This window comes from Terrapene carolina, unplaced genomic scaffold (assembly GCF_002925995.2).
Source record: "Terrapene carolina triunguis isolate 2854851 unplaced genomic scaffold, T_m_triunguis-2.0 Scaffold629, whole genome shotgun sequence".
NCBI classification, from domain to species: domain Eukaryota; kingdom Metazoa; phylum Chordata; order Testudines; family Emydidae; genus Terrapene; species Terrapene triunguis.
The window spans coordinates 18244790-18308312 of record NW_020664980.1 but is presented as its reverse complement, the minus strand read 5'-3'; the positions used below and the strand labels follow the sequence as shown (position 1 = coordinate 18308312).

Genomic DNA, 63523 nt, shown 5'->3' with positions numbered 1-63523 from the left:
GACTATTTGAGCCTTTGTTCCCTGGATCATCCTTGATCATCTTTGATCAGCCTTGTGATCACTCTCCCCCTGTGTGATTAACGAGGGGGTAGGGCTGACCTAGGAGAGAGGGCCTTAAAAGCCAGAGGCTAAGCGACCAAGGGGAGCTAGCGAACAGGAGACCGGAAACAAGGGAGTTTGTGGGTGGGAGACGTAATATAATTGTTATGGTTAGGAAGGGCCATATCGCCACTGCCAACGCTGCTCCTGTCTCCTCCATCTGCACCTGTATCCAGACAGAGAACCTAACCATGGATGCCTCTACCCAGATCCTGGTGTGGATTTGCAGAGACTCTGGCCTGCATTTCCCACTCACAGAAAGCTGGGCTGGGGGGGCCATCCAGTGTGAGTGGTGTTTGCTGGTGGAATCTCTCAGGAAGCAGGTGGGAGAGCTACAGGAGGAGCATCCGTGCCCATGAGGAATTCCTCAAGAGTATTCATATGGAGACATCCAAGGCTGAGGAGGCTATCAAGCTACAGAGGACTGCTGTCACACCACCGGGGGAGGAGGATGTGGCTCTGCCCAGGGCCAGCTTTAAGACCTGTGGGGCCCGATTCGAGTACCCGGCGGCGGTTCGGGTCTTCGGCGGCACTTTGGCGGCGGGGGGTCCTCTCCATGTCTTCCGTGGCACTTAAGGACCCCCCGCCGCTGAAATGCCACCAAAGACCCTGGAGCGGACCCCCTCCCCGCCGCTGAAATGCCGCCGGAGTGGACTGCCGCCTGGTGAGCCTAAGGTGCGGGGCCCTCTTACCCGCAGGGCCCGATTCTGGGGAATCGGCCTAAAGCCGGCCCTGCTCTGTCACACGGAAGACACTGGCTGCTGGTTACTTCTGGCAGCAGGCAGTGCTCCATCCGTACTTCCAACCTACCCACCCGTGGTGATGGAAAGCCGTTTTGCTGCCCTGGCAACGAGCGATGAGGAATCACCCCCAAAGGTGGAGGAGGAGAAGCCATGTACCCCCAAGGCTGGGAGGATCACAGCCACCACTTCCAGGAGGAAACGTAGGGTAGGGGTGATTGGTGACTCTCTTCTGAGGGAGACAGAGGCACCCATCTGTTGCCCTGACATGGCATCCCAGGAGGTATGCTGCCTGCCAGGGGCCGTATCCGAAATGTTACGGAGGGTTTATCAAGGATCATCCAGCCCTCTGACTACTACTCCATGCTACGCATCCATGTGGATACTAATGATACTGTGAGGTATGACCCTCAGCAGATCAGAAGTGACTGCAGGGCTCTGGGAGTGAGGGTGAGGGTGAGGGAGTTGGGAGTGCAGGTGGTGGTCTCTTCGATCCTTCCCGTCAAGGCAGAGACAGATGCATCCTGGAGGTGAATGCCTGGCTGCGAGGATGGTGTCACCAGGAGGGCTTTGGCTTCCTTGACCACAGGATGCTGTTCCAGGGAGAAGGATTGCTAAGCAGAGATCGGGTCCACCTATCGAGGAAGGGGAAGAGCAGATTTGGATTCAGACTGGCTAACCTAGTGAGGAGGGCTTTAAACTAGGTTTGAAGGGGGCAGGTGACCAAAGCCCACAGGTAAGTCAAAAACATGGAGACCCAGGAGAAGGTTCGGAATTTGGGTGGGGAACATGGGCTGTTATAGCAGGGATAAAGGAGAGACAAGACAGAACTGGGGGTGGCGGAATCAAATCAGTATCTTAGATGTCTGTACACTAATGCGAGAAGTATGGGGAATAAGCAAGAACTCGAAATGCTAGTAATTAAACACAACTATGACATAGTTGGCATCACAGGGACTTGGTGGGGTAATACGCATGGCTGGAATATTGGTATAGAAGGGTACAGCTTGCTCAGGAAGGACAGGCAGGGAAAAAGGGAAGAGGTAATAATAATATAATATATGGAGATATACCTATCTCCTAGAACTGGAAGGGACCTTGAAAAATCATCAAGTCCAGCCCCCTGCCTTCACTAGCAGGACCAAGTACTGATTTTGCCCCAGATCTCTAAGTGGCCCCCTCAAGGATTGAATTCACAACCCTGGGTTTAGTAGGCCAATGCTCAAACCACTGAGCTATCCCTCTTGTTGAGGTGGAGTACAGAAATCAATGGGAGAGCACTCTCCCATCGATTTAGCGTGTCTTCACTAGACCCACTAACTCAATGCCACTGCATCCCTTGCAGCAGCGCCGATTTAGCTCCATAGTGAAGACAAGCTCTTAAAGTGGTGCATATCCCTTGTGCCAGTCCTCTGCACAAAGGTTAATGTCGTCCAGTATGATGGCACTGAAATGTAATTCCAGTATTTTAAAACATTTTTTTAATTTAAACTTCTGCATTTCATAGCCAACCAGTTGTGGTGAGCATTGTGAGTAAAAAATAAAACCTAATTTTGCAATGAGCAGCATCCCAAAGTAAACCATTTTCCATCTTGCTCTGATTACAGTTTAACAATATTAGAAGAACATTAATATTTCAGCAGAATAGTCTGGTTTAGTTTTGTGCTGGACTTCCATATTGCCTTGGTACAAATGATTTTACTATTTTTATAGCCAGTCATGGTAGTCTCAAAAATACCAATAATAATTGCACTTAGTTTTGAAATGCATTTCACAGCTTTTTCAAAGTGAAAGGCATCTTTTGCCTTTGCAAATTGTTCAGACTGTTGGACAGAGTACAGTTCTTCTGAAATGTTCCTCTGATATTTGGGACATTCAGCCCTTTGAGCCTGGTTTGGGACATAGATCTCCAACAGTGATAGCTTCCACTTGCTTAAACAGTTTCCCACTGCTGGGTTTGAAATCACAGATGCTCATGTTGCATCATCTCTCCACAGGCCCTGTTCTCTCTCTCTGTCTCTCTCACACCACCTCACTTAATAAACAATGACTTGGTTATAAAGGTTCCTCAACTAGCAGTTGAGCCTGAAAACAACAATTGGAAAATTCTTCACACAGATGCCTGAAAAAATTTCATAATTTTAGCCTCCCCTTCTAGTCTGCTTCTCCCAGCACCTCTCCAAATCCACTCACTTGAAAATAGGTCCAGGGTGGGAGTGAACTGAAAATGGTTATTGATTTGCTGGTGATCTATGTGAAATGCATTGCCTTATTGCTGTTCCTACAGTGGATAGATGTCATCCTCATGAAAACCATTACAATTGGCACCAGCTAAAAGTCTTAGCTGAAGGCCATGGGCTGAATGTGCATGGAGACTAAACCTATTCTTAATATGGTCTTTCCAGTTTATGACGGAGGTACATTAATAGATTGCTGTGGAGAAACTTGTACTGTGTCTTTTCTATAGCTAAACAAAACCCTCCACTGCTATCAATCTAGCCCAGTTCATGAGCAACTAATTCACTTTACAAACAAACCAAACCCTAATTCCAGAGTACTACTGTAATGGGCCATTGTAGTGAATTACATTAATATAATCAGGATGGAGCTGCCTTACTGATTTTTAATCTAAAAGAAATGATGTTTGCATAAATGTATACAAACAGAGGTCAACAAATGCCACAAATAATAAAAGCAAGATTAGACTTTTAAAGTTATTTCAAGCCACCGGGAGGAAACAAACCTAAAATGTCATGATTGTAAAATGCAGTGTTGTAGCCGTGTCACTCCCGGAATATTAGAGAGACAATGCATGTGAGATAATATCTTTTATTCTCTCTCTCACCACCGTGTGTCTTACAATTATGGAGAGAAGGTGGGTGAGGTAATATCTTTTATTGGACCAACTTCTTTGGTGAAAAAGACAAGCTTTTGAGCTATGCAGAGCTTTTCTTCAGGTCTGGGAAAGGTTCTTTGAACCCTCGTCTACACTACATCACATCTAACTAAGCTCTCTCGGCATAATAAAACCACTTCTGCAAGCGGCACATGTCTGCACCAGGAGGTAGATCGGTAACTGCTCCACTCAAGGGAGTGGATTTTCTACACCTCTGCGTAACATAGTTATACCAACATAAGTCTGCAGTGTAGACCTGGCCTGAGCCTATGTTCACACCAGCACTTCTGTTGGTGTAACTTATGTCGCTCAGGGGGGTGGCTTATTCACACTCCTGAGTGACAGAAAGTATTCCAACATAAGCTGTAATGTAGACATTGCAGTGTAGACCCGGCCTCAGGCTGACTTATGTTGGTATAACTGTGTTGCTCAGGATTGTAGAAAATCCACAGTCTTAAGTGAAGCAGTTACATACAGTGTAGACAGTATTGTGTCAACGAGAGGGCTTCTTCCGTCTACGTTGCTTTGCTACCGCCTCTCAAGGAGGTGGATTAACTACACCAAGGGGGAGAAGTTCTCCTGTCAACATAGTAGTGTCTTCACCGAAGTGCTACAGTGGTGCTGCTGCTGCAACAATTTAAGTGTAGACCTGCCCTGATTTTCTTTCCCAGACCTGAAGAAGAGCTCTGTGTAGCTTGAAAGTTTGTCTCTCTCGCCAGCATAAGTTGGTTCAATAAAAGATACTCTCTCACTCACCTTGTCTCTCTAATATCCAGGGACCAACATGGCTACACCACCACCTAAAAGGTTATTGTAAAAAGTTGTTTCAAAAACAGCTTAATTTGTTAATGCTTAACACTTCAAAAAACTATTTTTACTTGGCATATATTTCAAAAGCTGCTTCATCTGAGAAGGCTATAGAGAGAGATTTCAAGTTAATCTGGGAATTACCAAGTGGTCTCTCTAGATTTTTTTTCTGCTGCTCTTTGTTGGCTCTAAAACCCAAGTATGTTTACTAATGAGAGTTTTCACAACACATTTTCAAAGTGGAAGAGCATTGTCCAGAAAAAAATAATAAAATCACAGTAAGTCCTTATGGAAAATAGCTAGCAAAACTCCTCTTAATATAGCAAAAAAGCAAAAGCTATGCTGTCTGGATTTTTGAGTTTAGCTCAATTGATTCATTTACTGATCTATGGCCCCACAGTGTTCTCCATTCATACATTCATGATGCCTAATGGCTGGCTGTACAGTGAGATTGATTTGATGACTTTTATTTGTCGTGTGCTTTTTACAGTCTGCTGCAAGTTCATTGAAAAGGAACAGAATGGCTGCGAAGGAGAAGTTGGAGGCAGTGTTAAATGTGGCCCTGAGGGTCCCGAGCATCATGCTCTTGGATGTCTTGTACAGATGGGATGTCAGCTCCTTCTTCCAGCAGATCCAAAGAAGTAGCCTCAACAGCAATCCCCTTTTCCAGTACAAGTACTTGGCCCTCAACATGCACTATGTGGGTAAGTCTGTACGCCTCACAGAGATCATATCGTTTCAAATGAATATTTTTGCTGCAAGAATTTTAAGAATGCAGTAAAATAACAATAGTATATTTTTGGCTGCAACATCTCTTTTGGTCTGTCTAATAAAATGGTGATGTTTATCCTAGGAGTACAGAGATCCCTTTCTACAATCTCCTAGTGAATTATCAGAATGAGGTTTATTGCATAGCCTCAAAAGGGATTTCACGCATATCACATATGAGTTGGGTGAAATGCTACTAATGCATAGGAAGAACAGAGTACCGGGGTGGGTTTTATCAGGTACTGCTGTGCATCTGACAGATGAACAGGAGAGAGAGAGGATGGTTAATTGTGATGTAAAAATTAACCTAGTTGCTTGGAGCTAAATAAAAGACTAGAAAGAAGGAAATAAGCTGCTGCCTCTGAACTATGGCCTGCAGCTTGACAAAAGCCAGCTTTCAAACTCTATTACTTGAACTCAGTGCCGATATGGCACTTTGGGTTAAACTCTTAAGCCTTCAAAATAGTACAAGCACCGACAGTGGATTGGAATGTGACAGAATTTCTGGATAAATTACTCCCAACTCAGGGAACTGGAAGTAGAAGCTCAAATGCCAGAGGCCTGTTTTTGGGGAGATGAAAGGACCCTGGTTCTGGGACCAACTCTGAAGGGGTGTGTGTGTGTGATTGGCTACAGTATGTGGATTAATTACAGATTGGTTCTCCATTGTTGCATTTGAACGCCTGTGAAACTCAGATGATAACTTTGCGGGGGGATTAGTATGTAACGGGAGGTAGCTCAGTGGTTTTGAGCATTGGCCTGCTAAACCCAGCGTTGTGAGTTCAATCCTTGAGGGGGCCACTTAGGGATCTGGGGCAAAATCAGTACTTGGTCCTGCTAGTGAAGGCAGGGGGCTGGACTCGATGACCTTTTGGGGGTCCCTTCCAGCTCTATGAGATAGGTAGGGTGTGTGTGTGTGTGTGTAATATATATAATATATATATATATAATTTATTTATTTTAACTTGCTATGTTTGTAATGCTGTTTTGTAGTCATTGGCCTAGAGATGATAAAGAGAATCTGCAGCTATAGCCTGCTGTGGGAAATATCCTTTAGCTCAGCTAGATGAAGGCCTGTGTTTTTGGAGCAGTAAAACAACTAGGTTTTTAATCCTTGCTCCGTAGGTGTAAGCAAGTGATTTTTATCTATTACATTTTTGCCTGATTACAAATGAAAATATTTTCTATGGCCCATTGTTTGCTGATTTAATGTGAGGCTTGTGGAGAATTGCAGGAATATACCTGCTGCTCTTTAATGTAAAACTACCAGGAGCAGTAGCTGCCTTTCAGGGTGAGAGGTAGGTGGGGGTGGGAATAATGGGGTAGTACCTGGGTGGGAATAATGGGGTAGTACCTGCTTGACAATGCCTAAAATAACTGCAGGATACTTAATGCATATGGTGGTGGTTGTGCAAATAAACGTTCACTTGTGACGAATATTTTCAGGAATTTTAGTTCACAAAATCAGTTTCTCATATAAAAGCAGCTGCAGAATAAGTTAATTTTTAGAGAAATATGCTTAATGATATCTTATCTCTGAAACAGCTTTTCTTTATGGTCATTTGCTACAGTATTACTCAGATGGGTGCCTACTTAAATACTGGAATGATGGCGTCTCACTTTTCTTTCCCTTTTTGCCTTCTCTTCATCCTCCTTGCTTCTTTCTACAGCAATAATTTCACTTCTTACTTTTAAAATATTGAGTCTTTATGCTGTTACTGCTCCAATTTGTAATTGTTGCTCTGGGAGGAATTCTATGACATTGTTTTTACACAAATTTGCACTTGTTTAGCTAAAATCGATTTTTAATCTGGTTTATATATGTAGAAAACTCTGTGGATACTTTTAAATTGCTATAACTTTGGCTTATATTGATTTATCTTAAATTGACCCCTTGCTGGTTTAAACTAAATCAGTTTACCATGGTTAAATTGGTTTCTGTCCACACAGGGGTGTTTTTTGCACTGATTTAGTTAAATCAGTTTAAAAACACACCTTTACCTAAGCCAGTGCAACTTTCTGTAAACCACAGAGGAGGATGAGGTAAACAAAATCCTTTCCCTCCCGATTTGGGAGGGGGGAGAGGAGGGCGATTTCAAATCTACGTGGGAAAGAGATCTATCAATGAAGGGCTTGATTAGCATAGCAACTTGCTGTAAGCACGTTTCAAAAAAATCTACTTTTAAAATTTGGATATAAAAATGTGTCAGTTGGCTAAGCCCCTGGTCACATTTACAGCAGCAAAAGCAGGATATGAAAAAATATTACTGCCACTTGTTGGCAATATTAGGCGGTCACTGAATTAATTCCCACTGACACAATAGGGCAAAGGCTCAGACACACCCAATTTCCTGACCAGAACTAGGCACCCCTCATATGCCAATCCACCTCAGGCAAATGCTTGGATGAAAGATGAGATTTAGAATGCTTTGAAGGTCGGCAAACTTTGGCAGACTTAACTTCCATAGTTGAGGATCCTACACAGGAAATGTTATCTGCAGAGCTCAGATGTAGGGATTGTTAATAGAAGCTTTTTGGCTGTTAACTGTACTCCCCATTTCTAATTCAAAACGGACTGAAATACAATACAAGCTCCCAAACCCAGAAACAGATCTGTTTTGAGGTTCTTAGATGGTTGGTTGTACTGCAGTTGTGATTCACCCCCCCCCCACCTCAAACCATTAGTACTAGGAACTAAACCAAAGCCTCTGGCATATAGCTAACCCTGCAGGCTGGCTCTTCCCCCTCACATTCTTTCATAAAAAAAAAAAGGCCAGATCTGTACAAGAAAAATTATCTGCTCCTGACAACAATTTTTAAACACCAGTTAAGCTGTACATAGTTTAACTGTAAGTATAGACTAGGAAAACAGCAGACAAACATTTCCAGATAGAAACATCAAGCTTAAGCAGACACATTTTGTTGTTAATCTGATTTTGTAACCTGCTTTAAAAAAAAAAAAACTTTTCACTAAAGTGTCCAGTTCCTGTCTCTGAAGGTCCACCAGAGATTCCAGCCGCACTGCTGAGGTATACAAAGACAACCAGTACTGGGCTGAACATTTTCGGGTTTTATAATCTCTAGTGCGTGTGTGTATATGTATATGTATTTATTTCTGCCCTCAGAATCTTAGAATCATATGACTGGAAGGGACCTCAAGAGGTCATCCAGTCCAGTCCCCTGGACTCAAGGCAGGACTAAGTATTATCTAGACCATCCCTGTTAGGTGTTTGTCCAACCTGCTCTTAAAAATCTTCTATGGAGGTTGTGGAATCCCCATCATTAGCATTTTATTCCATTGTTTAAACACCCTGACAGCAAGTTTTTCCTGATGTCCAACCTAAACCACCCTTGCTGCAACAATTTAAGCCCATTGCCACTTATCCTATCGTCGGAGGTTAAGGAGAACAATTTTTCTCTCTCCTTCTTGTAACAACCTTTTATGTACTTGAAGACTGTTATCATGTCCCCCCTGTCTTCTCCAGACTAAACAAATCCAGGTTTTTCAATCTTCCCTCATAGGTCATGTTCTCTAGACCTCTAATCATTTTTGTTGCTCTTCTCTGGATTTTCTCCAATTTGTCCACATCTTTCCTGAAATATGGTGCCCAGAACTGGACACAATACTCCAGTTGAAGCCTAATCAGCGCAGAGTAGAGCGGAAGAATTGCTTCTCGTGTCTTGCTTACAACACTCCTGCTAATACATCCCAGAATGATGGTTTTTTGCAACAATGCTATACTGTTGACTCATATTTAGCTTGTGATCCACTGTGACCCCAGATCCCTTTCTGCAATACTCCTTCCTAGCCAGTCATTTCCCATTGTGTGTGTGTAACTGATTGTTCCTTTCTAAGTGGAATACTTTGTATATGTCCTTATTACATTTCATCTTATTTACTTCTGACAGTTTGGTCAGATAACTTTGAATTTTCATCCTATCCTCCAAAGCACTTGCAACTCCTCCCAGCCTGGTCTCAGCTGCAAACATTATAAATGTAATATCTATGCCATTATCTAAATCATTGATGAAGATATTGAACAGAACCGGACCCAGAATTGATCCCTGCGGGACCCCACTCAATTTGTCCTTTCAGATTGATTGTGAACTACTGATAACTACTCTCTGGGAACAGTTTTCCAACTAGTTTTGCACCCACCTTATAGTAGCTCCATCTAGGTTGTATTTCCCTAGTTTGTTTGAAACGGTCATGCAAGACGGTATCAAAAACCAAGATATACCAAAGTCAAGATATACCACATCTGCAACTTTCCCTGGTAGCGTGTGTGTGTGTGTGTGTGTGTATATACATATATATCTGTACACTCACATATACTCTGTCCTACACTGTTTTAATGGTTATGCCTTTCTGCATGTGAATTTTTCTCTAGAAAGAAAAGTATTGATCTCTCTACTAGACTTTTTTTCCTTTCTGGCAAACTTACCTGGCTTGCCTAAGCCATTGTCATTCCTTTGCCTAATACACCAGAAGAAGTAAAATCATTTGGTAAAGGTTGAACAACATGTACTGCACATACTTCCGAGTTTCTTAAATGTAACTCTAATACAAGAGTATAGTACATTAATTTCCATGATAGTCCTTGTTACTGTAATACCAGTGAGGGTAATTAACCACTGGAACAGATTACTGAGGGATGTGGGAAATTCTCCATAACTTGAAGTCTTTAAATCAAAACCAAGTATATTTCTAAAAGCTGTGCTCTGGTTCAATCGCATGATGTTGGACTAGATACAGGAATCTCTCTGGGTGAAATTGATGGTCTGGGCTATGCAGAAGGTCAGACTAGATAATCAGAAATGGTCCCTTCTGGCCTTAAAATCTACTTAATCACACTTTAATATTCTCTCTCTCAAGTTTTTAGTGCACCCATCAATTGTCTGTTGGCCAGATAGTAATTAAAGGATGGTGGCACATACTTCTGCTGTTTTGAAATCTTGATGTACATAATGAATGAGTCTTAAAAATGCAGGCTGAAAGTTAAATACACTAGGACTCTAACCCAACTTCAAATGGAAAATGAAATTAGTTTGGATCCTTCAGCTACATGCAGTATGAAAAGCAGTGCAAATAATTCAGTCTGTTTAGGTCTTTTCATAGCACAAAAGATTCAGATCTCTAATCTTATTTTCTATTTTAGCTCATCTAAACTTCTTTTCTCCAAAGTTGAAAAATTATATTAATTATAAACAGTACTTGGGGATGTGACCCCATAGGGGAGTATTAGGCCCCTATAACTCTCCATAGAGACCTTTGTCAATGGCTTATCAGTACTCAGGGTCAGGTCCTGGCTGTCTTTATCCTCCCCTTCATCCCGTCCTATAAAAGAACATTGCTATACCTGCTGGGAGACTGCGTAACAGCAGTTGCTGGAGAGGCAGAACATGGTGAATCTGTTTGCAAAGTACTTAATTGTTATCAGTATTAATGTAGCAATTCTGGGGGTCACTAGGGCCCCTGTATATTACTAGAAAAAAGCTGTGCTAAGAAACAGGTTTTTTAGAAAGGCTTTAATTAAGTTTCTTCCCAATGTGGACAGTAAACGTTTTACTGTACATTTTTAAAGACTCTTCTAACTAAATTAAACTAGTCACACTGGCAACAAAACTGTGCCAAGTTGCAATGGTTTCCGAGTACAGTCTTGGGTCACATAGACCTGCTGTTTCAGACCGTGCTCGTTGCTCCTGCCAAAATCTCCCAAGTTTATCCTCCTGCAGTTGAGCGGTCAGCTGCTTCTATTTGCTCTTCCTTGATGAAAGACGGAGGAGTGGCAGAAGCCATAATGTTTTTCCCCTAAAAGGACGGAGATGTGATGGTAGGCCTGTGTCATGCCTGCGGGCAAATAGTGAGTCAGTTGAAGATAAGAGAATAGGTATTGTCCAGAGCCTTAATCTGTAATCATGGTGTGATTCTGAATTATGGTCATTATTGCACTAATATAGTGCACTCCCAAATTGCACTTGCTTAAGAGTGAACATGCTTACGGTAAGGGATCAGGGAATGATTTAGGGCAGTGTTCTACCCAATGGTGAATTCTTTGCCATCCAAACGTTAAGTCCTGGGAAAGACAAAGTCACTGATAAGAGTAAAGTTCTCAGGCAAATGGAACATATACATTTGTGACATAAAGTAGTAGTATGTAATGGCAACTTCCTGAACTGTCGTTAATACCTTAATCACTCAGCCAATAATATTAGGTGCATTTGTGTAGAGGGTTGAAAGGAGGAGAAGCCATCTGAACTCGCTGTTATCAGATGCTGCTGTACCATTTTCATCTCCTTATGTCTAGGCTAATATGAATTTAATTACTGACCAGACTTATCTGCCTCTCCCTAAGGGTGCCTAATGCTCTTGCAATGTAAGGGTACAGATATCTGGAACGAACACACACACACACACACACACGCGCACACACACACACACCCCCTCTTATCCACAGCTCCAGGCTGAGAGGGGAAGCAGAGTCAATCTACTCCCAAGACAAATTTCCTCCCAACAAATAAAGGGTGCAGGATTGGGGAAGCATATCTCATATCCCTCCTTCTTTCGAACGTATTCAGATCGCTTCAGTAAACAGAAAGGTGAAGTCTTGAACCGATGCACATTTATACAGGTATCTTTACTTTTATGTTCAGGCAGGATTTAGTTAAGTGAGTAACAGAACTAATTTTCAACTGTTCTATTTTAAAATATAGCTATTTTTAAGTAAAGACCAAGTCATAAGACTGTGATCATCTTATTTTTTTTCTTCCAAAAAATTCCCTGTAGTGTTATCAAGATCACTTGCTGTTTTGAGCTCCTTGGATAAAGGACCTTATATGTTGCAATTAACAGACACAACAGAAGGGCTAAAGAATTCCTGCCACACTCAGATTTTAGCAGTCTTTTTTTTTTTTTCTTCTCTTTCCTTTCTCAGTATTGTGGATTGCCAAACTGTTACTGCTATTCCAGTAGGTGCTCCAGGCTCTTGCTGAGCTGGTTTCTCTGCTTGGTGTTTCCTTTAGATAATATTCCCTAGTACAAAGTTTAGGTATTTATATTGCTGAGACTTGTCAATACATTTTTTACACCTTCTTAACAAAGAAGTTCTGCTTAAAAAGAGACTTGGAATCATTTATAAACCTTTTGAGTTTTCATGGTTACTGTCACATTTTGAGTGCTGGTCCAGAATGCAGCAGCCCATATTAATTTAAGTACCCAGTCAACAGAACCATCATATCTTTTCAGATCCCTACTATTGCTTCACAAAGATTCTCTTGGGTTGTAATTCACTAATGAGCAACCTTTTAATACTATAATTTGTATACAAATAATATATGTTCTCAATAGTCCAACAAGGTCAGAATCAACATCCAAATTGATTGTTGAAACTGCTACTTAAAGCTTCTGTGCAACGTTTAGTTCTTTCTTCCTCCTTCTGTTCAGAGTGCCCAGTCTGTTACAGCTTTAGAAACCAAATAAACCTTTATTTTCTGTTACTTTTGATTATCTTAATCATGTTTTATTGTTAAGCTCTCTGCAATATCCTGGTGACATGTGCAGTGCATTTTGTTGAAATAATCATCCCCTTGCATAATTAGGCTACTCCCACTTGGTTCTTTCAATGATGACCCAATTTACCATCATGGGAAGTCACGCCTATCATGAGCCAAAGGCTCCGTTATGATAAGAGCCTACATTACTTAATTTGCTGTCATGGAAGAACTGTGAGATCTCTGAAAGAATCCAGCAAGGAAGATAGCTGATTCCCTTCATTGCTGATTTTCAGAATAAAGGAAATTGAGTACAGTGCTAGTTGGGCTTTTTATTTTCAAACAGATATTTGAAATAGTTGAATGACACTAAATGTGTTTGGATAATTAGAACAAGAAGACATATTGGCATGTACGATAGTTTGGATAACCACTGTGTGTACTGAAGAGTTTCTATGTTTATAAAATTGATAGTTTTTTGCATGTCGGCACGTCCGTGTGTGTATTTGTCAGTATATTTTCTGCATTGTGCAAAGTAACTGACAGTACCAAGAGAGCAAAATGTATACTTCGTAGCTTGAACGACACAAACGTTGCGTGATAATTATATTTGATTGGGAAGCCTTTCCTGATATTTTTAAAGATAAAGTATGTTGATTTTAGATTTATGAGGCTGTCTGCCAAAAGATTACTTAGCTCATAAATGAGCTGATTTGTGGTTCCCTTATCTATTGAACTCTTGCATAAACTTTTTTTTTTTTTAAGACGTTCTTTGGTATTGTTTACAAAGATCTTGGCTCCCAGTTAGTGTGTTACATTTTAAAAACCAGCATGCTAACACTGCATTGAAGAATTATTTATTTAACACAGGCAGGAGAGTACAAAAGAAGCTACCCCTGTTGCTACTGTTATTGGCTGGCTGGTAGGGGACACTAATATGGATTTTGGCATTATATCTAGTCTTAGTGGCTAGATGTGTGGATTAATTTCAGCTTTGAGAATTTTTCATGAATTGTGCCTATAGGTCATATCTAATGCAGGAGATTGTCTTGCACGTTAACGGATATGCTATATGACATTGCACTTAAAGTTCTTTCAGCTTCTCTGTTAGAAAAGCTGTATTTTGAGGGGAGGGTCAGCAGGGGATATATTTGTCTGCCAGTTATGAAGATCCCATCTTGCTGGGTTCTGGTGGGGACTTGTTCCTGGTGGTCCAAGTGGGGTATAAAGGAGAATTAAGGTGAGATATGAGGAAAAAATGGTTTGTTTCTATTATTTTTACATGAGTTCAATTAGTGGGATTAGATTCATAGATCTTAAGGCTAGAAGGGACCACTATGATCCTCTAGTCTGACTTTCCTGCGTTACACGGGCTGTAGAATCTCATGCAGTAAATTGTACATCAAGCCCATAACTTCTGGTTGAGCTATAGCACATCTTTTAGAAAAACATCCAGGCTTGACTTGAAGACTTCAAGTGATGGAGAATCTGCCACATCCATAAGTAAATTGTTCCAGTGGTTCATTACCTTCACTGTTAAACATTTGTGCCTTATTTTTAAACTGAATTTGTCTAGTTTCATCTTCTAACCATTTGGATGTTATTTTCTGCTAGACTAAAGAGTTTATCAGAAACCTCTTCCTCAAGTAGGTACTTCTAGACTGATAGTCACCTCTCAACCTTATTTTGGATAAACGAAGTAGACTGATGGCTTGTCTACGCTGGCAATTAACAGCGCTGCAACTTTCTCGCTCAGGGGTGTGGGAGCTACGCCCCTTGTTGAGGAGGTGTTTTCTCTCCCAGCGCTGCGACCACACAAGGCATGATAAAGCGCTGCTGTGTAGACTAGCCTGAGCTTCTTAAGTGTCTCACTGTAAGACTGTCCTCTGCAATCTACTCTTGAATTGGGCTGTCATGAGTTAGTCATCTCATTTTAACACAACTCAGTAGAGTGCAACTGCCATACAGACCAGCAGTTGAGTTTTCCATACTTGCTGTCACTCCATGTCTGCACCGGCACTAGATTTGGTCAAGAGACACAAAGATATCTGATGCCTATCTTGTGGTTCATAGTGTTACAACTCACTGCCACAGGATGTTGTGGGGCAATTTGTCAGTTCCCCTGAGAGATTGGAGGCAGAGATCGTCTAGGCCTGGGAAATTCATTTCTTGGAAAGAATCCAAGCTGCTGTGCAATTACCTCCTGGTTCCTCTAAACTAAAGTATGGCTCCTTCTCATCCTGCCAACCAGTACTGACAGCTGTGTTTGTTGTTGTTATTTTTTTGTGTGGAGGCAATGTTTCTTTTACGTGGCTCTGCAAAAGCAACCACCAAGAGATACTGTTCTTTGAGAGAAATATTATAAACTCCTTAACTGACTTTTATGTGCAAAGTTTCCATGCACAACCTAAACCCTAACTGTTTCAAATAATTATTGGAAATGAGCAAAATATATTTGAAATGTAACCATGCAAAAAAGAGGAAATTAAAAAGGTTCATAAACATTACATGTAACTTGAAGATACAGTTTGAATTGTGTTAAGTGTTCTAAAGGATGTAGTAATATGCAGTACGTCAAAGACTTTGATGCCTGACCCTTCAAAGAAGCAAAGGGCTATAAATAGATTATATGCATCTGTGGGACAGTGACTTGGACACAACTTACTTGTTCGTGGTACACAAAGAGAGAGAGATGCTGAAAGGCAAACAGTGCGGTCTGTGTAGTGTAACAGTGAATGTTCGACTATTTAAGGGTATTTATCTGTCTAACCAACAAGTTGTAACGGAGGTCATGCATGGCTAGCTAGTAATGTGCGTTATTTTCATTTAGCTGCGTTTAAGCTGTTCTCCTTGAGTCTTTTAGTGATTTCTCTATTTTTTTCTAGTATGTTTGGGGCGTGATTGTGGCCCAGCATGGCATGGCAGGGAAGTCAAAGCGAGGATACAGAGAGGACCCCAAATTGTCTGATTCTGCCAGGGCTACTGGGGAATGCATGGTGCATTTGCTTTTCCATCCATTCAGGGAGTGTTAGGCAAGGTTACAATAATATATGTTTATATGTTGCCCATTAATATGCAAATATTTTCCAAACTAGTAGGTATATGCTGTGTGCGCAGAATAGCTACAGGGTTTAGGGCATCATATTTCCTTCCTTTAGAGAAGGTGACACTCATAATAGCAACTCTGATTTTTCCAAACTTATCCATTGTCACTGAAAGTAACACTGTTATTAAGACTGCAACATCCAATACTTTAATCCCCAAAATGACCTCCTTTAACTCTTATTTGAAGTAGAATGTCCTCTGCATCATAAATGTAACACTTATATTCAGAAAAAAAGGGAATGAAATATTGCTCTTCTGATTTGTCTACATTTGCAATCACCCTCCTCTTCCTTGTAACAAGCCAACCTGTTAATGAATCGTTTATATTTTTGTTTGTCAGAGGCATCACAAATGGTAATGTGCAGTTCCGGGAACAAGGCCTCTACTGCAAAAATGTGAATATTATCATGTGACGTGTTTTAAAATGTCTGTTTTCAAGCTTCAAAATGGAATTGTAAATAATGAAATGAAAAAGAAACTACTGGATATTTTTTCCCCCGTCAAAAAATAATTATAGCAAATGCAAAAACTGCATAGAAATTAACACTGAAATTCTGGCCTGAATCCATGAGCTGCAACATTCATCACTAAAGCTGCTGCAGCAATCTTGACTCTGCTGGTTTGCTTACCAATTGCAGTGCATTGAGGACCATCACTATTTATGGCCTTTAAACCAAGGATCTCCAAACTCTTACGGTCTGGTCTTTCATTTGATTTGCACTTGAATTTCATTCTCCTCCTTGAGGTGTCTGTTGGCTTGTCTTCAGGACCAGGGGAAGTCAACCAAGGTTGCGCTACTCCAGCTACATGAATAACGTAGCTGGAGTCGATGTAGCTTAGGTAGACTTACCCTGGTGTCTTCACTGAGCTGCATCGCTGGGAGATGCTCTACGGTCAACTTCTCTTACTCGTCTTTGGGAGCTGGAGTACTGGGGTCGACCAGAGAGCGCTCTGCCGTTGATTTAGCGGGTCTTCACTAGACCCGCTAAATCGATTCCCTGCTGCAATCGATTGCAGCAGTGTGGCTCTCCCCATAGTGAAGACCAGCCCTGTGGGTCTCTTCTCCAATTAATGATTTGGAGTTGTGATCACAAAGGGAAGAATGAGCACAGTATGTTCTACAATATTCCAGCACAACAGGGATGCATTATGGATGCAGTGACTGCCTTAGTGCTGAACTTTTTTGCCTTTTACAAAATGTACTATAGCACTGTTCAGCTGTAGCCCTAAAACGCTGTGCTACGGTGACTTTCATACTCTGTTGTCTGTTTCCATCTCTTTGCTCCTAAGAGCTGAAATATGAATGTGGTAAAGGACAGAGCAGATATTCTTGAAGTAGTTACTGCAAAGGAAGACTGCACCCCAAGGTGAAGGGAAAAGCTTGTGGGATTTAGGGTGAATCATGGGCTCAAGTGAAAAGGGAGGGTTTAAAGTGAGACTTGGAGAAGGAGATACTGGTCTTAGAGTGGTACAGTAGTAGCTTAACTGGCCAGCACCACTGAAAGTGTTAACCTCTAATTGCGAATTGGAGGAATTAAGCGAATGAGACTAGAGAGCTTTGCCACCTTTTTGTCACCTCAAGTCCACAGAGCATTTGAGATCCAGGAAGGCTTGTTGTAGGTTTCTGGTTTGCTACTGTTACCTTAAACATTGTTTGGATTGTGTTGTTTGATACTGAGTAAATAACAAAAGCATGTACCAAGTGGCAGTTCTAGCAGGCACCTGCTAATGTGGCAGAGGTAAACAACTTTTGAAACAATATAAACACATTTCCAGCTGAAGTCACCTTCACATCTGTCTTTGAATTTTGGTAACCCGGTGTGCCCCTCTTTGACCTTAACATTGGCTACAGAAGCACATATCTGCTTAGTTTTTGTATCCAAAAGAGAGCCAAAACTTGTTGCTTGGTCTGTGGGATTTAAGCCAGGCATGCCAAATATTAGGACCCTTCTTCCAGCTAATTCTTCTTGGGGTGACATAGGACAGTTAAATGCATGTTCTGCCTTAAGGAATGATGTTGCCCAGCAGTCCTTGTGGTTGCTGTTCATGTGTTTGGTGAGAGAGGAAGAGGTGGAGAATAGAGAAGAAGTTAAACTTGATAAAATGTGGTTTTTCTATTTAGCCAAGAAATAAAGACATGAACATTTGTTTGCTTTATTAATTAGACGTATGTAGCTCATCTAAAGCATCCTAATTGCTGTAAGCAAACTGTTTCGGTGCCAGGCCTCAGGCTCCATAAATAGCTGTATTTAATTGAACTTAAAGCTCAAAAGAAAAAAAAAAATCCAGGGGCTTTGTGGAAATTGTGGTACTATAGTCCTATTCCTGTTTGCAGTAGGGAGAGTAAACCGTGCCTTGAACTTTAAAAAATAGCAATTCTCAGATGAACGTCTAATTTATCACAGCTTTGTGTTGTTAATGCAAGATTCAGGAAATTTTGGAAAATTATAATAAACTGCTGTGACAAGTGTAAATTTATACATGTATTTTTTTAAAAAATTGGTGAGCAAATAAGTTTTATCTACCTGCCCTTAAATGGAATAAGGAAGTTTTACATGCCTGAATGGACTGTTGATTGCTTGGCTATTTTATGGATCTGAAGTTTTTTCTATGGGTTCATTGCCAGCAGTTTTTTTCAGTGAGTGCACTTTTACTAGAGCTTTATAGAGATGGACCACTGGAGGCTGGAAATACTAAATAGCTGGCAGTTGAGGAGAATTGGAATGTTTCTACATAAACATTTCTTAGTTTGGGATTCCATCCTATTAAATATTGGGACATACCACATTGGTAGGTTGTCTGATAGTAGCTAATTGTTATTGAACTACTCGTATATATTCTTAGAATATTTATTCAAGAATCTCAGTGCTGTTTCATGCTCTTGATTATGCTGTTTTGAGTATGTCGTAAGATAGTTAACTCTAGTTAAAAAGGTTGTGACCAATTAGGGAATTTGCTAAGTAGATAGATGATATTTTAAAACAAATAGCATTTACTGAATATCTATGATCTGTGTGATGAGCCCTTCTAAAGATGTTTTGTTCTTAGCTGTTAGGAAATCCTTTACTCTTGACAGATTTGCTGAATGGATTTTAGTGCCAGTCACTTAAGTTATTAACCTCTGAAATTAGGATCTCTGTGGCAGAGAGCTCAAAACGAAGGACAAACTGCACACCATGCGGTGTGCATAGGATTCCTGCTCTCTGTCGCTACAGTCTCTTTGGGGAAATACTAGGGACTGCCAAACATTAGATACTTATCACTGAATCCCTGAAGAAGCAGGCTTTGCAATGTCTGCTTTATTTTGGCATCCTGATGGAAAGAGGTTTGAAAAGGAGGGCCAACAACTTTTTTGCTTTGAGCTACTCACTAGCCAGGCTATGTTCTTGAACAGTAAAGCTTTGTATTCATTGGGAATTTTTCTCAATTCCCGCACATGCTAGACAACCATTGAAGTAGCTGCAGTGCAAACCCCAAGTGGAGGCAAGGAAAGATGTAATTTGCTCCATTGGAGTGTGCCCTTGCGTGAAACTGTATCAATTGGGAATTTGCCTGAATTCGAGCAGTATAGAGAAGAACCTACATTTCAGTCTCAAATTGTGATATTAAGCAGGGATTTCAGATGTGAAAATGGATGGTGAGAGAACTGAAGTAATTTACAAGTTTAATTTTGCTTAACATACAAAGGAAGGTTTTAAATGTATCCTATGTAATGCATTACAATATTTACATTGTTGTAACTTGATGATTTTGTGAATGTGATGGATATATTCACTGATGTATATTGCCTACAATGAAGGCATTTTGCTTATATTAGTGCTGAAATTTATCTACACTTAAATACGTGTGCCCAAGAGAAGAGAGAAGCCTGGACACACACATCTTTCTCTTGTCTTTTTTCATGTCTCAGCAGTCACTTTCTTTTGCCAAAATAGCATGGGTCAGTTTCACCATTGATATAAGTAGATGCAACTTGACTGAAGTGAATGGAGCTGTATGCGTGTATGACAACTACGTGTTTTTCCTCTCTTGTATCCAGGTGCATGATTTAAAAAAAAAATCCTGCAGTAAGAGAGAGTGATGTCTTTAAAAAAAAAAAAAAAAAAAAAACTCTTAGACATCAGAGGTTTTATTTCAACTTCTGATTTCTGCTCCAGGTTACATCTTAAGTGTTGTGCTCCTAACCTTACCTAGACAACACCTGGTTCAGCTCTACCTGTACTTTCTGACTGCACTGCTGCTGTATGCTGGGCACCAGATCTCCAGGTAAGAATGTGTGCAATTTTTCACATGACTTGGTTTTCAAATCTGAAAAATAATGTAATTAATATTTTGCCAGTAGTAGCCACACACAGAGGGGAAGGTCTGTTTATTTCATTTAGCTGTCTGGAATATATCCTGTCTTTCCTAATGTTGAAAAGAAGTTACAGGATTAACACCGATTCTGCTCCATTTCCGTTGGAAGATGTGTGGGGCTTGCTCTTTTAATTGACTTCAGTGGGAGTTGGATCAGGCCCATAAAGCCTTTATTTTAAAATCCCCCATAAGTCTTCCCTAGCCATCACAGGGGGTCTCTCCCCCATCCAATATGAAAGTACATTGCTTTTGTGATGGACATGATTTCTGTTGGACCAAGAAGAGAGAGTACTTGCATCTCTTTGAGTTTCACAAATGTTTTACTAGGAGGATAAGACCTATTGTTCCTTTCAACTTGCTGGTGCCTAGACAAGGGAGAAAATGTGGAATAAAGAGCCATAGAGAGGGATAAGTGTAGAATAATAGCGTTGGAAGCTTTTAATACGGGAATATTAATTTCTTCATCATAAATTATATTGTCCATTATTTTACTTTCATAAATCAGTAGTTCTGATTAGAAATCTTACAGTAATAAATAAGCACGCCAAATGCGTGTGGGTCTAAAATGTAAAGTGAGATGCAGTGGACAGGTCGGAGGCGATACAACCAACCAAAGTAAATCTTTCATTTATTGTTTCGGTGTTGCTGAATATATTTAGCCCAAAATAAAAACAAACTCATTTTGATTAAAGGCTTGGATTGGAGCCTGAAAAACTATCATCTTGTTAGGAGGCTTCCTGAGAAGTATCTGAAGTGTGGAATTGGATCTGATCCTTTTGATGCCCAGTGGTGGAAAATATTTGAAAACATCATATTAAACTGATTTGTATAAAATGGTAGGTTTGTTATTTAAGTGGTAAAATTGTTGTTCCAGCAAATGCTTTGAAACTGCCCTTTTGGTTAAATCTGTTCATTGTCAAGGAAAGTTTAAATAGAGGTTTTGGGGCAGTTATAAAGTGTTGATGTCATGGCTGTTAGGGTTTCCTTTAATGGTGTTCTGAATGTGGGGGAGAGGATTGTGGCCTCATATTTCCTGGGAAGGAAGGAGGATAGCTTCCTGATTATTCCCCTGGGAATCCTGAGTTTTTCTAGCTGTAGTTTGCAGATGTTTGTCCTAGTATTTTAAAGACTGTATTTACTTACTAGAGAAAGAAGCCTAACTTTGTTTTAAGATCCTGAGTTTAAATCAGAGTAAGGATGCTAATATGACGTCCTAAATGTGCATGCTCTCTCGGGTGTTCATCAGATGCAGGTGGGCTTTTGGTCCAGAGGGCGTGGAGATAGAAGATTCAGAATGAGTGCCTTCACTTCTGCAGCCTTGAGCGTTGGTTTTTTAACCTGAAAAAAGGGGAAAGAGATCATAAACTTCAAATTATATACAGTCTTGGGCATGGTCCCCTACTGGAATTTAATTCTGATTATTTTTTCACTGTAATTGTTGAATTTTACTATATCAGCTTATGAATATTGTGACATTTAGAAGTCATGAAAATGTATTGTTTGAACCATTAGTGTACTGGTACTCGGCTCCACAAATTTATTAGACAATTCCTAATAACGAGTTAATATGCAAGATTTTCATTTAAATGTAGTTAGGACTGCAGATTTGCCAGGGCATTTTTATCAAAAATCACGGAGTAGCCCGGTCCTCTGGGATTGGGCCTGGCTTCCCGCTCTGGGCGTTGTGACCTGGTGCACAGAGTTGCCGCGCGACTCAGGTTTGGCCTGGCTGCCCCTCCGTTAAGGCAGGTGGGCCAAATCTGAGCAGCTCTATAACCCTGCTCGCCTGATCACAATGCCTCTCACTCAAATTTGACCTGGCGGCTCCCCTGTCATGATGGAGGGTTGACCAGGCCAAGCCAAACTTGAGCAGCGTTGCAACACTGTGCACCCCAGTTCGCCTCTCTGTCTGGGCATTGCAAGCCCAGCCTCTTGGAGCAGGAGCTGTCACAGCAGGGAAATCCCACGCATATGCACACAAAGCTTGGACAAATGGGAAAATCATGCTATCCTTGACTGTTTTCTCCACTGTGACAAACCTGCAACCCTAATTTTTCACTTTCACTAGCATTGCACAGAAAACAGGCTTCGTTTTAAAAATAAAATTGGATCAAATCAACAGTCTAGTAGTAGAGCAAAGTCTAGCCACATGAAGAGCCATGTTGGGGTCCTGAGCTTGCTGGCAGAGCTAAAGTGTGGCTTACTGACATTCTTGAGCAAATTTACCCATTCCCCTGGAGCAGTACGGTCTGGTTTTGGTGGGTGTTTGGTCCAGTCATCCTTGACTGGTGGCAGGCTCCCCACAGCAGCCTATGACAGTAATAATGGGAGGACCACCACTCTTAGGACCTCCCCCCTCCCGCTCCCCTTCCCCCCCCCAAAAAGTTTTCAGATTCAGCCAGGGTCTTTTACAATAAAAGAACAGTATGAAGTTGAAGTGTGACTAATGTACAAATATGCTCTGTACTGTACATATTGTCACTTTATTGAGCATCCAGCTTGCTTTTTATATTGTCTCATAGACGTAATGTACTAAAATTACAAGAAGCAGGTATTTAGACTATTTTCACATATTCTAACAGTATAGTTTAGTTTTAAATGGTTTGAATAACTTGGTATTGAATCTACTGCAGTTCATTAGCTGGCATGCTGTTTAAGATGGGTGAGGAAGTAACGCTGGGGAACTGCAAACACAGCATGGTTGACAGACAACTTAAAATGTGAAACAGCAGGATTTACTTAACATCAGCTGGCATTCTTGACAATGTTCAGCCTTTTGGAATTTTTGAATCACTGGAGAACTTCTGTTTCCAGTGCTGCTGTTCCACTTCAGGAATAACTTGTGGTTAAGGCACAGGACTAAAAGTCATGACATCTGGGTTTTATTCCTGGCTCTGGTTTCAGATTTCCACATTTTTGTGTGACCTTAGGCAAGTCATGTAACTTCCTAATGCCTCAGCTTCCCCATCTGTAAAGTGGGGTGATGTTAAGAGGGGGATTGAGGATTGATTCAATACTGTTCGTAAAGCATTTGGAGATGCACTGCCAAACAAAAGGTGTAAAACATAGTAATGTGTTTAGTAAGAACAGTCACCATCATGGTAACTCCTGGGTGTCTGTAAAATAAAGGCAATAATAAAGGATAGATAATAGGACAGAAAATATCATAATGCTGCTATATAAATCCATGGTATTCCAGCACCTTGAATACTGTGTGCAGTTCTGGTCACTTCATCTCAAAAAAGATATATTAGAATTGGGAAAGGCTCAGAGAAAGGCAACAAAAAGATTAAGGATATGGAATAGCTTTTGTATGAGGAGAGATTAGAAAGACTGTGACTTTTCAGCTTGCAAAAGAGACGACTAAGGGGGGATATGATAGAGGTCTATAAAATAGTGACTGGTGTGGAGAAAGTGAATCGGGAAGTGTTATTTACCACTTCCCATAACAAGAACCAGGGGTCACCCAATGAAATTAATAGGCAGCAGGTTTAAAACAAAAGGAAGTATTTCTTCACACAACACAGTCAACTCATGTGGAACTCATTGCTAGAGGATGTTGTGAAGGCCAAAATTATAATGAGGTTCAAAACAGAACCAGATAAATTGATGGAGGATAGGTCCATCAATGGCTATTAGCCAAGACCGTCAGTGATGAGACCCCATGCTGAGCATCCCTAGCCTCTGATTGCCAGAAACTCGGAGTGGATGACGGGGTGGGGGGGTGTCACTCAGTGATTGCCTGTTCTGTTCATTCCATCTGAAGCACCTGGCATTGGCCACTGTTGGAAGACAGGCCACTGGGCTAGATGGACCATTGGTCTGAGACAGTCTGGCCATTCTTATGTTCCTATCCAAGCTAACCTGAAAGGCAGATTCACATGCCCCCTCATGAAAAATAGATGCTCCACTATTTCATACACAGTTACATCAGCCTCTTGCACAAACATATTATACAATCTTTCCCTGGAAATTTCACTGGGATGTGTGCTTATGTTAAAGAAAGGAACCCTGCATCATTTCATACGCCTTGTTTTTCTGTTGTGCTGTGGTTCTATCCCACAATTGGCAACATTGAGAATTATGGGGTTCCAATGAGCGGGGGAAATAACAAGCAGGAACTATTTGTTAGATATAACTTAATTTGTTTTTAATATGACACAAGACATGAAACCTAGAGTTGTTTTTTGGTGGGATTGTTTGACGTTAATTGAGGAGACAGATTAGCCGAAGTAAATGACAGTGGCATGACACAATTAGGCCAGATAACCACTGTGTGTTATGGCAGTTGACTACAAAGCACCTTTGTAAAAAACGGAAGAGCCTTTCTTGCACGTATGAGAATATAAATGTATGAGTCAAATATAAGCATTATCTGAATTGTCCCTTTGTTTAGAAATATAGGTTATTCCTAAGGCTGTGTCTCAGTCATGGGTATTTTTAGTAAAAGTCATGGACAGGTCACGGACAGTAAATGAAAATTCACGGCCCCTGACCTGCCCATGACTTGTACTATATACCCCTGACTAAATTTTGGGGTGGGAGGGTGACCTGGGGGCACCGCAGGTGCTGGGGAGGGCCCCGGAAGCAGCAACATCCCCCTTCCTCAGCTTCTAGGCGGAGGTGTGGCCAGGCAGCTCTGCGCGCTGCCTCTGCCCTGAGTGCCAGCTCTGCAGCTCCCTGGTCATGTCGCCGCCTAAGAGCTGAGGGATGTTGCTGTTTCCGGGGAACCCCCACCCTGAGTTAAGCGCCGCACAGAGCCCTCACCCCCTCTTATGCCCCAAATCCCAGCCCTGAGGTTCCTCCCACACCCAAATTCCTGCTGTGGGAGAAGGTGCAGTGGCCCAAGACTTCCCCAGCAGCGGCTGGTCCGGAAGGCAACCAACCTGCTCAGGTAGCCCCCGGGCCAGCCGCACTGGTGGCTGCAGAAGTCAAGGAGGTCCCGGAAAGTCACAAAATCCGTGACCTCTGTGACAAACTAGCAGCCAGTTGATTGTGAGTGGCTTTCTTTTTAACTTTCCAACCTGGATTGGCTTTAGAACTGCATTCCCAACAGCAGTAAATCTGGAAATCTGACTTTAGCTTTATATTTATGTCCTAATTTTCTAACACAAATCTTATGAGACATTTCATTTAATAAGACAATAATTGTTTTTACACTATTCCGGTAGAATGAACAATTGAGAAGTAAAAGCTACAGCTTAATAAAGCCTTAATTGATCAAAACTGAGTGCACACACTCAGTCCAATCAGCATCTTTGTATAGCACTGCAGCTGTTCGTGGCCTCTCCTAAATATCTGTACCAGAAGATCATTATTCTTGTGCTGCTAATGTAATAAGAAAATCACAGCTTTGATGTTTCACTACTTTTGAATAAGAAATTAGGATTCAACTCATCCACAAATACTTTTTTAAAAATTGTGCTACAATTTTATAATTTAGTACTTTACAGATCTGTTACGCTCTCATGATATAAATTATTTTCCTTCAAATGTTGCTGCAGTTGAGCCTGTAGGAAAAATGACTCAAAGGAGATCTGATGCATTATGTGTCAGTGTGGATCTATTGTAGGTGCACATGCATCTGAGATCAGTCTCTTGAATAGCTGTGTCAGTCATGGCTGTGCGTGTGTCCTGTGGCTTTGTTCTCCCATCTGAGTACATAAAGGGTATAGGGGTTGCAACCCTTCCTCAGTTCCCTCTTACCACCCACAGCAGAGAGAATAAACCCAGTGAGTGTCTGACCAGCTACTCCCTTCAGAGACCTTTACATTGTTGTTTTTTTAATCAGGTTTGTTGAGACTTTTTGTCTGCACGTTCCCAATCAAAGGATGTTTCCAAAAACCCCATCTCCAATCAGTGACCCTGTTGAACATTGGTGCGAGGTGCTTTGCACCAACCACCATGCCTAATGGTAGATTCCAAACGCTGCCCGTCCTGCCATGGGCTGATCCTTATAGGGGATAATTGCTAATGCACACAGAGCACACGTAGCTCTCCCCTAGGCAGAATATGCAAGTCCTTTTCTTCAGGGTCTGCAAATCCAGGGATGGTCAGCTAGAGCAGTCCGCGTGGGTCACTTCAAACCCAGAGGTGATGGTCACTACCAGAACAAGGCCAGATAAACCAGCATTGGACAGCATTCCTTTGAGGGCAAATCATACCCCAGGATCGGGCAGCAGAAAGAAGGCAAAGAGGACTCTAGTAGAGCTGACACTGACATCTTAGACACTGACCACCTCTGTGTTTGATGAAATCTTCAGCGCTGACAGCCCCAGGCAACAAAGCCAGCACCTGTTCCCACAGGTAAAGGGGACACTGATTCATGCAGCTCGACAGAGCTCAAATATAGCTCCAGAACTGAAGGGAAGTGCTGGAAGGAAAACATCACTCCAACAAGGACAGAGCTCCTAAGTCCTCAGTCAGAACTGGAGTGGCTCAGGGAACCAGAGACCTGGCACTGCCCTCAATACTGATATCCATGAGAGAGCCAGGCAAGGGCCCAAGATATACACTTGAAGAATCAGTCTCCTCTCCAGAGACATTTCGAGGACTGAAGAGGTGACTGGCACAGGTATCATATCACCCCACAGCACCACTGTTCAAAGAAGAAAAGTATTGAGCAGAGAAGAGGAAGTGTGTATAACTGGTGTTGGGAAGAGAAGGACAAATGTTCTTTCTAGAATCCTCTAGATTTCTCCTCCATCCTCATGTATTTTAATGCAGATTGTCTAAAGAGCCCCATTTCGGTGTACTTGGCACGTACTATGATGCTTGAAAATCTGCATTGAGCAAGGGCTGTCACAGATGCACAGAACAGATTTTTGAAGTGTTTGTTTTACTACTTGAGATTAACTTCTGAATTCCAGAGACCTTTTTCAAATGAGAAGGTGAATTGTAGGGTGGAAGCTTAGCTGTTTATCAATTAGGGATAGAGCTAGAGTATTTCTCCATGTTTAACTGGCACAAGCTTGAATCCCAGAGCATAGTTGCACTAAAGCAGTGTGAATGTGTTGGATAACTAGCACTGAGTCACATGCACATTCTTTGTTGAAGGGAAGGACTTTCCTCTTTCATTTGATTTGGAGATATCTGTTAGGAGGTTGCTTTTGCTTTGACTGGAATGACTGCTGTATTGTTCCAATATGTCCTTTTTATTTGGACGTGCTAAATGTTCATATTCTTTCTGCAGAGGTCCACAGATCTGTTACCATGAGCACTTCCTCCTGCTTGGGGGGCAGAACCAGACTTGTCAGTCACTGACCGCAGGGAATGCCCCCCATCCTGAAGTTCCCTCCAGGTTTTTTTTTTCTGCCTCCCCAGCACCTGGTGGCTCAGCCAGTCTTCCTTGCTGCAGAGCTTTTCCGAAGGAAATAGCAAACTTTATTTCAAACGTTTAGGCTAGCAGTTTGGTTTAATTGTCTTTAGTTTCCAGTTGTATCCCAGGGCTGTCTTAGATTTTTGAGAAGACTGTCCTCTCAGCTCTACTCCTCTTTTAGGTATTTGCTGGTGCCACTGCAGGCTTCGGGGAGCAAGGCAGGCCATGAAATGCCAGAGGCAAAATGAAGGGTTGGTCTAGGTGACGTCACCTTGGCCAACCAGCACGGTTGGAGAGACTGGATCTGCCCGGCAAGATGCAATGCAGACCTGCCAAGATTGTCTCAGGCCTCCTTCCCTGGCAGGAGTGGAGCCAAAGAACTGGGTCCAGGGCAAGCAGCCCATTTACCCCATCTCCGTTAAGGGGTGAAGCAGGCAGAGCTTCAATATATTTTCTCTTTTCATTTGCACTGCCATGTTCCATATCCCCATCTTTAGTGGAAGAATACTTACATTGGACTTGTGCACACTATCCTGTTCTTAAATAATCCAAAATGATCATCTACACCAGTGGCTCTCAAACTTTTTTACTGGTGACCCCTTTCACATAGCAAGTCTCTGAATACGACCCCCCCCCATAAATTAAAAACACTTTTTAAATATATTTAACACCATTATAAATGCTGGGGGCAAAGCGGGATTTGGGGTGGAGGTTGACAGCTCGCAACCCCCCATGTAATAACCTCGTGACCCCCTGAGGGGTCCCAATCCCCAGCTTGAGAACCCCTGATCTGCACCAATGACAATAGAGTTAGATTTGATGAGTGTGTGTTTACATATGGGTATATGAATTTGTCCCCCTTCCCTTTAACTATACATATTCTACTGAGGGAGCAATGCAAATAAATAAATACAAAGAGTGACACAGATACATAACCTGATGTACATAGTTTATTTCAGCTGTTCATTACTTGTTTTTATGAAGCACTGTGATAGAAATTGAAATGTTAACATTAAGTATGAACTTCAGCTGTTACTTAGGTTTAAAAACAAAAAAGAGAGAAATTAGACGAGATGGGGAGAAATGAGGGGTGGGGTGGAGAAAGAGGACTGCCTTCTAGTTATTCCACAAAGAACAAAAACTGGCTGGTTTCATAGAACTTTGACCTCTGCTTTTTCTAAATGGTCTGTTGCTCTTGAATCATGTACTTCTGATGTCTCCTTCCAGCTGCTCTCTCCTTCCATGCATACTTCAGTTGGTGGCAATGCATTCTTGTTGGTCAAGGTAGGGAGTGTTTGGATTTTCATAGACCAAACTGAGGAAATTAACTTTCACCACACAAAAAGGAAGCAAGTTACTCATGCAGATGATGAAAATAAGTTATTCTCTTACGTTGGAGTTCTTGAAGACAGCCACATGTGACATGTAGTAGAATATTTCATTCCAAACCAGCAATGCTGGAATACTATAGGAGGAGAGGGTCATATGACAACTGAAACAAAAACTGGTGCATTATACGTAATATGTTAACGTAGAGAAGTTCACCTTGTTGTAAAATCTTTTCTGTTACCCTCCCCTGCTTGCTGGGCTGCATGCCCAAGTTAAAACTACTCCATCACTCATTTAACTTGAGCACCACTCATTTAAAATACAAGTTTTGAGAGGTCTGTGTAAACTTGTTAATTTAGGCTGTGATGCAGCAAGGCATTTAAGCTGGTTCCTAACTTTAAGCATGAGTAGTCCTTTTGAAGTCAAATATGATTTGACGCTTTTCCATTTAAAGAGACAGGTTTTTAAAGGGCACAATGACCATTTCGTAAAAGAGCTGACAGCAGTTTCACCAGCAGATGAATTGGAAGGACATTTTTGCTCATCCCTCTAGTTACAAAACTGCTTGACGTGGAGGTGGGAGAAGAAACACTGTGATGGACAGAAAAGAAATATTTAAATAGATGTCACTGAAAAGTGAAGTAGTCCTTAAGTCAACAAATGGTTTCTTTCCAAAACTTCCTTGTAACTTCAGTCTGTTAAATACAGTGTGCAGCAAAGGTGCATATTATATGAAGTAAATTCCTTTCAAGCTGGTTAGAGATGTCTTAATATTTTGTTTTTGTTCATTAGGGATTATGTTAAGAGTGAGCTGGAGTCGGGATATGAAGGGCCAATGTATTTAGAACCTCTCTCCATGAATCGTTTCATGACCGCCTTAATAGGTAAGTGCAGTTTAAACATCTAAGGGGTGGCAGGAATAACGACTTGTTTCTAATTCTCTTCCTGATCTCTTCTGCATGCACCTTTTTTTAATTTCCTGGGACTGAGTGTCTCTTGGCATTATAGGTTTTTAAATAATAATGATATGTACTTTTCCATTGAGAGGATTGGATCCATGCAGCCTTATGATGTAATTCCATCTTCGGGGGGTTCATTTACTACAACTTTACTAATAAACACATTCCCTTGGGTTGCAACTTTGCTTGTAAATTAAAATCTTCACTGTGCCTGGTTACCTTAATATTAGATTGTAAAAGTTTTAGTTTCACTTGCTTTTTCATGTAACAAAATGAACCTACTAAGTTGTTGTAAAGACCGATTTTGGCATGCTAACCTGTGCTGTGGCCTTCTGACTTTGATAGCACGTTTTTGTTGCTTCAAGAGGAGTCAATCACTGGAGGCTTCTATCAAAAGTGCAGAGTGTTTTTTTTATGTATCCCTACAGATGGATTTTAAATCTTTTCCATAAAGGAGATTAGTGTGGCTGAAAATTTGCCCAGGAAATAACAATTAATTTAAAACAGTTGATTTACTGAGAATGCTGGTACTGTACATGGTTTTTTTTACTTTTGTCTCTGGCTCCCTGGAATGTGTTGGGGGAAGATCTGAGCATCTCATCTAGGGGCAAAGGGTCTCTTGGTTCAGTGCCCAGAGGCAGGGCTGGAGCAGTGGAGAATGCTATGGTCTGTGTTGCCTTCAAGACTAAGTTAATAAAACCTAGTATGTCTGTAGTTGCCACCCTTACAGTTTCACTTCCTAAAATTAATTCTCCTCCCTTCCTGTCTCGCTCTTAGACTAGCTCTCTGACTCGCTGGCTCTGATTTAGAGTCAACAGTGTAATTCTGTTTGAATTCCTCACATGGAATTTCTACAATGCCTTCCAAGTATTAACAAGCATGTATGCATAATCGATACTTCTGTCTTTAAAAGTGCAGAACAAAAACATTTGTTCTCAACAGCCCTGTGGGTTAAGCAAGCATTATTCCCATTATTTAGAGCTAGGGAAGCTGACATACCTAGAGATTGAGATGTCTTCTACCATGCAGAAGTTTGTGTAGGTGGACCTGCAAGGGTGCAAAAAACTATTTTAAATTCTGAGTGCCAGTAATATTATTTCCCTAGTTTTGACTGAAATGCAGAGGTTAACTGAGCTTGACTTGATGGCTCGTGAGCTATTCTTTCTCAAAAGTGTTACTCATAACAGCAGACGTGATTTGCATATATGAAGATCCCTTTTTCTAACACTGTAATTTTTCCCATGATGAACTTTGACCAGTAAAGAACATGTTTTGGTATTAAGGTCACTGAGCCCTACCATATTTCAGTGGGAGAACTTAGGAATGTTTACAGCGTGTGTTCATAGAATGATAGAAAGTCAAAACTCTTTTAAGACAGACCCTCTTCAATTCCTCTTGCTAAGGTCTAAGGATTTCATCTACAGTAAAAGCTGTTTTATCTGGTACTTCACCAACTGGAAAGCTCTAAAAACCAGCATTTCTGATCTTCATTGAAATTCTGGTTTATAGTCCGGTTGACGTGGGGCCAGCAGGCGGTTAGGGTGCAGTGCGGCGCGCAGGCTCTGGGAGGGAGTTTGGGGGCACAGGGTTGGGGAGTGGAGGCGCGTACCTGATCCAGGGGGCGCTCACCTCAGGCGGCTCACCGCAAGTGGTGACCTGTCCCGGCTGCTCCTAGGCAGAGGCGCGGCACGTGGCTCTGCACGCTGCCCCGCCTCACCCCGAGTGCTAGCTCCACAGATTCCATTAGCTGGGAACCGCGGCCAATGGGACATGGGGGGGGGGGGCACCTGCCGGCGGAGGCAGCACACAGAGCTGCCTGCCGCTCCTCCACCTAGAAGCAGCCAGGACAGGTCGCCGCTTGTGGGAAGCTGCCCGAGATGAAAACCCCCAGATTCCACTCCCCAACCCGCTGCCCCAAACTCCCTCCCTCTTAGTTAACCGGCATTTTTCACTTCCTGGCACCCCTCATACCTCCAACATGCTGGATAAAACAGCTTTTACTATATTTACTACTTTGACTGTGGAGACTCAACTGCTTCCTGTCTACTTGTGGCTGCTATAAAAGGAAAACCATGTATGAGATGTGTAATGGGAACTGAGGCTGGCTTTATACAGAATGTTAAGGCTTCCAGGATGTATACATTTAATTTTGTGCATAGGTTATAACCTGTAAACTGGTCCCTGCCCCAAAGTAGTTTATGATCTAATCTAATTTACAATTACATTTAAATTTATTTATGTATAGAAGTTTCTGTAGCCCTCATGTCTGCAGTGTTTGTAAATGGGCTTTCAACAGCCATTTCTTCCTGCAGGCCTGTGGCTCAGACTGACCATTGCTGACTGAGATTGCTAATATATGCCTTAGTGCTGCAAACAGTATAATTTGAGGGTTGCCTCTTGTATAAACATGACATCCCATGAGCATGTTAGCTTTGGAATTTTCCCAGCTAAGTGGCTTTGGAAACTATGCTGCCCACAACATTAATCTTCTTAAGATGTAACCCCAATAGTGTGTATTTATTTTAACCACAGTTAAAAAACTGTAATGGATTAATGTGGAAGAAAGGGAGAATTTGTCGGCATCAGCCTTTTGTGGGGAGGTGGAAGGAGGGACTAAAACAAAGACAGTTCTATATTAGAAATGATTTGGAGGAAAAGTTTACCATGTCAGCTTGCTTACAACAAGTCTTCCATTAGGTCATGAGCTAGACGATTCAGGTTGCAAAAACTGTGCAGAAGTCTTGGGAGCAGAAAAATGGTTTTGTGCTCTCAGAGCTCAGGCACTCCACAGGAGACAGCTGTCCTTCTTCCCTACTGTCTCCTTCCCTGAAGAAGAGCGCTTAAATTCTGCAGGAGACAGGGTACACAAGCACTGCTCTAGTACATCACTCAGCCCATGGTTTCCAACTTTCAGAATGCCAGTGGGCGAGTGGATTTGTTGATGGTTATTAACAGTTTGTTGGCACAGTCTGTTCTTCTGTGTTTTGACATTCAGAACAAGTGCCTTTCTTTTGACTAATTATATCATTACCTTATGTTGTCAGTGGTTTTTAATCACATAATACCACCTCCCCATGATAATCTGACTGTGTCTTTCCAAGTTCTTTCTGTCTCTCTATCTTTAACATGGAATGGGGAGTACCTTTTCATCAAAAGTCCTGTCATAGATCTTTTCAGATCCTCCCTGAAGGGGTAGACAAATGACACGACACTGTTTTGAGAGAGCAGATCAGAGCCTTGAGATAAAGTACTCCGTTTATTTAATTTGGTGACATACAGCCTCCCTCCTGCGACAAGTAACTTTCAGTCAGTGCTTAGATTCCAAAGGTGGAAGAGGAGACTGCTAGGTATTCTCAGGGAGTTAGCATAACATTGATTTGCTACATGTTTGGCATGTTGATTAGTAAAGGAACGTGGTTGCACTACTTTCTGTTAGATGAGACTTAGATCTGTGGTCCTGCTCTTCAAAATCATGAGAGATCCAGTGACATTCTTTATAAGAGTATAAGGCTATGTCTACACTACAGACCTTACAGCAGCACAGTTGTACCGCTGCAGCTGCACTCCTGCAGGGTCTCCCATGTAGCCACTCTCTCCTGTCGGCATAATTTAACCCACCTCCAGCGAGTAGTGGTAGCTATGTTGGTGGGAGACACTCTCCCACTGACATGGTGCTGTCCCCACTGGCACTTCTGTCTGTCAAACTTACGTTAGTCAAGGGGATGTTACTTCACACTCCTGACTGACAAAAGTTTTACCGACAAAAGTGCTAGTGTAGACAAAGCCAAAGGGGACTAAATTGGTGCTGTGGCAAAATTTCACTGTAGATAATTACGTCATGCCTATACCCAAGAAAGTATTGGTGTTAGTTTTGGTATTCTTTTGTCTACAAAGCTGGGTTGCCTTAGTTACTATGAGTCACAGTAACTGGAGTAAATCCAACTGTACAGGCAGCTGAGTAGCAGAAAATTGTTAATGCACAGTGATGTGCTGCCAATAGTTGAACCAGGGCTCCCTCAAAGATTTTTCTCCCATCTGCTAACAAATTTCATGTATTGGGGACAGAGGCTGAGAGTGGGTTACAGGGAATGGACAGAGAGCAGGAAAATGATGAGGGAGGGACTTGGGGGTCTTCATTGTTTCCTTTATCCATTTAAAGAAAAACATTCTCTCAGAACCACAATCAAGGAAGGGAGGCAGCATGACAGGGCAAATATACTAAGTTTACTTGCTGGAAATGTGATATTTATGTTCCTGAGAAATATACTTTGAGAGTCTAGTGCAAAGTGTAGCTTGAGAGCAACTTTCACGTGGTAAATTAGCGCCCCAACTTTCACAATAAGCCATAAATCAAGCTAATCCCATTTCGAAACAAGCCAATCCCTAAGAACCCCAACACTCTGGGACTAGTTCCCCCGGCGTGCAGTCTGGGACTGTGGTGGGCCCGCTGTGCACCCCTGACTCTCCCCCCCCCCACCCCTACTTGCCCCTGCTTGCTGAGAGCCGATCCAAAAAAAGAAGCTACAAGCCAAAAACAAAGCCAACAAGCAACTCACAAGCCAATTAAGCCCAAAAACAAGCCCAATTTCTGATTTATTTCCCCCCCCCCCGCAGGTTTGGCATGTCTGCTTGAGAGGTGTGTGCAAACCATAGAATCCTAGGAATGGTGTACTGGTAGGGACCTCAATAGATCATCTAGGCCAGTTCCCTGCAATGAGGCAGGACTAAGTGTTCTCTAGACCAGAGGTTCTCAAACTGGGAGGCATTTCGGAGGTGCAAGAGGAGCTTTGGGGTGGGGTGGGGGACTTGCTGCGCACATTTTACCCACAGCAATGAATAGTCCAGGAGTTGGCAACCTTTCAGAAGTGGTGTGCCGAGTCTTCATTTATTCACTCTAATTTAAGGTTTTGCGTGCCAGTAATACATTGTAACGTTTTTGGAAGGTCTCTTTCTATAAGTCTATAATATAGAACTAAACTATTGTTGTATGTAAAGTAAATAAGGTTTTTAAAATGTTTAAGAAGCTTCATTTCAAATTAAATTAAAATGCAGAGTCCGTCTCCCTCCCCCCCCCAAACCAGTGGCCAGGACCTGGACAGTGTGAGTACCACTGAAAATCAGCTTGCGTGCCGAAGGTTGCCTACCCCTGGAATAGTCCATGCCACTCTTACTTCTGTGCTCCTGCTGGGGGTGGCGCCTGCCTTCAGAGCTGGGTACCAGGCCAGCAGCCGCTGCTCTCCTGCTGCCCAGCTCTGAAGGCAGTGCCGCTGCCAGCAGCAGTGGAGAAGTGAGGGTGGCGATGCCATACCATGCCACACTTACTTCTATGCTGCTGCTGGCAGCGGTGCTGCCTTCAGAGCTGGGTGCCCAGCCAGCAGCCACTGCTCTCTGCTCTGCCATCAGACTGAGCGGCCTGAGAGTGATCTCCGGATAGCCCCCCAGCCACTCCTTCTCTTCCTCCTATCTCAGAAAGAAATGACAGCATGGTTGGGCTTCAGAAACTCTCAGCCGTATGTACATATATGGGTGAAGCTAACAGGAGGGATGAAGAGATGATTTGCCCAATGGTCATAGGGCTTGTTCCAAGGTCCTTCCTTTCATTGAGCAGATAGAAGCCATACTTAGTATGTCAGCCTTTTCTCTGATAAAACGTCTTATTGCGACACACAGCGAGATGGTATCCAGCTTGCACTCTGAGGGTGATATCATGTGTGAACCTCTGAAGATGCAGGAAAATCCAGTTTCATAACAGGTGTGCTGTAGTTAACAGAACTGTCATGGTAGTACTGGATATTGTTAGATGCTTTACTGGAAAGCTAAATTAAGATGTGTGTTTCCTGGAGGAGGTGAACAGCTTGCTATAAAATACTTTGTCATGTTTTCAGGTCAGCTGGTGGTATGCACCCTCTGCTCCTGCGTCATGAAAACCAAGCAGATCTGGCTCTTTTCTGCTCACATGCTCCCTCTGCTGGCACGGCTCTGCCTCGTCCCTCTGGAAACCATTGTCATCATCAACAAATTTGCCATGATTTTCACTGGCTTGGAAGTGCTCTATTTTCTGGCATCGAATCTTCTAGTACCATATAATCTTGCGAAATCTGCATACCGAGAGCTTGTCCAGGTAGGCTGTACACTGATCATAACAGGTTCATTGGCTCTGATTGTGGTATTACTTTATATTTTGTGGTCTGAAAAAGCAGTCATTGCAAAATGTCTTCCATGGCTCAGTTTTGGGGAGTGAATTGTGCTTTCCTATCATTCCATATTGTGTTTTCTTAGCAATGTCCTCTTCCACTTATTTAACGTACATTGCAAGACAGCATGGACTAGCAGTTAGAGCAATGACCTGGATTCTAATCCTGGTTGATCACTAAACTTGTGCAACTTGCTTGATCTCCAGTTTGCCTAACCCACGGTTTTATTGGATAAAAACCAAGGCCTCTGTCGGATGGATGTTCTAGTTGCTAAATCGGAAATAAGCTGCTCTTGGAAAGCAAATTGCACCCACAAAAACAATTGCAGTAATTCTGGTGTATATAATAATGCCCTGTGTAGAAAAGTGGCAGTTTGTAAGTATAACTTATCTTGAGTTGGAAATGAGAGATCCAAGAAAAAACATGAAACCAAGAATAAACTATGAATAACTTACACTTCTGGAATATTAAAATGCATTAGCAACTTTGTATACACATAAACATCAGTTTGGAAATTCACTCCTAGCAAAGGCATCCATTTTCCCATCGATGTGTGTAACTTTCATTAATGTCAGTTATGCAAGTCGGTTGAAAGAGAGACTTCAAAATTGGCTTACTGCAAATCAGAACAGACTGAAACATGGGGAAGCTTTCAGACAATTTTAAAAAGGAATTTCCTGGCTTTTGTCAGGCAGAGTAACTCTTGTCAAATTTTTCAACCAGCACCCGTGTACAAACCCCAGCTGTGCTACAGACCCCATTTGGAGCTTGATAACATGGGTTATTATATACTCCTTGGCTGCAGAGAGAGACCGGAATGAACACCAGTCCCTATGGAGTGCTCCAGTTCTGCCAGACATAAGTCCCAAGCTGCATATGTTGGCCCAGCAAAATGCAAAGTGACTGGGAATAATGAAGTTTCTTGTATCATGAGGAAATGGAGAATTGACTGAGACTGCAGTTTCTATGCAGAATATGAAGATAGGCTGCCTCTCCAATGAAAACAATCCATGTCCTCTTGCTGTTTTTAAAAATGGGTTCTGCCACACGTGCGTGTAAGGCACTCTGACCTACATGGACTTGCTTTGAAAACTTCAGAATTACGTGTCTGGTTCTAAACATGAAGCTTTTGCTTGGCCCCTTGCTGAGCAGGCAGTGTTTTAAAAGTGACCTGTAAAAGGGGTGGGGGAGGGAATTGGCGTGCACTCTGTTTTTACTGCTGTGTTGTATATAAAGAAGCCCTGAAAGGTTTTTGTGAAAAGGAATTTTCTTTTTTTCCCTTAATATTCTGATCTGATCTCGCCCTCGAAATCTTTACAGCTTTGTCTAGGCTAACCATTTATCCTACAAACTTCCTGTTGTTGCTACTGCTAGCTGAGCCCCAAATGTGGTAGAAATGGTGGGACAACTAGTGTGGATGATCATCCTGCAGCCACTGGTGTTCTCACTGCCATGTTGCCTAACTCTGCTTAGGGCAGGTCAAAATGGCACAGTGGTAAAAGCTCTAGCATTTGCCAGATCTCTACTCTACACTAGGACTCCCACCAGCACTGTCCCCCAATGCAGTAACACTGGTGGGGAATTTTTTGGTAAAATTCCCTACTGCAGACCAGGCCCATCTGAAACTTGGGAATTTTGTTTTTTCTTAACACCTATTTAACCTCCATGCCTAACGCATTTAGTTGAAAAGATGTTTTTGTCCAAGATTCAGTGCTCTTCATTTAAGTATGAAAGCTCACAAGGCAAATCTGAGATGCCTTCCCCCAAGACTGGGGAAGACCAGACTTGACACTCTTCACATTTCTGTGGTGGTAATACAAAATCAACCACATAAGGCAGCAGGGTTTTTTGGGAAGATGGTCATTTCTGTACGTCATAAAGTAGTGCAAAAAAAGCCTGAAATCCAACATTGTTTTTTTGTAGCTTACCAATAAACCCATCTTAAACCTCCAACTGTTTTTAAAAGCTATATCAACAGCTAACACTTGAGGTGCAGTGACGACATAAATGTACTGTCAACTCTTCTTTCTTCTTTGGCACTTGTGTTAAGGACACTTCAATATCTTGAGGTTGTTTTAATGCCATATGCAAGCTCAAAGGAAAAGCTACTCAAGTGTTTGTTTTTGTCTATTCTCCTTACCACTTTCTCGGCCATTATAAGTGCGCTAATAAGATTGTTTTTATAATCACTGTAAAGATTTGAAAGTAAGTGATTTTTTTGGGGCTGCCTCACTGACTCCCTTTGTCTTTCAAATCTGTGTTTACTAGTCAATGCAGTACTGTTTTGGCCTTGAGAAAAAATATTCTAGTACAAACTCTTCAAGGAGCATTGCTCACACCATGTTTCTACCAATTCCCTATGCAAATCAAGGGCATAACTCCTCATGTGTGGCTATGGAACAATTTGGAAGGTATTAACAACATGCTGCTAGAATAATAAGCAGCTACAGCTGAGAATAGTAGTGTGCAATATATGCTGGAGAGAACTCGCTGGAATTAGGAGAAATGTTAATGCCGCTGGTAATCTTTTTTTGGAAAGTGCCTCTGAGGCAAATTGCCTATGCCAACCTCAGCAAATGGGGACAGTTGTAGTCGTGTTGGGCTGCATATTTTGATTATAATCTGGTTTAATTGAAAGCTGGAAAAAACAAGAATCACCCTTTTTTAATTTTATTTTTAAGGAGCTGGCTTCTGTGGAAATCTAGAGCCTATTCCAGAAACAAAAATCGGGGCAAAAAAATTGGCCCCATTTTAGACCTGTTGTAAGTAGATGCAACTCCATTGAAGGTCAAGGAAGATGAATCTGCTTATACCAGATTGGAGTTTTGCCCTAACCTGATTTTAACATGACGTCCTCGTCATCCTTTGCCATCACTTGTGATAGTTGCTGACTTGAGCATGAATTATTCAGTGATAACTTAATCCAGTAGTTGTGACCTCACCGTTGTTTCTGAGGCTTTGCAGTTGTAGTATTGCAAACAGTAGTTTGTAAAACCAGTGGAAAAACGTGGGGGAAGGGGGATATTAAAACACCCAGGACCAATTTTTAGCTTAATCTTCTGAACCCAACAGCTCTGGAGACTATGCCCAGAGGGAGGATGGGCAAAAGCAGCTTGTCACCTTATGTATTCTGGACTTTGGGGGTTGGTATAAGTTTAGAGAACCTGCAGGGGCTGCGCACAAGTTACAGAGCTTCCCAGAGTCCCCTGCATTGCTCAGTACTATAGGTACACCCCCTCTCTATGTAGGGTTGCTTATGTTGGTCCCATTCTGCTCCTGTGCCACGGGAATCTTCCGCAGGGCCATTGAAGCTCCTTTGTAGTGCCTGAGCACGGGCTACTTTTGGCCACCAAACTAGTAGGCTGCTTGTTAATCAGCTATGATAGAAATTACATTTCCAGGACCTCAGTGTAATATGTTCTAACGTTTGCCAGGGTTGACAGGCATCTGCAAATAACCTGATTTGCCTACTCAATCTTTCACTGTCAAATACTAGTACACCTCTACCCCAATATAATGCGGTCCTCGGGAGCCAAAAATCCCTACCGCATTGTAGGTGAAACCCCGTTATATCAGGGTAGCGGCGGCAGGGCTCTAGCAGAGATTTAGAGAGCCCGGGGCTCTGGACGTGGGGAGCCCTGGGCCCTTTAAATCACCACCCGAGCCCCGCTGCTGGAGCCCTGGGGTAGTGGCAACAGGGCTCCAACAGTGATTTAAAGGGCCCGGGGCTCCCCACAGCAGCCAGAGCCCCGGCCCTTTAAATCGCTGCCCGAGCCCCACTGCCGGAGCCCCGGGGTTACCACGCTATATGCGAACCCATGTTATATCGGGGTAGAGGTGTAGTTACATGCTTATAAAGTACAAGTTTTTCCTCTAATTCTTGTCTCTTAAAATACATACTTCATAGTGGGTACTTGTGATTCTTGTCTTGGCTGTGAGAAACAGACACTTGATTTAAAATAAAGCCATGAATAATTTCCCTGTCACTTTTAAGGGATTAGCCTTCCAATCTGAAATTCCAGCTTTCTGAAAATTGCTCCATAGTCACCTAGTATTAACATTGTACAAAGAGTAGCATAAACTTTAAAAGAATTGCTGTCCAGACTGTAACAGTCATATGTTGCAAATGTGCCAATTTTTAGATACTTAGCCTCTGCTTTGACAGGTGTCTGAGACACTTAGCACCTGCCTTTAACAAAAGGTCAAAGAAGTACAAAGTCAAAAAATCCTTGTAACTGACCAGCTTGTGCCACATGAATCCGACTCATGGTTTGAATTGCAAATGAATTGAATGTTTGTTTGTTTGTTTTTTCTATTCTGTTATCTCTGTAAACATACAGGATGTGAACAAATACAACAAACTGGTCTTGTCTTTGCCTTGCCCAGGTAGTGGAGGTGTATGGTCTCCTGGCATTGGGGATGTCTCTGTGGAACCAGCTGGTGGTCCCCGTTCTATTCATGGTGTTCTGGCTTGTCTTATTTGCTCTTCAAATCTACTCTTATTTCAGCACACGAGATCAGCCTGCCTCAAGAGAGAGACTTCTCTTCCTCTTTCTGACAAGGTAATTAACTAGTGTCCATAATAAGCTGTTTTCTGTGCATGCATTGTTTGTATTCCTGAACTAATCTACTGTCTTCTACAAAATGGAATGGTTTAAATCAGCTGTCTTCTTCTAGCCCCAGTAAATATTTGTCCGTATCACGAAGCCCTCATGCATATTAGTCCAGTGAAGCCTTTTGCTTCACAGCAGCTCAGGACAAAAGGGTATTAGCAGAACTATGGAAAAGCTCCCAGTGAATACAAAATATAACTTAGTGATGGGCAAACCACTGTACACTCAGCTTCAGTTCAGAAGTTTGGTAGGGCTTCAAAAATTTGAATCAGTGAACTCCGATATCACCAGCTGAGGCTAGCTAGCCCATTCCTCCTCTGGTACTTGTCTGTAGGATTGTGTGGAGGAATCGATGTGTCTGTTGGGTCCTGGATGCTTTATTTTCAGCTGTGGTATGCAACACATTCTGGAGTGCATCAAAACCCATGCCATAACTGAAAGTTTAGCAATGAACAACGACCATGGGGAATTCCATCCACAATGATATCAGCAGAATCAGAAATAAAGCCAAAAAAACCCAAACTTATTGTCCTCAGGAAGGAGAGACTTGGATTATCTTTCTGATGGTGATCCTAAATATCCCAGTATGCTACTCTCTTCCCCAGTTGGATTGCTCTTGAATCTAGCTTTCAGGGTATTGGACTGGATTCTCTAACAAACTATTTCTGATGTTTGGTTTGTTCTGAAGGGTGTCTTTATTTAGCAGCCTACATTCTTATGGACCATTTCATCGGCAGAGAGGCATTCTCAGTGCCTTTGGTGCTTGGGAACTTTTCATACCTCTTCTGTCTTGTTTTTGGCATTCATCTTTCTACAAGATTTAAAGAAAGCATAGGAAAACTATTACACTCTGTCTCCAGTCATTCCCTTACTAGATTATGACTCACCAGTCTTTCCCTTCACCCTCTTAGTGCATTTGGGACCTTCTTGTCTTTCTACTAAACCACACAAAGAAGTTGATACATTGCCAGCATCTCCAAACTCTTTCTAAAGGTTTGTTTTTAGAATAACCTGTTTGACACCACAGCCTCAGGATCAAGGTTCTAGAACATTCCTATCACTTACCTTTCACATATGGGCCTTGTCCATCACAGTACTCAAGCCCTCTGAATTCAGTGTCAACTTAAAATAAACAGAGAAACACGAAGGGTTTGCGCGCATTACATACTAAAATGTAATGCAACACAGTACTGATGGCATTATTCAGCATTAACAGAGGTGATTAGTTTTCAGTTAACCCCCCCGCCCAACTTTATTTTACACCTCCACTGAAGTTTTAATTTTGCACAAAGCAGAATATTGACTTTACCTAACTATAGTGTAGCAGTTGCCAGGGATGTGGGCTGCCTGACCTAATAGGGCTCTTCCATCTCTAATTTCTGTGATTGAGTTGAAGAAATTGCAGGGTAGACGACCGGTTTTTTGCTGCTTGTGAAAAACTGGAAAATTTGACTCTTGTTACTAGGGGCAGAAATCGGAGAGTCCCTTGACAGCAGGAAGGTAAAGAATCTGCGGATGATGAAATGGCTCTTCCTCGCAGAGAAGACCCAGTATCTCCCACATGACTGATTTAGGCTCCGAGCTCCCCACTGTGCTTAATACAGAAGCCTGTGCTCTAGTAATTTGCGTACTCTGTCTGGCCACAGGCAGAGAGCAGAGGCTTGTACCACATGGCACAGCAGGGGAGCTTCGATTTTCTAACACACCTCATGCATTTGGCAAATATTGTGGCTATTTCTACATGCACAAGATCTCCAAAAGGAAAGATCTCTAATGCCAGATTGACACACTCAGTGCAAATATCACTCTGAACCACCGTTGGTCTTTGCAGGCATGAACCATCAGTATTCTAGTTACTGAAATTATGTACCTGGTGCAATCTAAACCACTTCCGGTTCTAGTGTTTTAGATTCTGGAATTGTGCCATAGAATTGAGGGGCAAGATGTGAATGATCATGAATCAATCCATGTACATCAGGTAGAACTTGCCTGCCAAGTATCAGAATAAATCTGTATCTTCATAATAAGTGAGAGTTAAACAGGATTCCATCTCGAAAATATTACTTGCCAGACTTCCTCTGTGCAGCCCAAAACATGAAAGCACCAGCCTCTTTCTCGTAGACTCAATTTCATCACGATCTGGGGACGTGTTTCCTCAAGGCATCCTTCCTGGTGGGTTTTTCGCAATTGCTGTCATCTTTTACCTGCCCAGGAGCAACACACACAACCAGGAGACTTTTATACCAGTGTTGTGGGGGCCAAAGATGCATTGCTTTGCCATGGTAAGAAAATGCAACAGTAGCACTCGTTTCTCTTCTGAAGAAAGAAAGCTCCAGTAGCAGGTTTTATCTCTGACAGCCTAACTGTTTAGGAGAGGAAGTTAAAATATCATTTTGTTAGACAAGCTAATAAAGATTCTGTAGTCAGCCAGAAGACTTCACTGTACTGCAGTCTACTTAGTGAAATGGAAAAATGTTTCTCTGTCAGAAAAGAGCAGTCTGTGCACACGTGCCCTTTCTAAGCAGTAATGAATTATTTCCTAGAGCTGTACAACTCCAGAATTCAAGCAAGAGCAATCAGAGTGCATTTAATAGCAATGTTACGCTTCCACAAATGCACAACAAACAATAACAAAACACAGCCTTCGTTGTATTTTTTTTTTGAAGATGGCAAGAATTCAAACCTTCAGGACAGTTACAAGCTCACACCTGTGGGCACATAAGGATAAATCTGAAAGCTCTCCAGTCAGTCCTTTGTTTGAGGTTTTTAAGCTCCTCTGAGTCCCTTACATGGTAAATTATCTCCGCTTAAACTTCATTAGGGAGGGTGGTAGCCTACTTGCTAGAGGGGTTGAAAGTTCTTGATTATGGAGCCTACCTGGAGGCTCAGCTATGGTGGATCAGACTTCTCCTTAACTATCGTTCCTTCATTCCTGACAACTTTGGGGGGGGAACCCTGAAGTTATTCAAAAATACCTTGCATAGCAGGGGCCCTTAATATTAAACATCGCACATGACCAGTACTGAGAGGGACAAACACCAGCCCAAGCACAGTTCCTGGAAGGTAGTCATCCCTTACGGAGACCTACACCTTTTTTGGCCAGTTCTTTCCTATTTACAGTCACACCAGAGCAACATACTGAGAACTTTGAGGAGTCACTAGAGAACCATTGTGCCACGATCATCTGGCATAACTCTTCTTTTCCAGCCAGTTACACAGATCTGTCTCTTGTGCACATGGAGTTGTATGCTTATTGTTTTGGTACTGTAGACGTGCCCTTCTTTGCTGGGGGTTCTGGTGATGGGGAGTGTTCTTAGAAGCCAATATTCCGTTACAGACTCTGTTTTCTCTATCTTCCGAAAGAGCTTGTATCACTCTCACTGGAGGATAGGGAGGATTTGATGAGTTATTAGGAGTACCCCTTGATTGTATGATGAGTGAGACTCTTCCAAATTCTCTGCTTTGGGTTTCTTTCAAAGACAACTACCATTCATGTGCAGAGGCATAGCCAGGAAGTTAAGAAGCTTCTAGTGGGCAGCCTATTCAGCTACAAAAGGCTTTCATGCCCTATCAAATCGGGGAGGGGGTATATTTTAACTTAAAATGTTGGATTGCTGAAGAATAAGCAGAATGATCTGTAATAAAACTTGAGCTGTTATTTAACATAGACACTTTAAAAAGAGATGACCTTCATTCGTTGCGTTACCTCTCTGGTGCCGTATAAAACATTAAAAATGGACTCAGAGTACCAGTGCATCTATTTACCGTTTCCTTTGTTCCATTTAGTGTTTCTGACACAAGCTCTCTCTTGGAGCACTTTCCTTCTACTTGACCCAGCAGTGAATGAATTAGAATGCTGCAGTGTGGCATCCTAATAATTTCTCTGGGAACAGCCTGATGTCCTGAAGGAACCAGGATTGCTGTTGTAACCAAAGGTGCCAGAACGTGGCCCTGAGTTGAGTAGCTGAGGACTCCCTGGCATTAGAGAAAGCAAGCATAGAGCAGCTCCACACTACTGCTTTCCAGCTCTGCTGACATTGGAGATGGGGGGGGGCGGCGGGGATGTATAGCCAGAGCACACTGCATTCTGCTGATCTCTAGCAGTGTGATTCCCATTAAAGGCCGCTGTACTCTGGAGAAACACTGAGACTGCTTTAGACTGCACTGGGCCAGGACTACAGAAAACCGGCCCCAGGATGAGTGAGCTGAAACAGCTCTTTGATTCCTCAAACTTGGCTGCACCCAGCTCTTGTGAATCCTCAGCTGCAGCCTTGTGACTTCACAATAGTAACAAGTCAAAGGAGAAGTAGGCCTGAGAGCGAGAGCATCATGTGTTCTCGCTCAGATAATTGTTTAAAGACAACCTGTCTTTTTGGTATCGTTTATTTGAAGTTTGTACTAGACCTCTTTTGTGGGTCAGCAGTAGTGTGGAACATCAAGATCTCAGATCACTTTTCAGACCAGAATTATGAAAAACTTTGCAATTTATTAGCCATTTTAATAACCGTTTATATGAGCACTATATAGTGACTGGCATCCTGGCAGTATTGCAGTGGGTGGGAACTAACCAATCAAATCGATCTACTGTAACTTTGCGTCTCCTTGTGGTAATTGGATTGAAATGTCATTAAGTGAATTGAATGCATCACATTTCCATGCCTGAGAATGAGTGCTCTTCTTTATTAAAGTAAAAGCAAGATAGCACCACCATGTGGGGCTGTCTTGAAGCACAATCTGAATGAGCAATGGAGAACCACCTGGGCTTGCTTATCAGCTAATAGAACTATGCATTTGTGACTGAGTAACTGAATCTTTGACCTTTGATGTCCGAGGAGAAAATAGTGGACTGTGCTCTCATGTAATTTTGTCATAGGAAAAACATGCATGTACTTGTGGGGCTTCTCATGTTATGTTTTTAAGCCAATCCAGATGTAATTTCAAACCAGCTCAGACTCTTAATTGAAGAAATCTTTTTATTAATTAAACTGTGTTTTCCTCCTAGCATTGCGGAATGTTGCAGCACTCCATATTCACTCCTGGGGTTGGTGTTCACAGTCTCCTTTGTTGCTTTGGGAGTTTTGACTCTCTGCAAGTTTTATTTGCAGGGCTACCGAGCATTCATGAATGACCCGGCTATGAACAGGTAAGTGCCTGACACATATTTAGAACTACATAGAACTGAGGTTGGCATTTGTTGAACTGAAAGTTATTTTTAACCCACTATAAACTCCTTAGAATGCATAGGAATTACGACAGGCTTCTTATTTATTAGTCCAAATACACTATTTTAAAGGGTTTGAGATGGAAATGTCTACCATGAATCTTAGAATGGCAATCATACACTGTGTGTATTACAGTACTGCTTCTCTTTGGGATTTTAGATTATTTGCAGTGTTTTCATTGGGATGAGTGACTGAAAGAATCTTCAAATGTTTAGAAAAACTAAATGCTTATGTAGTTATATTTTAACTTCCTGGTTCATTCCCCCCCCTCCCCCCCCCAATGTAACTACATGTGAAACCAAGCTAATCTTTTGTGGAAGATTTACACTGGTCAGCTAAAAGTTACTGTGGGAAACTGCCAAAGAATATAGGCAACTTGTTTCTCTTGTGCTTGTCACAACTGTCTGACATAAAATTGGGAGTTTAGTTGTGGCACTGTGGGTTAGTATGTTAGCTTTTCCCGGGAGTTCAAATGCTGGTTCAAGCCACAAGTGAAGGACTTGTTTGTACTTTGGGTTCCGAGGTGAGTACGTGGGAACTGCAGTGAGTATAAAATGAGGCTGTCCAGGAATGGCGCAGGAGCATTGTGTGTGTGGGGGAAACTGTCATGCATAGTCCATGCTGTGCTTTAACTGCTTCAAGATAGTGTCATTGTCTCCACGTCAGAAATATTAAATTCACTTTCAACTTCAAAACCAAAAGAGTGAAAGTGGGGCATTCAGGGGACTCTCTATTCTAGAGTTTCTGTGAGCGACAGAGGTTGTTCTGTATATCTAAGTCTGAATTCACTGCTTTCAAAATGTACCCAAGTGGTAGGACTCCAGACAGGGATGTGATTAAAGAAAAAGTGAGACAAGGCGGGTGAGGGAATATCTTAGAGTTCTTCTTCAGGCCCGGCCCAGACCTGAAGCTTGTCTCTCACCAATAAAAGAGATCCCCTCCCCCACCATCTCTCTAGTATCCTGGGACCAACATGGCTACACCACCACTGCATACATTAAAGAATAAAGGTCAGCAAAGCCTCTGAAAGCTACAAAGAAGCGTAAGCAGTATTTTTAAAAGAAATATATCCATGTTAATGTCCTGAGGTCATACAAGACAGACAGAAATCTTAAGATAGAATCAGAAACAAAGGACTATGACAAACTCTGTTGATTTCATACATGCCAGACTTTTATTTTAAGATGAAGCAAAATAATTAATGCTCTGCATTTTATTTTCACTTTCTCTTCAAAACACCAACCCAAAGGGGGATGACAGAAGGAGTCACTCTCCTGATCTTGGCAGTGCAGACTGGTTTAATCGAGCTTCAAGTTGTCCATCGTGCATTCCTGCTTAGTATTATCCTCTTCATTGTGGTAGCATCCATCCTTCAGTCCATGCTGGAGATTGCTGATCCCATTGTTCTGGCACTGGGCGCTTCAAGGGACAAGTAAGAGATGCACTTTCTAAACTGAAAGCTATTTAAAACTCTTTTTTGTAGAGGTGAGCACACTGATGTATGGCCTGATACCTTTTGGTAGCTCCCAAGGCTAAGTTGTGGTGGTCCACATTCTTGTAGACTAAAGAATAAAAAGGTTGGTATACAGACTGTTCTAATTTCTTTGCTCCTTCTCCCTATCTTCTCCCTGCTCCCTTCTCCCACACACTCTCTCACTGTGATGTACACCAGCACAGAGATGATTTGCAACATGATTCCTTCTGCTGAAGGAAAGTGACGTGGGTCACATGGTCCTAATGAAGAATCATCCATGAGCATGTCGTACAGTCTGCACAGGATCACGTTGCAGTGCAGCCACTGGCACCGAGTTCTCTGTGTATTACATGACGCAAAGGAAAGTCATCACCCCCCACCGTGAGACACTGAGCCCTGCTCTTGGCCAAACAAAACCCCAGTTCAGGGTGTCACGGAAACAGCCAGTTATTTAATAGAATCATGGAGGGGGGGAAATCCTACTAAATAATAATAGTCCCTAGATTAACTTCAGGAACCTCAGGCTTGGGGCACACAGGTTGTAGGCCTGGAATGGGAGGTGTCTATGGACAGAACCCGAGGAGTGGAAGAATGGAGTCTTGTGGATGTTTTGATCTGCTGGGTTTTTTCCTGTTATCTTTGATTTCTTTGTGTTTCTTTGAGGAGCTTTATTTGTCTTTGGTGTTCTGGCATGAAACTGCATTTCCTATGTTAATTGCATGTCTCTCTTTCCCCTTATGTAACCAGTAAGCGTTATAAATAAAAGAGGAGGTTTATTTATATCCAGTGAGTCTGTTTGGCTTAGAGGTTGCTTGTGGTCAACACAACTCTGTGGCATGTTAACTCTAAATACCCTAACAAAAGGAAAGGGGAGTAGAGCCAGGAGATGAGTATCTGGGTCTCAAACAGATACAGTTTACTGCTACCAGCAACTAACTATTTGCCAGCTCCAAAGCTGAATTTGTAGGGAGTTCTGAACAAGTGAGGTGGGGAAGCCTTCCCCCACCCCCTGAAATAACACAGGTATTTACAAAATTCAGTTAATTTTAGAATTTTTTTTTCTTCTAACCCTTAGCTGAGGTCAAATTAGGGTAGTTCTCCTCTCTCCTTTCTTCCCTTCTGCTATCGTTCGTCAGTTTCAGTGGATCTTATTTCTGGAACTAAATGTATGTAAAAATACATCAGAGAGAGCTGTCGAGTAGCACAGCAAGTAACGATTAGAGGCATTGGAAAGATTTCCAAATGGGATGCTAGTGAAAAGATTAGGACTGTGTAGGGGAGAGATTAGTAAAAGGGGACATGATAGAGGTCTACAAAATAATGCAGATCTGTGTGTTATAAAAGGGAGGGGACAGCTGGCAGGGCTTTCACTCTGAGACTCAGGAACTTGCTCCCCTTTGGTCTGAAATAGCCTGAATTTGGTGACTTTTGGGGTATACTGCAAAAGACACCTGTTGGAAAGAATGTTTGGAGTAGGCTGAGGGTATGCTTCCTTGATCACGGAGAGGTAGATGGCTGGGCTGTTTGGCTGAGTTTCTGTGGAACCAATTTCAGTGCTGCTGAGGTTTAACTTAATTGTACTTATTGCATGATAAATTATGGTAAGATAACTAGAGCCTTGGAATAGATGTCATTATTTTTTAAAATCTAAATAAATACAATTCATTGCTTTTCATAAGAGCAAGGTGCCATTCGTTAATACTGAAGGCAACAGATTTAAAACCGATAAAAGGAAATACTTTTACACAATGTACAGTCATCATGTGGCAGAGAGTTCCACAGGTGGTTATAGAGGCTAGCAAAGAGTCTAGTAAGAGTTGAAGTATGAGATGTTTTTATGGGGGAACTTCTGCAGGTATAACAGATAGCATTTAAAATAACCTTACAAACCTTTATGCTTCAGAGCATGACTGCCTGGAGTGGATTATTCCATAATTGTTCTAACGGGATTTCCTGGATTTTCATCTGAAGCATCTGGTATCAGCGTCTGTCAGAGACAGGAGACAATTAATTTAACCACTGATCTGATCTGCTGTGGCAATACCTATGTAACTTACTTGTAGTCTTTAATTTTTGCCTTTGTCTCACTGAGGATGCAGCCTTTCCACTTTGTGCTGAGAATGGCACAGGGCAGAAAGAACTGAGCATCCATCAGAATAAAGGTCTGTCTGTGCTGCGAATCAGACTGTACTTGAGGAAATTAAGAATTCCTTTTCTTAATGTAAAAGCCTTCAGCAGAGACAGACGCCACTGTTCTCTGAGTGAGAGGATGCCAGTTGTCTGAATCGCAACCATTGCATTGTTCCTGCAGGAGCCTGTGGAAGCATTTCCGTGCAGTCAGCCTGTGCTTGTTCTTGCTAGTGTTCCCAGCGTACATGGCCTACATGATTTGTCAGTTTTTCCACATGGATTTCTGGCTGCTGATCATTATCTCTAGCAGTATTCTAACCTCCCTCCAGGTAAGGCACACTAGCCTCATGGTAGTCCTTTATTTATTTTTCTCCCTAAGGTAACGGGCTATGACCAGAACAGTGCTGGGGGAAGTATTAGAGTGCAGAAGCTGGGATGTAAAATCTTTTATTTATCTCTACCTGTGGCGAGAGTACTCTAGTGCTGGGCTGAGAACACAGGGAACTAAAATATTTATTGTAAATAATGCTGTAGGATTGCAAGGGCATGTTGGTTATAATAAGAAGCTTCCAAACGGCACATAGATTGCATCATTTTAGGAGACTTCCAGAGGCGATCTGAAAATATGTTGGTGTCCAAAATATGCATACATACGTACTTTCCTGCATGAGGGGCGTGTATCCTCATTTTCATTTTTTAATTCACTATTTAAAAAATAACGCTTGGAAGCTTGTCACTTAATGGCTTTTTGGGTGTGTCACTATCCATGTCTCTAAGGGCTTGTCTACACCGTGCACAAGAGAAGTGTGATTTCTAAAGTGCACCAACGTGTCCCACACTAACTGGCCCATGTCGACCCTAAAAATTCCCTAATGCACATTAATGTAGTGCTGTTTCAAAGAGTGTTTACACTGATACGCCTGTGCGCGTTAGAAATCACACCCCTCTAGTATGCGTTTGCTGTGTGGACAAGCCCTAACTACAGCCTGGATTCAGCAAAGCACTTAAGCATGGGATTCCCTGGTATTTAAGCACAAGCTTCATGCTTTGCTGAGTAGGGATGGATTTAGCTTCTACTTGAAGTTAAGCAAGTACGTGGCTGATTTGGAGCTTATATGCTTCCAGGTGAGGGAGGCCCCTTGTGTACAGAGCTCTACTTACCCTCGGGACCTGAATGCTAAAACCGTGTCATTCTATCTGTTTTCAGGTGCTTGGAACGCTTTTCATTTACGTTTTGTTTATGGTTGAGGAGTTCAGAAAAGAGCCAGTCGAAAATATGGACGATGTAATTTACTATGTAAACGGCACCTACCGCCTGCTGGAATTCCTCGTGGCTCTCTGCGTCGTGGCATACGGCGTCTCGGAGACTATCTTTGGCGAATGGACTGTGATGGGCTCAATGATCATCTTCATCCACTCCTATTACAATGTGTGGCTCCGGGCCCAGTTGGGGTGGAAAAGTTTTCTTCTCCGCAGGGATGCTGTGAATAAGATCAAATCGCTGCCCACTGCCACAGAGGAGCAGCTGGAGCAACACAATGATATCTGTGCCATCTGCTACCAGGTGTGCAATTCAAGTAGTAGCACTGTAGGGGAGTGACTCTTATTAACATACCTTTGGATGGTCTGGAGTTCGTCTCCGCTGCTATAACGAGTGCAATGACTTTGATTGTGTTTCAGTTGCAATCCCCACCACGTGCTGCTATGTGTAATTTGGCTTAGTGCAGAATTGGAGAGAATCGTTGCATTGGAAACCTAGAACAAACTAACATGGAAATTAAGGAATTTAAATAGAGCAGAATAGCTTTTTTGTTTGTTTGTTTTTTTAAATCTGTTTTCAGATTTGACTAAAGCAAGTGTCGTACTCTAGAAAGTATCTGAGATTCTTACTCATTTCCAATGAGTTTGGGCCAAGCCAGTCTCAATAGTAGAACCAAACACTAACTATTCTTTTTCATTGGGGAGACTTCTCTTACGCTTCCTGTAAGATTGTATGTACTCCGCTAGCCAATGTCTTGTACGGTTTCATAGAAACAATTCAATCTCCATGGATTGTTAATTCCCACTCTTGCTTAATTTAAAACACTGGTTATAAAAGAAAAAGAAACCTAATGACTGTAAGGCGAAGGGTTAACATAAGCCAACAGAAGTAAGGAAATTAGAAGTTAACACTGGAAGTACTATCTTTACCACACCTTGTGCTTCGGGGAAAAAAAAAAAACAGATGGTTTTCTTTGGTGGAAAGGAAAACATGTTTGTTATGAATGGAAGGGAAAGAGTAACCCTAGGATGAATGCAGCATGATTTTATTAAGATTGGATTGGCTCCAAACTTGGATTCAATGATCTGAAATGTTTATTTAAAACAAAAGCTTACTTTGCATTTGAGTAAAAATCTCTACTCTGACCTCTGTGGCTTAGGTCTAGGCACTTCATTTCTGCTCTGCTGCTCTCACACCACGGTGGGTGACTTACACCTTTGGGTTTGTCTTTCCGCCTAGTACTGTGTAACCCATACCCTACAACTACTTCCACAAAAAATTGTAAATAAGCATTCCTTTGTGCTCGCTTTTAATCTGTATGGGGCTGACTTCCATGGGGTTTCAATTGTTTTGTCATTAAGTCTCATGAGTTCTATCACTCTTTTTCCTCTGGAAACTTACTGGTCTTGTGCCAGTTGAAAGTTATGTGGAGGCTTGTGTGAATGTAGAAAAATCATGACACGTCTTGCTTTAGAATTTCCATCTCCCAGGGTAAATTTGAGATCACGTGGAGTATATAGGGTAGTTCTGGGAGGACAGGGTGTTTGGCTGTTGTGTGACATCTTGATTTTTATTATTTTCAGGACATGAAATCTGCTGTGATCACGCCATGCAGCCATTTTTTTCATTCTGGTTGTCTTAAGAAATGGCTCTATGTGCAAGAGACCTGTCCTTTATGCCACTGTCAACTTAAAAACCCCTCGCAGCCCCCAGGGCTGGGACCAGAGCCAGCTCCACAGCCAAACCCTGGAGCAGAGCAAAATACTGTTCATCAGGAAGCAACTGAACATCTTGGTGTTGAACACCAGGAGGAGAGAAATCTAAGAGAGAGCCCTAGGGACAGTAACGGACAGGTGGCTGAAGGGTCAGATCACCAGAAGCACTCTCATGACACCAAGAATGATTCTCAGAGTCTGGATTGTGACACTTGCCCTTTTGAGGACAGCCAGGGGGAGATTATTGCGGAGGAACCGATTGGAGGCCAGGAGGAAGTTCTCACTCAGGACCCGAGACTTTCTATCCAGTTCTGAAGTGGCAGAAGATGATGTTGGAACAGACCCATGTCAGAGACCCGTGCCTGACTCAGCAGAGAGAACTTACCCTTCCACAATTGTGAAAAAGTTTAGCAATTAATGCTGGTCAAAATGTATTTATAATATCCCATGCTGATTTTTGTGGGCTGCCTGGTAGAGGCAATTCCAAGGAGATTCAACTGAAATGACTTCAGAAACTGCCTCTGAATTGCAAGGGAGGGAGAAACTGGAAACACATGAAATGGACACAGAGTATTTTCAGGGGGTGGATAAAGGGGAAGGTGGAGAAGTAGGGGGTGTGAGGTGAGAAAGAGACAGAACCACTAGCTTGTGTTTGGGGTGGGGAGGAACCATCAAACTGAACCATGTCCCAAGGTACCAGTGAGAGGTTAGAATGCTTTAGCCTGTTTTTCTGCATTGACTGGAGCGCAGCCATGATTACTGACAAAATTTTGTACAGCACTGAAGCCAAAATCAAAGATGTAACAGCATTGATTGTATTGGAAGATGGAAGCACTCTAATACATTGTGTGTATGCTTTGGGCATTTTTGGTGGGGCAATTACATTTGCATTCATGTAATCTATAGTGACTCTTGACTTTTATGATGGAGTCTTCAATATTTTGATGTATATGAAACTTTTGTTAATATATTATGCACAGTATGGGCCATGTGAAGTAAACTAAAGCTCTAATGAACACTTTGGCCTTCACTGCAAAGTGCAGGAGAGTGGGATGAGTTTTAGGGCACAGATAGAGGCCTTGCAATACTGTTTGATCCTGTGTAATGTTTAATTCTTGCAGCTGAATTAAAACAGTGTTAAACTCTGGCAATATTTGCACTTTTGGGAATGAATACAGAAATGTGTATGATCAAACGCCGCAAATGCCACTTTTAAAGCAGTTAATAGAATTTGCACCTTTATTCTTTGACACGCACGTGTCCATACTTAAATTTTTACATTCATCATGGCTTCAGATAGAACGGGGGGAGGGGGAGGGGGAAGGAAATTTTTTATGTGAATTTTGATATGAAAAGAAACTAGTCACTTATTTATACAATAGGCTTGGCTCTGAAGTGTTTTTTTCAAAATTGGTATTCTTAACGTGAAATGTGATATGATTTTATTTTTAGTAGTAAATTTGGATGTAGACAAACAGACATAGCTGAATGTCTTAATAAATTACATTTGAAGATTTTTACATTTGGTGATGTGATTCTTAAGCAGAAGGTGGTACCTGAATGAGATGTGCATGCAGACTGGCTGCTGTTCCAGATGAGCTTGCATTCTCCTCTGAGCTCAGCAGATCTGATACTCACTTCCACATGTGCTGTACATGTGTTACAGTGCCATTCTAGCCAAAGACAATTCTAGTTGTTAAAACCTGTCATTGCCCCCAATGCCTTAGAACAGCTACAAAATGGTATGTTGTGTTCTCTCTGCCCCCCTCAGTCCCCAGACTAAGCATGCTGCGTCCCACAAAAACAACACGGAGTCCGATGGCACCTTAAAGACGAACAGATTTATTTGGGCATAAGCTTTCGTGGGTAAAAAACCCACTTCTTCAGACGCATGGAGTGAAAGTTACAGATGCTGCCATTAAATAATGTTGTTTTTGTGGATACAGACTAACACGGCTACCCCCAGATACTTGCTTCCCACAGTGCTGCTGGACTACTGGTCCCCACAGCAAATACCTCCACCTGGGCTCTCACCTGAGAGTTGAAAATATCAACGGCAAGAGCCTGCTTCAGTGTCTTCCGTTTTTAATACACTGCCCTGTCTCCTTAGTGCGTGACGGTAACATTTACCAAATGCTGCTTTGGCCATTGGGACTCATTGGCTTATTAATTAAGTAGAATTCAGTGAAAAATAGCGAGAAACTTTCTCTGATTTGTCACTTTTTTTTTTTCTTAATCAGTATAGTGCGTCAGTGGCAGACGCGTCAAACTCTCCTTCATCCTTGTTTTCTGTGATAGCCTGACCTCTCTCAAAACAAAGTCCACAATTGTACAGTTCCAGGTGTTTCACCTTTGATGCACATATTTAGACAAATGCTTCTCTGCAACAAATTTTAAGTTATTGGAGGTGTAAGGGTTGTGGCTGGGCCCTGCATAGGAGCCTAATGGTACTGATCAGTATTATAAAACACAAATTTCCTCTCATTTCATAGGGCACGCTTTTAGCCAGAACCATGTACTCCAAAATCCAGGTAGTCAGTCATGTGCCAAAGGTGTCATGCAAAGCTCTCAGGGCTGATGTGAAGAACTTCTGCTCCATGTGAGATCTGTCCGTTCCGCTGATGCCGAGGGAGCAAAGCTGTAGGAGGGGAGGTTATAAGGCAAAGCCCCAGGGGTCTAGGGAGGCAACAAGAGAGAACTGGTGGGGAGGAAGCAACAAGGAAACAAGATGACCTGAGAGAAGGAAAGATCAAAGCACAAACACCCACTTGGGGCATCTGTGAGACCATTACAAACATTGTGAATTAAAAAGAAAATCATCACGGTTTCAAGTTTTTATACTTGGAGGAAATGTTCCTGGTTGCGCGCCCCCCTTTCCCCCCCCCCCCCCCCCGCCAAACCCTACACACAGTTGTGTGGTTAAGTACAGGACAGTAACAAATGCAACTGGCAAGATGGATGAAATCTACATGGCGAGACTTAAATTTTCTCAACATCAGCTCCTGTTGCTGATTAGATCTGCCACTTCAGCAGCAGCACAAGAACATGCCTGTTTAAAATGTGTTTTCTTAGATGATTTGTATTACGGTAGCACCTGGAGGCTCTGACTGAAAACGAGGGGCCCATTGTGCTAGAGGCCGTGCAAATCTATAGACAGTCGTGACCTGAAGGGTTGAATGAGACAAAGGATAGAGGGGGAAATTTGGCACAGAGGAATGAAGTGACATGCCCACGTTCACTCAGCAGTTCAGTGGCAGAGCTGGAAATAAAACCTACATATGATTCCTAGGCCAGTGCCCCATCCCCTAGATTATGCTGCCTAGAGGGGTGGTATTTGATTTATTAATATTTAGAACCTGAAGGGTGTTCGCTATCAGATTATAACTCTCATGAAAATTTGGGCATAAACGGCTTGAATATCCCTTAAAAAGAAAATTTGAATTTTTTTTTTTCCCCAGGAAAGCTAAACAGACACATTTGAAGGAACTCGGTTTGGTCCAAAACGAACTCTTCCAAGAAAATCAATACCAAGACATGAACCAAAGTACTGTCCATTAACATATTGTTTTAAAAATCCTATGGAATCCACTATTTTCAACACTTCCCCTGCAGTGTGTGCAACCCAGATGTGCCGCATTGAGTGAAATTAAATCAGAATGAAACTGACATCACTGGGTTTTTTTGCTCTCTCACAGAGAAATGCTTTAAAGTAAGCAATGTAAATAGTGAAAAGTAGATTCGATTTTAAATTGGAATTCCAATTTTGATACACTAGTGTAGTGGGACACCAGTAAAGATACTGGTTTACTATATATTGGCAGTCCTCAAACTGCCCTGGCTTATGGACTGCTGGTGGTCTACACTTGCTAGCAGTGCCTGCTTACTTGGGGAGTTTAAACCTGCTCTCCCCTTGGGGTGTCTGGTCCCTGCTTGTCACACATGGGGCAGGTTCTTTTTCCAGCAGTTCAAAAAGCAGTCAAAAATACCTTTTTAAATACTTCCCTCATATCACTTTTCTGTGTAAGTCCACGTCTACCCCGATATAACGGGACCTGATGTGACACGAATTGGGATATAACGCGGTAAAGCAGCGCTCCGGGGGGGCGAGGCTGCGCACTCCGGCGGATCAAAGCCAGTTCGATAGAACGCGGTTTCACCTATAACGCGGTAAGGTTTTTTGGCTTCCGAGGACAGCGTTCTGTTGGGGTAGAGGTGTACTGGCAGTAGCTGTCCCGGGGATGTTTTCCCATCACAAATGGAAGGGATAGTTCTTGCAACTGCAGTTAAGGAGGGGGAAATGGTTTTATGGACCATCTATTAAAATCTGGTCCACTCTTAAAGGAGCCTGATTTTCAGATGTGCTGAGCACTCGCCCACTGAAAAGCAGGCCCCTGGAAATTGCCCACCCAAAAATGGAGGTTACTCCACCCATGCTTACCTGATCAAACGGCAATGCCAAGCAGAGTGTCCGTGGACTGACTGCAGTCCAGCCCAAAATAGCTTGGTCTGACCTAGTGGCCTCACTTGCCTGTAGAACAAGAGAGATGACACACCACCATGTGCCACCCACGTGGAGATCCTAAGGGACAGTGTTCAATTGTATCCAGCTCATGAGCCCTCCTCTCTGGTCTTACCTAGACTAAAGAACCAGCTTGTGTTTGAAAATGCTTTAGCTAAAGCCTTTTTCAAACACAACGTTGCACCTCACGTCGAGATGCTTTCGCGCTTTTAAACGTAACTCGCTGGTCCTGGTGGACGCTCGACTCCCTGTGTGCATAATCGTGTTTAAGATCATATCAACTAGCATGCCGGAAAAGCCAGACTCTTCCTTGTCATGACAAGGCCTATGGCTGGTTTGTTTGTAGCCATAATCGTTTTACTGCACTGCATGAGCCCAGGATGCTAGTGCTAAGGACTTTGTTATTGTTTGTGGTTATCTGGCATGGCATGGATGCAAAGGTCCAGGGAAGAGAAGTCTCAAACACCCCCCAGCCATGCAAAGCCCAGGTGTTTGCTATGAAGAAACAGAGCAGTGATTTGGTTATAAACCATTCAGGCAACTCACTGTGCAATTTTAAACTGCTTTTATTAATCTTTTGAAAATGAACAATAGTCATTTTAAAGAAACAAGGAGCCATGACCTAGTAAGTCTGTCTTTGAGGGGAGTTGCTTTAAATGCAATTGAGTTCTCCGCAGACTAGAGGACAATAAACAATATCAACCACAGGGCATGCCTGCCGGCATACAAAGCCAGAAGAGCCATTCTGGTTAAATAGGCACACTGCAAAAGAAAGGAACAAGTCTTAGAATGCAGTTTTTGCCAACAGTTGTTCTTTCCAAGATGCTGATGTTTCTCATCCTTAATTTTATCTCTTTCAGCTGCAGGTCTTGAGCTACACACAGCCAAAGGCCAGAAGATCCTTAGAATTTGCACAAACAGATATGAAGTGTTTGAGACAGGAGAGTTGTTAAAATAGTTCATTTACAGGAGTGTAATAGATCAAAAACAACTGACCTTAATAGGAGGGGAGATGTGTCCTCTATATATAATCTTTTATTTGTAAATTAAATATATTTTTAATGGACTATAACACACTTTAAAAATAGTCTGTTCACTGCAAGCTTGGGGGAAAAAAACCCAGCTGGAATGCAGAGGGATTAAGTTTTATTTATTTTCCCTGCTAAGAGCTGTATTGTGCAATTTAAAAGGAAATGTCCTTGAAAGATGGGTTTCTTCATAAGCTATTTCAGCTTTGTTTGTTTTTAGATGGAAATTAATTTCTCAAAGGCCCTGTGTGTTGGGAAGTTTGTGTTGATAAGTACGGGAAAATGAGAAATTACAGCCTGTTAAAATGAGAAACATTCTGTTTTCAAAATAAAACTTTTAAGACCATACATGTGTTTGAGATTCTGTACTTTGTCTGTCTGTCTGTCTGTCTAATCATCTTGCTGAAATATGGGACGCTCACAATGATGCTGAGTTACAGAGGACGAAAGGCAGGCCAGAAAAAGTTGTCAGGGAGCAGGAAAAAATGTAGTTCTTCCCTAATGTGTTCAAAGTTCACAGTATTGCTACAGATATTACTAAGGGCTGGTCTATACTTAGCCGCTAGTTCGGCAGCTGGAAATCGAACTTCCTGATTCGATTTATCGCGTCTGGTCTGGACGCGATAAATCGAACCAGGAAGTGCTCGCCGTCGACTGCGGTACTCCAGCTCAACGAGAGGAGTACCGCGGAGTCGACGGGGAGCCTGCCTGCCGCGTGTGGACCGCGTCTGAACCGCGGTAAGTTCGAAGTAAGGTATGTCGACTTCAGCTACGTTATTCACGTAGCTGAGTTTGCGTACCTTACTTCGACTTGGGGGGTAAGTGTAGACCAAGCCTTAGACTGCAGATTGTACTTAGATTGGGAAAAGAGCCGTCCTTTTGTTCTGTTAGTACAGACTCTAGTGCAATGGACTAGGGCTTCAAGGCACTATTGCAAGGCAAATTCATAATTGCTAAAGTAGTTTGCAAAACCTGGGCCCAGTCGTGCAGTCACCACTCAGCTGAGCAAGTCCCTCACACGGCTGCGGTAGTCGCAATGGTTAGTCTCTGTGAAATCAGTGGGTCTACTTGTCTGAGTAAAAATTACTCCAGTTAGTAAGCAGTGCAGAACTGGGCCTGGACTTGCTAAAGAAAACCGTTTTACTATCTAGAAATACAGATGCATATTCAGGTGAAGCACATTCGGGAAAGTTATTACACTGTTTCAGGAACCGATTTTATTTTATAGTCCAATTTCAAGTTCTCACATATTAAGTATTTTATTTTCTGTACTATTGCTTTACAAGCAGATTTCCAAAGAGTAAACAGGTGTTTGCTTCAGCACGGCATTCCCAAGAACCAAAGCTAGTAGCAGTCGGACATTTCTAGGATTAGTAACAATTCAGCCAAAGCTCCAACTGGCAGCTTCTCCAAAAAAATACATATATTACAGTAGCACCCAGGAGCCCCATAGCGCTAGAAGTTGTAGCAACGCTTGTCAGAGAGACAATCCTTGCCCTAAAGAGCTTGGCATGGATGTGACAGTGTTTTGGCATACCAAGGAGGAAGATTTTCTGTTCTGAAGCTGAGCCTGCGTGTCCATATTTAGCTCTCATCCCTGAGCTGTGAGGTGTCCTGGGATTTTCTTAGCTCTATTTTCTGTCACTGAGTGGGGCACATGGGAGATTTATTTTGAGAGTTTTATGCCCCATCACTTCTAGCACCATCTGCATTGTAGGGTTGCCAACTTTCTACGTGCACAAAACTGAACGCCGTTGCCCAGCCCCCTTCCCCTCCCCTCATGAGGCCCTGCCCCGTCCCACCCCTTCTCTGAGGCCTTGCCCCCCACTCACTCCATCCTCTCCTCCGTCTGTCGCTCACTCTCCCCACCCTCACACCCTTGTTTTCACCGGGCTGGCTCAGGGGTCTGAGGTGTGGGAGGGGGCTCTGGGGTGGGGCCAGAAATGAGGAGTTCAGAGTGTGGGAGGGGGCTCCAGGCTGGGCCAGGGGGTTGGGATGTGAGAGGGGGTGAGGGCTCTGAGATGGCGCCAGGGATGAGGAGTTTGGGATGCAGGAAGGGGCTCTGGGCTGGGGGGTGGAGCTGAGGGGTTCAGAGTATGGGAGGGGGCTCTGGGCTGAGGCAAGGGGTTGGGGTGTCAGAGGAGGTATGGGCTCTGGGCTGGGGGTGCGGGTTCCAGGAGGGCAGAAATGAGGGGTTCAGGGTGCGGGAGGGGCTCTGGGCTGGGCCAGGGGGTAGGGGTGCATGGGGGTGTGAGGGCTCTGGCTTGGGGTGGGGCTGGGGATGAGGGTTTGAGGTGTAGGAAGGTGCTCTGGGCTGGGACCAAGCAGTTCAGAGAGCAGGTGGGGGCTCAGGGGTGCAGACTCCAGGCAGCACTTACCTCAAGCAGCGGCATGTCCCCGTTTCGGTTCCTACACGGAGGCGTGGCCAGGCAGCTCTGCACGCTGCCCCATCTGCAGGTGCAGCCCCCACAGCTCCCACTGGCTGCAGTTCCTGGCCAATGGGAGCTGTGGGGGTGGCGCTTAGGGCGGGAGCAGCTTGCAGAGTCCCCTGACTGTGTCTATGCATAGGAGCCAGAGTGGGGGGGGACATAGAATCATAGAATATCAGGGTTGGAAGGGACCTCAGGAGGTATCTAGTCCAACCCCCTGCTCAAAGCAGGACCAATTCCAACTCAATCATCCCAGCCAGGGCTTTGTCAAGCCGGGTCTTAAAAACATCTAAGGAAGGAGATGCCATCACCTCCCTGGGAACCCATTCCAGTGCTTCACCACCCAAAACTGGACGCAATACTCCAGATGTGGCCTCACCAGTGCCGAATAAAGGGAAATAATCACTTCCCTCAATCTGCTGGCAATGCTTCTACTAATGCAGCCCAATATGCCGTTAGCCTTCTTGGCAACAAGGGCACACTGCTGACTCATATCCAGCATCTCGTCCACTAACCCCTAGGTCCTTTTCTGCAGCACTGCTGCCTAGCCACTCGGTCCCTAGTCTGTAGCAGTGCATGGGATTCTTCCGTCCTAAGTGCAGGACTCTGCACTTGTCCTTGTTGAACCTCATCAGATTTATTTTGGCCCAATCCTCCAATTTGTCTAGGTCACTCTGGACCCTATCCCTGCGCTCCAGCATATCTACCTCTCCCCCCAGTTTAGTGTCATCTGCGAACTTGCTGAGGGTGCAATCCATCCCATCATCCAGATCATTAATAAAGATGTTGAACAAAACCGGCCCCAGGACCGACCCCTGGGGCACTCCGCTTGATACCGGCTGCCAACTAGACATGGAGCCCTTGATCACTACCCATTGAGCCCAATGAACTAGCCAGCTTTCTAGCCACCTTATAGTCCATTCCTCCAGCCCATACTTCGTTAACTTGCTGGCGAGAATACTGTGGGAGACCGTATCAAAAGCTTTGCTAAAGTCAAGGTATATCACGTCCACCACTTCCTGGGAGCCACGCAGCATGGAGCCTGCCAGCCCCGCTGCATGGCGCCGCCAAGTGGACAGTCAATGGCACTGACCGGAGCCGCCAGGATCCCTTTTCGAGCGCATGTTCCGGTCGAAAACAGGACACGTGGTCACCCATGGCTCTTTGTGCCGTCTGGCTGCTGCCAGTGCAGCTCCAGTGAAACCAGGCTGCCTACACATCCTCCGCGAGCGTGGGTGCTACAGGGCGGAAAAACAAACGGGAGGAGCTTTATTGTGAATTCCTCTGGTGGGTGACAGGCCAGATGGGTCTTCCCCAGACACCTCTCCTCGGCCCCAGGGGAACCCCCACCACTCTGGGGCAGGGTGGGATGGGGACAATCCCCAGAACCAGGCAGTGCTCCCCCTGGACATAGAAATGCCAAGGCCAGGTTCATATGGGGAGAGTTGGGTCCATGAGCTGTAGGAGGTACAGGCTGGCCTTGTAGTTATTGGTCAGTGGTTGGTTACACAATGTTGAGGGTGCCTGACCTTTACGGTAGTGCAGCCATCTCTCCCTGAAATGAAAAAGTAGCTGCAAAATTATTCTGTCTGGCCTCGGACCTTAAGAAGGGTCCATAATTACTGTGGTGCTGGCAGCCTTGGAATTTAAGCTTGCTCACCAAAATCCCCTTGCACTGCCAAGGGTTAAAACCATGGTGCTGGGATGCAGAGCTTCTGCAGCTGGGATGCTGTTACAACTAGTCTTTTCCCCAAAGTATTCAAGTAGTCCTAGAACGAGTGGATTTTGCTGGGTGCAGCTCTCCAGCCGAACGTGTTGCCAGTTCTACATTCCCTCTGCATTCAATTTCAAGCAAGCTCTGTCTCTCCTTGAGTTCTTCTTCCCTGCTGCTCTCGGACCTCTTCAGTTAGCCATTTGTGTAGGGCTGCGTCCTCAAGTGTGTTAGCAGCTTTGCATGGATTCTGGTCCTTGCAGAGCCGCGCTGCGCCTTATCCACCAACCACAGCACTGACACTTCTGTACCAACACCAAGGCTTTCCTGAGGGAACATAGCTGCACCTAGGGTGGAACTGGTCCCACAGCAGAGAGCCAGTGCAAGGCACATGTTCCACTTAGGCTGCTAGTCAGGTCATTTAATGGACCTCTGGAAGGCCCCCAGTCACCTGGTGATGGGCACAGTTCAAGACCCTGAATAGAACGTAGACTGTCTGAAGAACTATTTAGAGGGCACTTCCTTCCTTTACGTCTTTTTTAAAGATGATATTAAAGAAGCTTGTCTTGGATTCTGTATTAACATATTGTAGTAAGGACGACAACAGAATGCCTATATATTAAAAAAAAAAACCAATAGGAGGAAATGTGCTATTACCAGTGACCACTGGATGGTGCTGTGGTTTTGCAAATCTTAAGACGACAAACCCAGTCCAGCCTTCTATTGCTGTCTTGCAAACACACCTGTGACTAGGGTGACCAGACAGCAAGTGTGAAAAATCGGGACAAGAGGTGGGGGTGTAATAGGAGCCTATATAATAAAAAGACCCAAAAATTGGGACTGTCCCTATAAAATCGGGACATCTACCTGTGACAGCACTGAAAATGCACAGGCTTCACAGAGGCACAATTCCTTTCTTATTTTCCTATTTGTGTTTCTCAGTTTGCAATGGCAGCTGGAATTACTGGAACAATTACAGTGCAAAAAATCTATCTTTACGATTCTTCTAACCCGATGCCAAGTTAACCCTGGTTCCCAAGTGTTCTAGCTATTGTGCGGGGCCATCCTGCTGCCTGGGTCTCCGATAGTCTCAGTAAAATGAGAGTTAACTTTACAATGGCTAGAGAGCGGCTCTAAATCCAGGATTTTTCTTTTAATTTCAAAGATCACCCTCCCCGCACCCTTCAAAAGTCAGATCATATACGTTGTTCTCAATGACAAAGCAGTTATATGCCACAAAGGAAATTTCTTACTTAGGAATTTCCTACAGATAAAGATTTGTAAGCTAGAAATAATATGATGGAGGTCAGGATTTCAGCTCCGTGGAACCCGAGGGGTTCTTAGAATTGCTCGAGTTCT

General features: G+C 42.9%; 1 protein-coding gene across 1 annotated transcript; it reads left to right on the top strand.

Annotated features, from left to right (window-relative positions):
* Positions 1-5035: 5035 nt before the first annotated feature.
* On the top strand, positions 5036-53997 carry RNF145 (ring finger protein 145). The gene is made up of 10 exons (XM_026659419.2): positions 5036-5246; positions 20064-20172; positions 29702-29793; positions 35754-35989; positions 40449-40624; positions 45678-45818; positions 47147-47329; positions 49683-49830; positions 50709-51065; positions 52346-53997. The coding sequence occupies exons 1-10, from the start codon at positions 5063-5065 to the stop codon at positions 52790-52792; spliced, it is 2073 nt and encodes a 690-aa protein (XP_026515204.1). The 5' UTR covers positions 5036-5062; the 3' UTR covers positions 52793-53997.
* The last annotated feature ends 9526 nt before the right edge of the window (positions 53998-63523 follow it).

What these genes read in the sequence shown, in the direction of transcription:
- RNF145 (XM_026659419.2), top strand. Translation starts at nt 5,063, where the DNA reads ATGGCTGCGAAGGAGAAGTTGGAGGCAGTGTTAAATGTGGCCCTGAGG. An exon ending in AATGACCCGGCTATGAACAG is followed by an intron (nt 45,819 to 47,146) that starts GTAAGTGCCTGA and finishes ACCAACCCAAAG; the next exon opens with GGGGATGACAGAAGGAGTCA. An exon ending in TCTGTGCCATCTGCTACCAG is followed by an intron (nt 51,066 to 52,345) that starts GTGTGCAATTCA and finishes TATTATTTTCAG; the next exon opens with GACATGAAATCTGCTGTGAT.